At 36.8% G+C, this 72,089-nt stretch overlaps 4 protein-coding genes across 5 annotated transcripts; 1 reads left to right on the plus strand and 3 right to left on the minus strand.

Moving 5' to 3' along the window:
• Positions 1-16,553: 16,553 nt before the first annotated feature.
• On the plus strand, positions 16,554-22,087 carry LOC139107927 (odorant receptor 82a-like). Of its 2 annotated transcripts, XM_070665843.1 has the most exons (5): positions 16,554-16,972; positions 19,001-19,609; positions 19,949-20,062; positions 20,146-20,298; positions 20,475-22,087. In XM_070665843.1, exons 1-5 carry the CDS (start codon positions 16,727-16,729, stop codon positions 20,535-20,537), a joined length of 1,185 nt encoding a protein of 394 aa, XP_070521944.1. In that variant the 5' UTR covers positions 16,554-16,726; the 3' UTR covers positions 20,538-22,087. The 2 variants fall into 2 exon arrangements, with proteins under 2 accessions (XP_070521944.1, XP_070521943.1); XM_070665842.1 differs by having other exon boundaries at positions 20,146-20,532.
• A 1,696-nt stretch (positions 22,088-23,783) lies between these two features.
• Positions 23,784-27,608, minus strand: LOC139108187 (uncharacterized). The gene has a single exon (XM_070666279.1). The coding sequence runs from the start codon at positions 27,606-27,608 to the stop codon at positions 23,784-23,786; it is 3,825 nt and encodes a 1,274-aa protein (XP_070522380.1).
• A 177-nt stretch (positions 27,609-27,785) lies between these two features.
• On the minus strand, positions 27,786-29,078 carry LOC139108188 (uncharacterized). Its single transcript, XM_070666280.1, has one exon. It carries the CDS (start codon positions 29,076-29,078, stop codon positions 27,786-27,788), a length of 1,293 nt encoding a protein of 430 aa, XP_070522381.1.
• Positions 29,079-55,500: 26,422 nt separating this feature from the next.
• Positions 55,501-64,573, minus strand: LOC139108062 (uncharacterized). The gene has a single exon (XM_070666063.1). It carries the CDS (start codon positions 61,925-61,927, stop codon positions 60,362-60,364), a length of 1,566 nt encoding a protein of 521 aa, XP_070522164.1. The 5' UTR covers positions 61,928-64,573; the 3' UTR covers positions 55,501-60,361.
• Between the last annotated feature and the right edge of the window lie 7,516 nt (positions 64,574-72,089).

Raw genomic sequence — 72,089 nt, forward strand, 5'->3', positions numbered from 1 at the left:
CCCGAGTGTGGAGTTCCTCGGTGAGCAAGAGGAACCTAGAGTGATCGTAGATCTTCTCCTCGAGCTCCTCCGGAAGACTTGCTCTCCGTGGACGGATCCTGTCCCCGAAAGGGCCTTCACTATAGGCCCTGATTCCTTTGATCCTGAGAAGATCAGGAGAGAGGCCAGTAGGGCATCTCCTGACCAGAACATCCTCATTTTCTATCCCGGGATGGAACACCCTTTCCTGGCTCCGATCAGGCTAATTGATCGAGTATTCCCGAGATCGTCGGCCAAGATCTCGGAGATTATTGAAATTGATCTCGACTAATATTACGAAAGTTCATTGTAAATTATTTTTATTATTTCCCGTGTAGTCTTGATCAAGAAAAAAAATGTTCTTTTTAATTTTTTTTTAATTAGTTAGTAATTTCCTTTTTCTTATTATTATTATTTACTTATTTACATTTTATTATTTGCATCTGTTTATTAGAAATAAATGTTAAACTAAATGTTGCAAAATCAGAATTCTGCATTTTTTGTATGAACCTTTGAGATCCATTTGTTACGAAATCACCTCCGGTTCTTTCCCTGGGAACAAGAAGTAAAATTCTTTCCCTCAAAAGAACAAAAATCGCGCTAACTCGAACCTTTTTGTCACTCAAATCTATTCCTAGCGCTTTTTACGCGTGGCGTTGTGCCGCACGCGTCACGCAAGAATTGGTAGTTGCGTCTCTCTCTCTCTCTACCCTTTACCTGCTCTCAAACCATTTCCTTAATCACCGAGAAGCGGTAATCCTTCTATTAGAAATATTTCCAAACCTGACGTAACACTGCCGATGTATAATAATGCGACCGCTCAGAAAAAGTGCAAGGGATTAAGGAAATAATAAATAAACATAAAATTAAACAGAAAATTTTTTAATTATAATAATAATTATTAACATTAATAATTCCTTTTTCTCTCCCTCTTCCCCTTCTCCGGTAAGAATAACGGGTCAATCCGGCTCTTTGGTTATAAAATTTGGCGCGCGCTCGTCCGCCACCGCGTCTTACAGATTGAACTAAAAAATAAAAAATATAATATAATATATATATATATTGTTACGCCCGGTATACGGAGCAGCGTGAAGCTGCCGGCTCGCTCCGAAGTCTCGGTTCCCCGTTGCCAGGGGAACGAGGATTATTATTATTTGTTAATTGACAGTTCTGCCCGTGCCTTGAACTGGTGCAGTCGCTGTATCTCCTTGTTCTTATTAAACCGTTCGTTCTTTTTATAAGTCGTCTCTTTCTTTCGCGGAGCTCCGGCGCCGCGAGTTTGTGTGTGAGTGTGTGAGAGACGCGAACGCGGAAACGTCCGCCGACCCGTTCCCGGCGTAACATTTTGGGGGCTCGTCCGGGATGGCTACGCATGCGGCGAAGAGGAGGCGATCCCGTCAGGAGGATCCTGCTTCGTCTGAGGCGGCGGCGTTCGAGTCGCTTCGCCAGGAGATGCGTCAACTGCGGGTCGAGCAGGAACAGAGGGAGGAGAGTCTGCGAGCTGAGATTTGTCTGCGTGATGATGCGATCACGAGGATGCAGAGCCGAATATTGCAGCTAAGTCCCTCCAATAATTTTTCGCGCGTCTCCGGTGTTCTTCCGGCGGAGGGGGGCGCGAGTTTTGTTCCGGATGTCCCTCCGGTTGAGGGTGACGCGCGTTCCGTGTCCGGGCTGAATCTAAAGTTAGACACATATGACGGTTCCGTTCCGTTGCGGGAGTTCTTTTCCCAATTTGATTTAATCGCTCGGGCGAAGCAGTGGGGACAGGAGGCGAGAACTGTTGCCCTTGTTTCTTGTCTTCGGGGTAGAGCGCGTTCGGTTCTTTGTTCTTTTCAAGATTCCGAGGGCATGGGTTACGCGGAGCTAAGAGCAAAGCTCGAGTTGTGTTTCGGGGAGCCGCGGTCTTCTCAGAATTATTATTCGCTTTTCACAAATCGGAAACAGAAGGAGGGGGAAGATTTTGCTTCTTTTGGGACGGAATTAGAGCGGTTGTCTCAATTAGCTTATCCAGAATGTCCCTATGAGGTACGGGACAAGATCGCTTGTGCTCAGTTTATTTCTGCGTTATTAGACGGTAGGGTTAAGAGAACGTTACAGTTAGAAGGAATTTCTTCACTTAAGAAGGCGATTGAGAGATCGAAAGTGATCGGGACGATTTTCGAAGAATCTTTTGATAGGAGAGTGTCAGGTTATCAGGGGCGCGCGAGTTCTTTTAGAAATTTTAATTCTTTTCGTTCGGAAAAGTCCAGGGGGGACGTTAAGGAAAACGAAGGGAAAGGGGAAAGTTCGGTTAATTCTAGGAAGTATAAAGGGAGTAAGTTTTCTCGGGAGACGAAGGGGGGGGCTCGAGGAGAGTGTTGGCTTTGCGGGAAGCCAGGACACTTCCAAAATCAGTGCCCCACCCGTAAGGGAAACTCGGAATAGTCGACCTCTTCGGGGGTCGGCTAAAGTAAAGGGGCCCCGAGAGAGTTGTTTTCCAGAAGAATCGGTTATTCTTCACGTGATTTTTGTTTTGCAGGAAAAATTAATGGTAGGGAATGTAATTTCAGAGTTGACACGGGCTCTGATATTACTATTTTGAGTTCTAGTTTTTTTTGAAAGGGAAATAAAATAGATTTTGGGGGCCGTGTTTGTTTTTTTTTGGGGGGAGAAAATTGATTTTTCTTTGGAAACTGCTTTTCTTCTTTCTCTTTTGAGGAGGAGTTTAGCTGGACGGAGAGGAAGGAGATTTTTTCTTCAGGAGGAACGTGTTCCGCTCCGTTTCAAGATGAAGGAAAATTTTTCATTAAGAAGACTGTTCTTCCCATGGTTTTTGATCTGTGGTTTTCCATGGGACGAAGGGCAAATGTCGGAACAGGAACTTGGGGAGACCTTGAGTCAGAGGGTCCACAGAAAGTTATGCCCCCCCCCTTGTTTGAAGATTTTAAGAGGAGCAGCGGAATCGGGCTGGGAGCCAAGGACGGAAGCATCTTCGCGCTGAGGAAGATTCTTCGCGTCGCTTCGTGGAGTTCAGGAACTTGGACAGGAGTCCAAGGTGGAACAGGAAGCCACGGAGGCCCCCCCTGATTGTCGGGGCGACAATCTGGAGGAAGGGGGGGGGCAGTGTTACGCCCGGTATACGGAGCAGCGTGAAGCTGCCGGCTCGCTCCGAAGTCTCGGTTCCCCGTTGCCAGGGGAACGAGGATTATTATTATTTGTTAATTGACAGTTCTGCCCGTGCCTTGAACTGGTGCAGTCGCTGTATCTCCTTGTTCTTATTAAACCGTTCGTTCTTTTTATAAGTCGTCTCTTTCTTTCGCGGAGCTCCGGCGCTGCGAGTTTGTGTGTGAGTGTGTGAGAGACGCGAACGCGGAAACGTCCGCCGACCCGTTCCCGGCGTAACAATATATATATATATATATATATATATATATATATATATATATATATATATATATATATATATACAGGGTGTCTCAGTCCATGTGTAAAATCCTATACAGATAGGTAGGTCTTAGGGAGATAAATAAAAAAGGTCTTTAACGTTTTGATAAATTCTCAATACTTATTAAAAAAAAAATTAATTTGTCTAGCGCAAGAGGACAAGGAAGCTATAGGTGAGTGAGCGCGATAGGCGACGGCGCCATTCGCCTGTCGCGCTCACTCGCCCGCAGCTTCCTTGTCGCTCTTGCGCTAGACAAATTAATTTTTTTCTCAATAACGGTTGAGAATTTTACAAAATGTTAAAGAACTTTTTTATTTATCTCCCTAAGACCTATCTGTATAGGATTTTACACATGGGCTGAGACACCCTGTATATCCTATCTGAAAAAGTGTGTGCACGTCTGAATTAGCTGAATCTCGATTCTATTGTTGCCTCTTAAAACCCATGCTGATTGGTTCTCTCTTGCTTGGCTTGCTTCTCGCCAAGCTAGAGAAAATGTCAGCTGTCAAAAAAGATGTTTTGAGGTTTGGTTTTGGCTATTTTTTAATTGCTATTTTCTTGAATTAATGCGCGCGCGCAGCGCGCGCCTGTATTGTTTTAGTATATGTATATTATATAAACATGCGTAGATATGTGTAAATATTTATATTGTACATACCATTTTGCTGCCGTTGTTGTGGCGGGTCCTGCTGCCGCTGCTGCTCCGACTGCTCCGCCGGCTGCTCCGGAGCCTTCGGCTCCTGTAGCCGTTGCTACTGTTGCTGCTGCTGCTGCTGCTGCTGCTGCGGCTATTGCTGTTGCTGTTGCTGTTGCTGGTGCTTATCCTGCACCAGCACACTTAATTGTTTTTTCATTTCTTGCAGTTGCAGCGAATTATGCTGATGCAACTGCAAGAGGTGCTTAATGATGCTATTATGTTCTTCCATGGGTGCTAAAAGATGTAGGAAATATTTATTAAACAATTAATTTATAAACTTCTAATATACTTAACATAAAGTTATTGTGTACTTACTTGTTATATTGCACTCTGACATTTTATGTTGACAAGATTACGTCAATAATGTCATGCATTATACACCTGTCATAGACTCATAGATGCATAATAGATGTAGATCGATAATCAATTGTCGCCATCTGTAGATTTTTTTCTTAAAATGCATACTGAGGCGCGAATAAAAACCGCGAGTAACGTGACGCAACGCTATGATCCGTGGCAAAAAATCGATCAACTTTTGTTTACATCCGTAAATTATCTGCCTGTTTATATGAGGTTAGAGATTTTATTAATAAAACAAAGTACACTCACATATACACAAAAACCACATACACAGAGAAATTTTTTACGCTTTCGAGCGGTAGACAAAAACAAATATACATCTACCGACTCTTTCTATCTTGATCCAGCGACTTGCGACTGACTTGGCTTTTGGTTCACGCTGCCGATGTATAATGCCCGACTGGCGACTGATACGATCGCTCAGACTCGGAGATTAGCGCACGAGTGTTTAATATACGTAATAATTATAAATAAAAAATACTTTGTTAATAAAGTAATAAATATATTATATAAAAAACCACTCTTGGCCAATATGTATGCTTCAAGTAATAAAAATTCTTGTATAAAAAATTAACATTTATAAAATACAATATTTACAATTAAATGTAACAAATGTAATAGTTATAATTTTATTTTATTTAATCACAACATACATATTGTTGCTCAACGGAAACCGCGAGAAGGTGATGGTCTTTTTCATCAGTAAGAAAATGTATAAAATTGTTTTTTTTTAACAATTTTGTACATTTTCTTGTGTATTTGTATGTAAATATGTAAATGTGTGTGTGTGTGTGCGTGTTTGTAAATGAGAAATTTTTTTTAATCTTAATTGCATAAGCGTGATGTCATTTCTGACAAAATTTTTTACACGCTCAACTGCGTAAGCGTGATGTCATTTACTGACAAAATTTCTTACACGCTCAACTGCGTAAGCGTGATGTCATTTACTGACAAAATTTCTTACACGCTCAACTGCGTAAACGTGATGTCATTTACTGACAAAATTTCTTACACGCTTATTAATATACTATCTTTAACTTGAAAATTTAATACTTTTACATTGCAAACGAGGGACCAGCAGTATCATCCGCAACATGTAGTGTTAATGCACAACGATCTTTTTTATTACTCTTATATAATTTATCGTTAGACATTAAAAACAAATGTTTATTTTCAATTGTCATGTGTAAGAATGTTTTCCCTCTTGCTTTTAAAGCAGATTTACAAACGCAACTGGCATTGACTGTTGTTGCCAAAAGTTTATTGCGTTTTTTAGTTTTTAAATCGCTTAAAAGAGAAAACATTCTCTCAGGATCAGCATTGGAATTTGGCAGTGACCGAACGGTATTAATAACGTGTCGTAAATTAGGATATTTTTCAATATTATATGAGTTCTTGAGTTGTAAAATTTCTTTCCATATATTGTCAAAATTTAATTTTGATAGGCTTTGTTTCTTTTCCATCGTTAAATCTGATGGTAAAGCAAGCCATTCTTTTTTTAAACCATTTTCGTCACAACCGCCAAGAATTTTACTAATAAAAGATACATCGTTAAATGTACTTTGTCTATTAGTATTGAATAAACTTAAAAAAGGTCTAAATACTTGTAATTTATGTAAAAAACTGTTATTAATAGGTAACCTATTACGAATTTCTTCTGCAGCAGTTATATAGAATGCCAAACATCTCTCTCTAATTGATGTGGCAATATCAATATCACCTTGCATTTGTAATTCGTTTAAATATTTTTCACATGCTGTTCCTAACTTAATTTCCAAAATACTTTTTTGATTATCCTTTAAAGAAAAGTTAATATTTGGAGAAAATGGTTTTAAATAATCATCTTTTAAGAAATTTCGACATATTTGAAAAAGAATTTGTACCAATTGCGGTTGCAATAAATGGATTCTAGTTTCTATCGCTTGAAAAAAAGCGTTAAATAAATTGAAAAAATGTAAAACAAATTTTTAAAATAACAAATAAGCTTTTACTTCTACATTGTTCATTAAAGACAATAAATGTTGTGCTAAATTATTTTTTTCAGTAACATATAATTCATTTAAAAAATGTTGAATTGTGTCCCAAGATTCCAGGAGTCTTTCTACACATGAGTGGTAAGAAAGCTATCGCGTTTCGCATAATTTTAGAATTTTGTAAATATTTTCTTGAAAACATTCACAAAATTCTTCAAAAATAGCCGAACGTTTGGGGCTGTTGTTAATAAAAGTCGTAATTTTTTTAATAAATTCGTCGCAAATTTGAGGAATTTGACGACATGCTGCATTTGCCACTAATGCTATGGAATGACAAGGACATGGTAATGTTAATACATGTGGACAGAATTTTTCTAATTTAGTTTTAAATGAAGAATGTTTCCCTATCTTGACTGCAGCATTATCGCGTGATAAGGAAACAATATTTAAAAAAGGAATTTGTAATTTCCACATTTCACGCTTGAAAGCGTCAAATAATTTTTCCGCGCTGGAATCTTTAGCATCTATATTCATTAACGTTACTAACTGGGAACGAATATTTAATGTTTCTGAATCTACGTATCTAACAAAAAAAGTCATCCATTTTTTATTACAAATATCGGATGTTTCATCGATAAATATTAAAAATTTGGTATTTTGAAGTTTTTCGACGACACATTCCGTCTCTACCGGATATAAAACATTTGTAATAATACTTTTACATTTTGTTCGACTCATTTTCATACTTTCTAAAATTTTTGGTTCTTTTCCTATTTCTTGAAATAGGCAAAGAATATCTTTTGCCGTTTGATGAAGAATGTTTTTCTCAACAATTAAAGCGGCATATCTGATTTCCGCAGATTTTCTTCGCTCATCAAACGATAAATGTGAGTCATTGCCATATTCAATTTGAACCGTATTTGTCATTTTTTTACTTTTGTCGACATGTTTCTTACATTGTGCGTGACGATAGATTTCTGATAAACCACCAATTATTGATTTATCATAAATCAAACAAAAAAATAAACTTGAGTCATTAGGTACTTCGCGTAACCAACATTTAAAATCTTCTATATCTAACCATTTTTCTTGAAATAATTTTTTCTTTGGAATGTTCTTTAATTTATTATTACTACTAGCACCTAATGACCATTGTTCTTGTTTTTTGTAAAATGCAGAATGTGAATGTCTTGTAATAGAAGAACACGAAAAATTTTTATTACAAATACTACAATAAAATAATGATGTGTCGGATGATACTTTTGCTACCCAATATTTGTACCGCTCATCATTGAGCCAAGTGTCGATAAATTTTCGCTTTCGCGGTTTTAAATTTTCCATAATAAATTTTTGGTAAATAAAATAATAAATTAAATTTCAAAATTAAAACATTAATAAAAAAAGCGTAAAAAATTTCTCTGTGTATGTGGTTTTTGTGTATATGTGAGTGTACTTTGTTTTATTAATAAAATTTCTAACCTCATATAAACAGGCAGATAATTTACGGATGTAAACAAAAGTTGATCGATTTTTTGCCACGGATCATAGCGTTGCGTCACGTTACTCGCGGTTTTTATTCGCGCCTCAGTATGCATTTTAAGAAAAAAATCTACAGATGGCGACAATTGATTATCGATCTACATCTATTATGCATCTATGAGTCTATGACAGGTGTATAATGCATGACATTATTGACGTAATCTTGTCAACATAAAATGTCAGAGTGCAATATAACAAGTAAGTACACAATAACTTTATGTTAAGTATATTAGAAGTTTATAAATTAATTGTTTAATAAATATTTCCTACATCTTTTAGCACCCATGGAAGAACATAATAGCATCATTAAGCACCTCTTGCAGTTGCATCAGCATAATTCGCTGCAACTGCAAGAAATGAAAAAACAATTAAGTGTGCTGGTGCAGGATAAGCACCAGCAACAGCAACAGCAACAGCAATAGCCGCAGCAGCAGCAGCAGCAGCAGCAGCAACAGTAGCAACGGCTACAGGAGCCGAAGGCTCCGGAGCAGCCGGCGGAGCAGTCGGAGCAGCAGCGGCAGCAGGACCCGCCACAACAACGGCAGCAAAATGGTATGTACAATATAAATATTTACACATATCTACGCATGTTTATATAATATACATATACTAAAACAATACAGGCGCGCGCTGCGCGCGCGCATTAATTCAAGAAAATAGCAATTAAAAAATAGCCAAAACCAAACCTCAAAACATCTTTTTTGACAGCTGACATTTTCTCTAGCTTGGCGAGAAGCAAGCCAAGCAAGAGAGAACCAATCAGCATGGGTTTTAAGAGGCAACAATAGAATCGAGATTCAGCTAATTCAGACGTGCACACACTTTTTCAGATAGGATATACAGGGTGTCTCAGCCCATGTGTAAAATCCTATACAGATAGGTAGGTCTTAGGGAGATAAATAAAAAAGTTCTTTAACATTTTGTAAAATTCTCAACCGTTATTGAGAAAAAAATTAATTTGTCTAGCGCAAGAGCGACAAGGAAGCTGCGGGCGAGTGAGCGCGACAGGCGAATGGCGCCGTCGCCTATCGCGCTCACTCACCTATAGCTTCCTTGTCCTCTTGCGCTAGACAAATTAATTTTTTTTTTAATAAGTATTGAGAATTTATCAAAACGTTAAAGACCTTTTTTATTTATCTCCCTAAGACCTACCTATCTGTATAGGATTTTACACATGGACTGAGACATATATATATATATATATATATATATATATATATATATATTATATTATATTTTTATTTTTTAGTTCAATCTGTAAGACGCGGTGGCGGACGAGCGCGCGCCAAATTTTATAACCAAAGAGCCGGATTGACCCGTTATTCTTACCGGAGAAGGGGAAGAGGGAGAGAAAAAGGAATTATTAATGTTAATAATTATTATTATAATTAAAAAATTTTCTGTTTAATTTTATGTTTATTTAATATTTCCTTAATCCCCTGCACTCTTTTCTAAGCGGTCGCATTATTATACATCGGCAGCGTGAACCGATAGCCGAGTCTGTCGCAAGTCGCTAGATCAAGATAGAAAGAGTCGGTAGATGTATATTTGTTTTTGTCTACCGCTCGAAGCTTGCCGAGCTGTTTACCGTACACGAACGTGCCTCTGGCTTGATGCGCGGGAGTTCATCCCCACCACCGGCGTGCTGCAAAAACCCACAGCCTGGCATCACTGACATTGACTCTGCCCCAGCTTATCGATTGGCTGATTTCTTTTTCGGCGGGTCTAGTGAAGGTAAGAGACACGGATTGGGGGGAAGGAGAGATCGGACAATCGCTAAGCGACGAAAAAGCTGGGGCAGAGTCAATGCTGTTAGGCGTGGATCGTTTCTATGAGCGCGCTCTTATTCGCTCGGTTATAAAAATTCATATAAATGTTAAGATCGTGAATTCGACAAATTGATGCTAAACTTTTCTAAATATATTCTTAATGTCTACCTACACCCGAGAGATTTTCCGCATTTCTCGGGACACCCTGTATATATATATTTTTTTAAAATTAAAGTATGGGAATAATTGTGTTTGCCAAATTTTATTTCACCGCGTGTAACTACATAACATTACGCAAATATTTTATGAGAAAATTTTAAGTGTTAATTGTTTGTATAGGTGTCAGTTCAGCGGTCACATTATTGTTAGGATTGTGGCCTTTTGTGCAATAAAATTGATTCAAACGTTTATGTACTCTTGGTACGGAACTGTCCTCACAAATGCAGTAAGTTTTAATAATTTACTAAAATGATAATTGATAAAGATCCATTATTATTTTAGAGAATTATTTTGCGCATACATGTAATATGTTTAGAGCAATGACTTTCGCATGGAAATATATTTTGGTGATTGGACTAATTCTAAACTCGATCGGCACTTGAGAGCGAACATTATTCTTATAATGATGCAAAAACCTATAGCCATAAATGCATTTTATGTTCCCGTAAACGTAGTCATGTTCACTAACGTAAGTAATAAAATTGTAACTAAATAAATAATTTAATTTGAAATTCATGAATGATTAATAATTTCTATAAATTATTTATTTTATTTCTTCTAAATATAAAAGTATCCCTTAGTTAACTAATGATATTTAGAGTAATATACAGGGTATCCCAGACATAACGAAGAATACTGGGAGAATAAATAAAACTAATTGAGACGAGTAGAAAAGTCCAGTACCATTTTGCAAAATTCTCAACCGTTATTGAGAAAAAAATTAAAATGTATAAATTGTATAGGCGTAAGAGCGACAAGTAAGCTACGCGTGAGTGAGCGTGACAAGCGACGGCGGCATTCCTAGCCATTCTTCTGTCGCGCTCATTCACGTGTAGCTTCCTTGTCGCTCTTACGCCTATACAATTTATACATTTTAATTTTTTTTTCAATAACGTGTTACTTCCGAAATTGTTTTTCTTTCGTATTTTATTTTATTCAGGAATTAATAGATAATGAGAGGGAGGTTTTAAAGAAAAATATATGTATGTGTGTTAATTTTAACTATTTATTTAAATCTTCATGAGCCAATTCCATTTATCATTTATCTGTCGGCTACTTCTTTGTATAACAGTGCCTACTGGCGTTCCGGTTTTGGGAGCCTGGGGAATAGGCAGAACAGGCGTTGGTTTGATTACGCGAACGCGTTGTTTAAACTCTTCGATCCGAGTTATTTGCGGTAGTGATGGTGCGGAGGGTCGCGGAGGAGGTATCTCTAATAGTTGTGCGGGGGGTCGCGGAGGAGGGACCGCTGGCGGCGCGGTATTTGTAATTCGTGGCGGAGATTTATATCCTGCAGGAGCCGGCGTGGGCCCTATCGGGAAAACGGCCGGATTGAACACCCCTGGTGTTTTGAAATTTCGTAGGAGCTGTCGCGCTTTTTCCCGTCGCCCTGCGCGACAAGATCTCCGGCCCCTATGTCTCTTCTTGGTTGTCTATAATTAAATGCGGAAATGAATTGAATGCTTTCTTTTTAGAATTTTATAAATGTTTAATATTGAAAGAAGAAAAGTTGTGATTTTAATTAATTGTTTATCATGTCGTTGATTTGTCTCCTTATTTTCGCCTGTGTTTCGATAGGCAATTTATATACCCATGCCCAGAGATTTCCCTTTTTCCTAGTGCTTACTGTCGGTTTAAAGAGAGGCGGAGCAGGGGTCTCTAGTTGATATGGAGTCCATTGGGCGTTATATCTTGATACTGATTTGTTATTCATCTAAAATTTTAAAGAGTGTTAAGCTTTGTTGCTACGCTACTTTTAAGTGGCCCAGCGCGCAACCAAGGATCGATAGATTTATTTTTCGGAAGGAATAGAGGCGATAATCGCTACTTGGGGCAGCGCGTCGAAACTCGGGGTGAAGGAGGCGAGGCGGCGATCGCTACTCGGGGCAGCGCGCCGTGGCTCGGAGTGAAGGAAGGGATTTTGAGGCGCGATCGCTATGGAGAAGCGCGCTTGAGCCCTTAAGGTTTGAATTCAAATGATGCGAGAGAGTTATACTTTGCTGGCTTTATTTCTTCTTGTACACCCTAGTTTCGTGCTTCCTAGAGCTCCTCGTCGTCGGTGATCGCTGAGACGATAATACGATTCTGAAACCGAAAATTCGCGGCTTATATACAATTAGATGTTAGGCTCCGAGGGCGAGGGGAGTAAGGATTCTCCCTTTGCCCCGCGAAATTCCTTTGTCAAGGATTTTGATTTTTAATAGTTTAAATATTCAATTTTGCAACTTTGATATTTTTCTCGTCCCTTTTATATGATCGTGATTTCGTTGGTGTAGGTTGCTCGCGGCTAATTATTTTATTTAACCGTCAAATAAGAACCTTGTTTTTTCATATCTGGGTTTACTTCCGCATTTCGGGTATATTCAAACTTAATTTTCTTATTTGATTGTTAAATTTACGTTATGCTTGGGTTTTTAGTTCACGCAATTGTTTCTTTAGAATATCCGGACGCACGGCTTTCCATCTCATTGATATTTTGTTTATTTAAAAAGGCGTACGGCCTTATTTTCCCTTCTTTCATTTGTTTGTTATTAATTTTAAATATTTAATAGATGTCTTTAGGTTTTCTTTAAATCTCTTTATGTCTGGCTTTGTTGTATGGCGCCCAAATTGTCGCCGCTCTCGTTAATTGTAAAATTACAATTAGGCGATGCCTTGTGTACGTAATGTTCATGTGTACGCGAGCGTGATCGAGAGTATGAACGTGAGCGTGAACGCCGGGTGATGTGTCGGGTGGTCGATCGGTACATTAATTGATATATTACGATGTATCGACCGCGCGACAATCACCGGTGCTGGGTAACTAGACAGCGACAATCGTACACCGGTACAGTAAAGTGAATTTTAAGTCAAATGAAAGAAAAGAAGAGTAATCGAAAAGAAAAAAAAAAAAAAAATATATATATATATATCGTGGAGACCTCCGGACGTAACAAACGGTTGAGAATTTTGCAAAATGGTACAGGACTTTTCTACTTGTCTCAATTAGTTCTATTTATCCTTCCAGTATCATTTGTTATATCTGAGACACCCTGTATTTTACGTATTAATGTAATTTTAATCGCTTTTTATTTTCTTGGCAGTTCAAAATAGTACAATGTCCTATTTTTTTCTCCTGCGATCGGTCAGAAACGAATAGAGATGAAAACAACGTATGTTTAGCAAACTCATTGTTATAAATAAATTTATCGTAGTTGAAAAAGTATTCTGTTTCAATACTTATCGTTTCACTATTAATGTTTTTAATCTATTAAAATAATAACCTAACATATTATCGCTTGATACGTATTATTAACATTAGTGTTTAAGAATTTATTTTTAATTAAAATATTCAATATCTATTGTCACATTTTCGTAAAGTAAGATCTGTAATTCAGAAAATTAAATAGTATCAGATTAAAGTGTTTTGTTGGCGTTTTTCTCAACTATTTACGGTGGATATTACGTGAGAATCGATTTGACAGCACTAAATCTTTAGACAAACGCAATAACGTCTTCGACGTTTTGTTAAGAAAATCCTAACAACTGTTCTCATTCTCATCATCCCATAAAATCCAAAGACAGTCACTATTCTCATCGTTTTTCACGTCATTTCTACAATCACGAAAATACCACTTATAATATTTAGAACGACACAAGATATTATTTTCAAGTATTGTACCATCGTCGTTCTAAAGACTGTATTTTATTTCTGCAAAAATAAAGGAAAAAAAAAATAAAATAAAATAAAATAAAATAAAAATAAAAAAACACGAAATCAGAGAAACTAAGAATGTAAAAAATGTGAAACACGAGTATTCTTAAATCGTAAATACGTACTTCAAGTAAGTTGTCTTGCTACATACTGTTTTAAAATGTAAAAAAAAGTACGTTCATATATCGCGCAGATATATTAAGAAGAAAATTGTCGAGTGAGTGATTCAACGATACCCTCGTTTGTACGAACGTCTGTTTATATTCTCGAGCTACACGAAGCTTCAAGAATCGATAAAATGCCGCCCATATACTTATGGCTATCAACAGTACACGTACGTTTCAATAAAGAATAAAACAAGTTTATTATCTCGTAAGTAAAGAGAATCGTAAATTTGTCTCGATTATAGTTAGAGAACGACAATTTTAATGTCATATTTGGCGTGACTTACAATCCACAAATTCCTGGAAGTTTTGCGATTGTCTTTAAAGTGCAATTTTTTTTATACATATGTCTCTAATTTATCTATAACCAGAAAAAAAAAGAAAAAAAAAAAACAAAACTTGACTTATAGACTTTTTAGCTGCATCGTAGCTTTTTCTGGAAAAAGACTTTCGCATTATGTCTTAAATTACTTATCAATTTTTAAAAGTTTTTTTGAACTGTACGTATCATGTAAATTGATATATTATTAAATATATATTAAAAAAAATTAATTATAATCACTTTTGTCATTATTAAAGCTAAAGGAACTTAAATCTTTAAATTGTAAAATTATAATAGATATTAATAAAGAGAAATGTGCATATTCTATCCATTAAAAATACTCCGATTTTCTGCAAGTTTTGCAAGTTTTAATTATGATCGAAACTAATCTGATATCTTACGAGATTAAACGTATACACTTGAAAAATTGTTTGATATTTCTTTTATTAAATGACTGATAAAGGGATTGTTAAACGGTTGCAAGCATATCGTATATACAAACGTTTCATTCGAATCTTGCTCACAATATGTGGCTTTTCGTACAGCTCCACAAAATCTAAGTCCACGAATTATTCTGTTTATGTGCTTTTAATGATGATTCTGTACGCGATACTGAATGTGCATATGTGTTATTTTCATAGATATAATCTACCAATTATGATGAAATGCATTGGCATAACAATATCCACTTTTGGTGCCACTCTCAAGGTATAAAACCAGAAGAAACTATCATTACATTTTGCGCCCGCGTGTGTAAAAATTCAAATTAATATCGAATTAATTTTTTAATCAATTTTACTTTTTTTCGTTATTAAATATATACAGGGTGTCCCAAACATACGTAAACAAACTTTTAGGGTTGATAGAACGTCTAAAAAGAAAACGAAAAGTCTTATACCGTTTTCTGAAATTCTTACTCGTTTTCAATAAAAAAATTAATTTATATACGCGCGAGAGCGACAAGAAAGCGTGGACTAAGTGAGCACGCGATAGACAGCAGCGAGTATCGCTTAAAGAGAATAGGCGAAACTAGCGCGTAGCGAGCGAGACAAGGAGACAACGCGCGAGCAAGGCGATGCGACGACACACGAGCGAAATGAAGCGACAACGCGCGTTGTCGCCTCGTCTCGCTCGTAGCGCGCTGACTCCGCCCATCGCTTTTAAGATATACTCGCCGGTGTCTATCGCGCGCTCACTCAGCCCACGCTTTCTTGTCGCTCTCGCATGTATATAAATTAATTTTTTTATTGAAAACGAGTAAGAATTTCAAAAAACGGTATAGGACTTTTCGTTTTCTTTTTAGACTTTCTATCTACCCTAAAAGTTTGTTTACGTATGTTTGGGACACTTTGTATATAAAAGTTCTTTTTTATTTTAAATTGGATTATTTCAAATCTTATAACGTTATCACTTCACAACTTATAATCCTCCAAAAATAAATTAATTAAAAATATTTTTCAAATCTTTTCTTTTATAGTTTGTGAATACTACCGTCTCTTATTTCTTCCTACTGCAATCCGTCGGTGATAAAAGCGAATAAAAATGAATGATTCATGTTCTACAAATTTTGGTAAACTAGCAAAATTATTTCTTTTCAAAAAATTATGTAAGAGAATGTATTCCGTACATTATTAACACATTTATTAATTGATCCTTAAATCACGAAATAATAATATAGATATCACATCTGCACTTATCATTTCAGAATAGCGTTTCACCTCTTTCTTTTTCTTTTTTTCAAATTTACACTTATCACAGTTTTATTATTTTTCCAAATAGTAATTTTTAAATAAATTATGGATAATATCAATATTCTATTTAAACGTTTAAAAAGACTGTCAAAGTATATACCGACTTGAAAGGTGGAAGGAAACTGCTCCAATATTTCGTGGAGATATCAGGACATACACGAAAATTATTGATTGTGGGCGACTGAACGAAACCCTTTTTTCGTTAACATCTGCTTACACTCTCAGGCTCGCCACTTAAATTCCACGAATCTACAACATTATGTCCATACGTTTACAACTATCGACGTATAATATTTCGACCGGAAATATAGAAGGTTTTCATATAAAGAGAGAATTGTAAATCTATCTGCCTCAATAAAAAAATATATCGCTAATTGTAATGCTACATCTAATATGACTTATAGTCTCTAATTCTCAGTAAAAATTATCATTCTTTTTGCAGTGTAATTTTTCTTATGTGCCTTCAATTTATCGACAACAATTTAAATTATAGTCCTATTCCAAAGTATTGCAAATAACGTGCTAAATTAGTTATTAACTTCCCAAAGTTTCGGCAAGCGATACATTTTATTCAAATAATAGGTAATAAAAAAATATCACTATAAAGTGACATTTATATATGCTTTAGTCTATAACCGCGAAACTGATTTTCGAGACAGAAAATAAATATCTTCCTCCGCCGCGCAGTCGAATGTGACACCACCGTGTCAAACGCATCGAAAACATTCATAGACACTTCAGAGTGCCAATTCTTAAAAAAGAACACCTTTGAAATTACTACATACATCGTATCAAAATGAAAACGGATCAAACGTATCGTAAGTATCAACGTTTTATTCAAACTTTACTGGCATTGTCTGGCTGTTCGTACATGCCGACAAGATTCGGCAAAATCGCGTACTACTGGTCAGTATTCTCGCTCTTGGTGGCAATTATGTACACGATGCTAAGCTTACATGCGAGCTATATCCACAGACACAATTTGGCAATTATGATGAAATACATTGGCGTAGCAACGTCTGCGCTTGGCACCCTTCTTAAGGTATAAACAAGAGTACTTGTACTTTAACAAAATTAAATTTAAAAGTGTCTCAAAATTTTATTAAACCCGAGGGGTAAACCGCTGAGGCATTGTGGTGTACAAAATCGAGGCATTAGTAAGAATTTCTTGGGCATTGGCGAGCATTAGTAGGAATTGATGGGCATTACTAGGCATTGGTGAGAATTGTTTAAGCATTGCTTGGGCATTAGTGGGCATTGGTGGGCATTATTAAACTTTACTAGAGTAACAATACGCATTATAATTAGCATTATTAAAGTACGTTACGTTACAATTTTTTTTGTAAATAATATTTCATATTAAATATATTTAAAGCACGTAATAAAGTGTAAAAATTAAGTAAATTGTACAGATCGCGCTTTGACGTTATCGACGGAGACCAATCGGTAAAAGTTACTATTGTCTTTTGTTGCTGTGATTTGTTTTATAACTATCACCGAGACTGTCACAGTCTAATGTCTTTCGTTGCTATGATTTGTTTTATAACTGTTACCGAGACTGTCACAGTCTAACTTTGGGTGTCCTCTGAGGTGTTTTCTAAATATAATAGTATAAAAAAAAAAAAATAAAAAAAAAAAATAAATAAATAAAAAAAAAATAACTAAATAAAAATAAAAAAATAAAAAAAATTAAAATATTACGCTGTTTTTTATGACGATGAATATTATATTGGCAGGGTTGTTGATCAGTGTAATAACCAGGTAAAAATAAGTTTTTGAAATCGGAACTTAATTCGTTTGTTTGGCCACGCGATGAAGATATAACGTTTATTGACGCAAAATATATTTTCTATGGTCCAATTGAATTAGTTGGAACTGGACCTTTTGTATTAAAACATTATGATGCAGAAACCATACATAAAAAATATAAAATAACAAAACGTAGTAACCTTTAAAAATTTTTATTATTAAAGTTCTTAAGTTTTTTTTTTAATAATATAATATGATGTTATGCAATTTAATTTTATATACATATGTATAGTATATATTATACAGGGTGTCCTAGACCAACGTCCCTTTTTTTAAATGGTAGATAGAATTCGTTGAAATGAGACAAAAAGTCCTTTATTATTTTTCAAATTTTGCAACCGTTATCGAGATATCAATTAAAATGTAAACGCGTGCGAGCGACAAGGAAGCGCAGACTTAGCGAGCGCGCGATAAACGGCGGCGAGTATCGCTTAAAGAGAATGGGCGGAACTAACGCGTAGCGAGCGAGACAAGGAGACAACGCGCGAGCGAGGCGATGCGAAGACACGCTAGCGAAATGAAGCGACAACGCGCGTTGTCTCTTTGTTTCGCTCGCTATGCGCTAGTTCCGCCCATTCTCTTTAAGCGATACTCGCCGCCGTTTATCGCGCGCTTGCTTAGTATGCGCTTCCTTGTCGCTCGCACACGTATACATTTTAATTGATATCTCGTTAACGGTTGCGAATTTTGAAAAATAATATAAGACTTTTCGTCTTATTTCGACGAGTTCTATCTACCATTAAAAAAAGTGACGTTGGTCTGGGACACCCTGCATATAGATATATTTGTTATATTAAAAATGTTAATAAATGTTTTATAAATAAATCCAAATATACGTTTTTTTAATTATCGAATAAAATATACTTAAAATTATAATACAAAGCAACTAATATCTAAATTTTTTTCTAATATCATATTTGATAGATTTTTTGTTTTATTTTGAAGAAAAACAACGTAAACATTATTTATTAATTTAAATATTACTTAAGCATTATTAAGCTATTAGTGGGCATTGCTCGAGTATTGGTGGGTATTGGTGAGCATTGGTGAGTATTGCTTGGGAATTGCGGGGTATTGCTTGGGCATTAGGGGGCATTAGTATGCATTGGTGGGTATTACTGGGCATTACTGGCTATTTTTGAGTATTACTGGCTATTTTTGGGCATTAGTAGGCATTGCTGTACAGATTTTGATCAGCGGTTTACCCCTCGATTAAACCCATCCAACACGTTGATACTATTATACGTTTGCTTTCATTAAGGTGGCAAAGTTTATGACCAATCGTGACTCTATGACACTTTATCACCGAACAATAAACGATCTTTTCGAGAGCGAATATATGGGGAACGAAAAAATCCAGGCGATAATGTTTTCGTCTCTACCTCCAATAACCATTATAGCATACATATATTCAATGTTTATATTAGCGTTAATGGTGACGTACGTTATGCCAGCGTATTCAGCTATATTTCGCGGTCTTTATCACTGGCATTTAACAACGGATTACATCCTACCAGTCACCAAAGGATACGGATACTTTTGGACGGTTCCCGATAGCTTTTGGTATCATTTTCACCTACTTTATGAAACAGTGGAATTATTACTTTCATGCCTAGTTGCTTGCGGTGTAGACACCGCTTTTGGCTTCTACGCCTATCAGTTCGCAGCGATATTGGACGCTATGTATTTTAGATTAACCAATCCCCTACCAACTGAGAATTTTTCAGATACATTAAGAACCTCCGTGGCAAAGCATCAAAAGCTACTATTATGCCGTGATATCCTGGAGCACATGTATGCCCCTATTGTCTTGTGGCATATAGTCAGCAATGCTATACTTCTATGTGCACTGATTTACGAAGTGTCGTCAGTATGTGAAATTATTCACGCAAATGTCGTTATATATTTAATTTACTGCATTATGCATAGTCGCAATTGGTTGTAAAATAATAAATTCTATACTCTATGCACGTTCCAACTTTAATTTAAAGTTTAATTATTTTTTACGAATATCGTACGCAAATTATATTTAAGTGACTAAAAAATTTCACGCCGTCTAATTATAATAAAAAAATTACTGTATAATTTTTGCGCAATTTTCTAAAAGTAAAGCTTGCACTACCGATACTTTTTTATGTGTGTATTATATGAATAACGATATTACCGTTCGCAAATATAATAAAATATAATATTAACTGTTAAAATTTAGCAACCACTTTCGGAATTCAAGATTGTATACCTCTGTGTATCTGCATCCTACGCTATGATAAAGTTCCTTCAAACTTTTAGTTACGCGTGGCATGGAACTATTCTCACAGATGCGGTGCGTTTAAATAATTTACAAAAACGATTAATGTAAATAAAAATTATTGGCATTATTTTTTTACAAGGTGTATATTTGTTTAGGGCGAAAAGTTACGTAAAGGGTTATATTTTGGTGAATGGCATAAATCTCGTCTCGATCGACACGTAAGAACAAACGTTATTCTGATGATGATGCAAAAGCCAATGACTATACATGCATACTTTGCTTCCGTGGATATGATCTTGTTCACTAATGTAAGTACTTCTACGTATATAAGTTTTTTTTTTAAATATTTTAAACTAAATTATTTTAAATCTTATAATATCATTATCTCACAACTTGTACTTAATTCCTCTAAAAATAAATTTCAAAAGCGTGTGCAAATCAAATGTAAAATTAATTAATAATATTTCTGTCTTTTCTTTTATAGTTTGTGAATACTACTGTTTCTTATTTTTTCCTAATGCAATCTGTCGGTGATAAGAACGAATAAAAATAAATGATGATTTACGTTCTTCAAATTTTAATGAACGCGTAAAATTATTATTTTTTAAAAGATTGTTACGTAAAAAAATGTATTCTGTACAATATTAACATTTTTATTAATTTGTCTTAAAACTACAAAATAATAATATATATCTGCACTTATTATTTCAGAATAACGTTTTGTTCATTACATTAATTAAATATATTAAATTCTTTAGAATAAATACAGTTCCTTCCTTCCTTCCTTCTGTAGCAGTGTTCTGGATTATCCTGAAGCGTTGTAGAACTTCAAATCACTTGAAACTATTACACTACCTTTTTTTATAATTAGTATCTAATCACTAACACTCACTGGACAGACGAACGACCGAATGAATAACGGTAGATTATCGCAGCGATTATTAACGATTAAAATTAAGAAACGCGACGAACGATCATTGTATAAATTTGCACAATCTTTAATCTTTCTCAAGTTGCTCAAAAATCTCCTGCTCGAAACGAGATGAGAGTCTCGGCCGCGACGAAGAAGACGGGCGAGGTGCAGATCTAACGCTCTGGTGATGGCGGTCGCCGCGACTCACTGAACTTCGCTGAAGACGGAGGCGAGTGAAACGAGTTGGTAATGCCGAACGCGCAGCGCGATTCAGATCGGACGCTCCGCGCACTCCGCTCGTGACCTAACCTTTGCTTCTAGAGGCACTTTTTCGAAGCACAAACTGATGAATAGAATAACAAAAGAATAGAAAAAACGATCGTTTGTTCACGAGTCGACGACGTCGACATTTATTTGTAGGCAACGCTTCCTGTCTCTGGTCAAAAATACGCATAGTTGTGGACCGATCAGCAACACGTCCTCCAGCCCGGAACCCCAAAACTAGACTGAAGTGACTGCTATTAGAAATCTCGGTCCTTCGAGAGAGAAAGAAAACCGCGAAAAAAGTAAGACAGCCAATAGACTCGATCGCTGATTGGTCTGGTTCGATCGCTAAACGCTGCTTGCCTTACGAGGATAAAAAAATTGAATCCGCGTAGACTAAATTCTCAGAAAAAATCCGCGGTGTATGCCGAACGTGAACAACTCAAAAACAATTGTCGCCGAACACAATATTCGACTACCAAATAAACGTCAATCCCTTAAGTGGCCATCTCAAAAGCCACAAATTTAAATTATGATCTTTCGAAAGTAATAGATTACCGAAGACTGTCTAAATAAACTTTTCTAACAGAGACGTAAATTTCTCACTCCTCTTTCTTTTTGTTGCACGACATCACGCCACTTGGCGAGTATTAAATTTCATTTTTTTGAGCATATTGGAATATACACAAAAATTATTGATCGTGGGTGACTGAACGAGGAACCTGATTTTCGCTAACATCTGCTTACTCTCTCAGGCTTGTTACTAAAATACCACAAATTTACCACATTTTGTCCACACGATTTTAACTATCAACGCATGATATCCCGGCCGAAAATATAGAAGGCTTTCATATACAAAAAGAATTACAAATCTATCTGCCTCAATAAAAAAAACATATGCTACAATCCTAATGCTACATCTAATATGACTTATACACAGAGAAAACGATTTTTTTAAACATCTCTTAAAAATTTATTTGGATTTATTTGTTGTATTCAAACAACATAATATCGTACGAAACAATAGTTTTATTGGTTAAAAGAACTATTGTTTTGTTGAATTAAGTAGCATTATTTAAACGAAAAAATAATATTATTTAAAGTATTTTGTTTAAATAAAAAAATACTTTGGTTGTTAAAATAAAATTTTATTCAGTGAAACAAATATTTATTTAAATAAAAAACAAAAATAATTTTTTTTATTTAAATAATAAAGTTGTTTCTTCCAAATAAATTTTTATTTGATACAAATAATTTGTATCAGAAATGTGTGCTACGCGGTAGTGTTGCGTAGCGCGGAAGGATACATCTCCTTGGTTTTCTAAGAGTAGAGAGAACAAAAACAATTCGGCATTAAAACGTGATTGAACGTGCAGTAATAACGTGCGCGCAGCAGTGTGACTACACAGAAAGAATATACGCAAAGGAAAATAAAACGGTAAGCCTATAACGCGTTCTTTTTTCATATTACTGTAAAAAGTTGCACAATACAATAATACAATACATACTATGCAATACGGACCACCTCGACGACACGTGGCCGATACCGGACCGGCAAATTATTAACAAAACGTGTAGGTCGGTGCTTGTTAATATAAACAGTTATTTAAAATGCAAATTTTAATATTTCGTCGGTCCGGTGTTGGTTCGTGTTGTCGAGACGGAATAATCTGTATTGCATAGTGTGCATTAATCTGTAATTGCAAAATATTAGATTAGGGAAAAAGTAATCGATTATTTTTGAAAAAAATAATGGATTACTTTTTCTCCAACCTAATATTAATTTATTATGTAGTGTATTATTAATATATTAATTAGTGTGTGTGCTGTTTAGGTTAATAGTAAGAAAATGAATTCCGATTGTTCTAAGATTAAAGCTGGGTTTCGTAGATAACATAAGTTTTTAGTTTTATTTTTTCAGAAAGAAAACGTATTTATTACAAATTAAATTAAACAAAAGGAACTTTTCTTAAGGCTAGAGAATCTGAATTTTCTCCTCAATACTTAGGTTATAAGTATAACAAGATTTAAAAACATAAGAATTAAAGAAAGTGGATATCTCCGCTATAACAAGATATTAGATATAAGAATTAAAAGAAAATGTACATATGTCAGTCCCATCTAATTAAAATGGTAAACAAATGGCATATCATGGAACACAAACTCGTACAAACTTGGCAACTTACTTCAGAGACCAGAATGATTGGAAACAAAGCAGGCCTTAATAAGCAACAAAAGCCCAAATTCTGTCTCCCGGAGAGAATTCAAATAGAAATCTCAGATGGCAATATATCAAGCACTCAATAGCAAATATTAATAATATGGCAAAGACACGGTTTTACACCGAACAATAAAGTATCGACAAATCCTTTAGTTTTCGCAATTTGGCATGCGGAAAAAACCTTCTAGAAAACGTATATGGCACGCGCTCTTACACAAGTGGAACCCACTAAAAACATTTATTTTCCGGGCACGTGTCGTAACGTAACAGAAACAAAAGCAGCCGTTACTAGGGGGGCGGAATCCACCAATCCAATGCCTTCTCGATGGTTCGCCAATGCCGACGCAGCCCCGCAGCTTCTAGTGCCGCGCGCGTATTTTGAATTATCGAAAGTCTCAACATTTCCCGCCCGCCTTCGACAACGGGCTTGTCGAATGATTCTCGTTCGAGCAAACAGGTAGGATGCAGATCTTGTTGATTGGTCTCGTGAAGGACGACGATGCAGTTTTCAACGAAACCACTCTAGTCAAACCGTCAGCTCCTGGATGAATCTTTGTGACCCTGGCTAATGGCCATTTGCCAGGGGGGTAACGCTCGTCAATGATGAGTACCAAGGACCCTTCCTTTATTGTGTTCGTAGGATGGTGCCATTTTGAAATAGCTTGGTAGCGTTGTAAGCATTCTGATGACCATCGCTTCCAAAACTGGTCAACCTTACTTCTTAGTAGTTGCCAACGAGTTAAACGCGCTGCAGGAACTGTTGACAGATCAGGTTCTGGTACGACTGTGAGCGGCTGTCCTATTAGAAAATGTGCTGGAGTCAAGGCTGAAAGATCTGAAACATCTTCTGATAGTGGGCATAACGGTCTTGAGTTAAGCACCGCTTCGATTTGTATAATGATAGTGTTAAGCTCTTCGTATGTCAGGAGTGTATCCCCTAACACTCTACGTAGATGAAATTTAGTTGATTTCACGGCGGCTTCCCACTTGCCTCCCATATGAGGAGCCGCCGGTGGATTAAATATCCATTTGGTACCATCATTAGCCAGTAAATTAGCAATTTCTCTTAGCTCTTTAGAAGTTGAGTTAAATAGATGTCTTAACTCAGAGTCAGCACCAATGAAATTAGTGCCGCAATCACTTCTTATCGTTGCACTAATACCTCGCCTTCCCGAAAATCTTTTAAAGGCTGCTATAAATGCCTCCTTGGTATAATCTGTAACAATCTCTATATGTACAGCAGAAGTCGATAAACAAACAAAGATTGCCAAATAGCCCTTATAAGAACGTGCCGCCCGCCCTCTCCAAGTTTTCAGAGAAAACGGTCCAGCATAATCTAAGCCAGTATTTAGAAAAGGGCGAGATGGTGTAACTCGGTCCACTGGAAGACGTCCCATTAATTGCTGAGCTCTCTGACCTCGATATCTTGCGCATCTAATACATCGTAATATATGCGAACGAACCGGAACCCTTCCGCTTAAAATCCAATATTTTGAACGGATATAACTCAAGGTCAATTGAGTTCCCCCATGAAGAGTCTTTACATGAGCGTCGTCTATAATTAAGGTGGTGAGAGGAGAAATTTTCGGCAATATTAAGGGATGCTTAGTCTCCGTATCCACCGGAGCATTCTGTATTCTCCCACCAACTCTTAAAAAACCGTCTTTATCAAGGAAAGGTGTAAGGCGAACCAAAGGGTTAGACCTCGGTAATTGTTCATTTTGAGATATCATTCGAATTTCATTCGGAAAACATTTTCGTTGTACGTATCCAATCAAAAGTTTAATGCTTTCTTGGATCTCTGAAGGATCTATAGGATAATGCAATGGTGAGGTTTCCGTTTGCTTCTTTATTCTGCGAATAAATCGACGACATATGGCGACGATTCTAGCTAGTTTTCTTAGCGACGAATATTTATTGAGTAAGCTCCAAAGGGAAGGTGGTTGCGCAGCTGTCAACATGACGTTGCCTGGTCTAATTTCAAAATTGATGTTAGATGTTGAATGAATTTTTTCAGGTACAGTTGGCCAAAACTCAGGAGGTTTTATAAGCCAGTTCGTTCCCATCCACCATAAATTATTTTGAGAAAACTTGTCTGACGAGATGCCCCTTGTTGCACAGTCAGCCGGATTTTCTTTACCAGGCACGAATTTCCATGATGTTTCAGGTAAAATTTCGTGTATTGCTGCGACGCGGTTTTGGACATATTCCTTCCACCGAGAAGGCGGAGAATTAATCCATGTAAGTGCAACTGATGAATCAGTCCAACAATATGTAGAAATTTCAGGGATCTCTAACGCCTTCAGAGTTTCCTTTAACAGGCGTGCAAGCAACAAGGCAGCTGTGAGCTTTAATCTCGGTATGCTCAACCGTTTAATTGGTGCGACTTTGGTTTTGGAACATACCAATTGTGACGAAATTAACCCGTTGTTATTGCATACTCTCACATAAATTACAGCCGCCATTGCAAGCTGGGAAGCGTCCGAAAATCCGTGTAGTTGAATTGAAGAAGCAGAACGTATCCCTTTAAGCCATCTTGGAACTGTTAATGTATTTAAATTCAATAGTTGTTTGCGGAAAAAATTCCATCGATCTAATAATTCAGAGGGAATAGGTTCGTCCCAACCTGTCTTCAGACACCATAGTTCCTGTAAAATAAACTTTGCCTTTATTAAAACTGGTGAACAGATTCCTAATGGAACATACAACCGCGCTATATCTGACGCTATCATTCTTTTAGTATAGATTGTAGTAGTTGCATGTTTAACCGAAAAACGAAACGTGTCGTTTTCAGAATCCCAATTAAAACCTAGAATTTTATCAAAGGCAGGATCGGATTTTACTAATTTTGATGTTCCCCTTTCACTAAATGGTAAGATCTCCGAGTAATTGCTGCACCACTTCTGTAAAGGAAACTGCCCAGCATTGCATAGATGAATTAATTGATCGATAATGGTTCTTGCTTCAGTCAAATCTTCAGCACCGCCAAAAATGTCGTCAACGTACCTCCCTTTGGTCAATGGAACAACGGCCAAGGGGTATTGTTGACCTTCATCAATAACCAGCTGATTCAGTGATCTGAGAGCTAAATAGGGGGCACAACTCAGACCGTAGGTGACTGTTGTCAGCTTGTAGACGTTTAGCTGCCCACTGGATTCTCGCCAAAGAATCTGCTGCAAATTCCAATCATCTGGGTGAAGGTTGATTTGACGGAACATTTTCACTATGTCCGTGGAAAATAAAATTCGATGCGTTCTAATCCACAGAAGAATTTCTTTAATTTCATTTTGTAGTTTCGGTCCTGAATGAAGAATGTCATTCAAAGAGTAAGAAGAATCTGTGCGACTGGATCCATTGAAGACCACTCTTAATTTGGTAGTCTTACTGTCTTCACGGATTACACCGTGATGAGGCAAATAGTATGAAGGAGATGATGAACCAGTTTCCGTATTTAATATCATATGTCCCATTTCTTTGTACTCATTCAAAAAATCTGTATAAAGTTGATATAGCGTTGGATCCTTAGAAAAACGTTGTGTGAGTCTGTTTAGACAGCAAATCGCTCGTTTCTTTGAATCTCCTAAAACGTTTGGATCTTTCTTTAAGGGGAGTCTCACCACATATCTACCCTTTGAATCACGTTGGTGGGTAGATAAGAAATGACGTTCACAATCCTCTTCTTCCGGAGTGCGAACTGAAGTAGCCTTGTTTGTTACTTCTTCTTGTAACCAAAATCTACTTAATAATTCTTTTAATTCCAGATCTACGTTGCAGTGATATACTTGTCTCATCTGATGATTATCGAGGCTTGCTGAAATAGGCCCTGAAAGAACCCATCCAAAAATAGTATTTTGTGCAATGGGTTCTGAAATGTCACCGTGTATCAACCCTTCCTTAATTATAGATCCAAAATGATCTGCTCCTATAATTATATTAATCATCCCAGGACACGCGAAATCCGGATCTGCAAGAGGAAGATGAGCAATGTGTGACCAAGAATCTTTATTTGCATGACAGGGCGGTAGCTTTGTCGTTAAACGAGGTAAAATATATGTCTGAATATTGCAACATGATGACGAATCATAGATAGACTGCAAATATATAGAAACCACTCCTCTCGTTCGCCCTGAATATAAGCCTCCGATACCGAGTAAAGGTATTGAAGCGGCTTTCGTTTTCAACTGTGCCTTTCTTACTATATCTTCTTCTATGAATGACATTTCTGATCCTTGATCTATTAGTAAACGTACCACTATAGAATTTCCACCTGAAACATTTAACAAGGCACGACTAGTAGCCAGCAAAATGAGTGTTCTTGTACAGTTTTCCTCACCAGAATGGTTAACAAATGTATTAATGGACTGATTTTTAGGAATGTCACTCTTAGAAATTGATTGTCAATCTGTTGTTGAAGATGATTGCTCAGAATCTGCAGTTAGATTTTTCCCTTTTGAAGCAACAAATGTGTTAGTGTGTAAGGAAGTATGATGTCTTCTTCCACATACTAAACAGCGTTTTGTTACTCTGCATTGGTTTACGGTATGGGCTCCAAGACAGTTGAAACATTTTCTGTGTTTCATTATCAATTCCTTCCTTTGATTAGCATTGAGACTTCGATAGCGATCGCATTTTAGGAAGAAGTGAGCTTCTTTACATAATATACAACTTGACGTAGAAGGAACCGAATTGGAAGCAATAGCATGTGCTATATTTCTGGTATTAAGTCGATGAGAGAACTGAGTAGTCGATCGTTGTAACTCTTTAGATTTTCCTGATTCTGCAGATGATTGTAAATGTTCGAGAGCTCTAACTCGTCCACCTAAAAACTCTTCAAACTGAGCCATGGTAGGATACGTGTTCGACGGCCCGATTTCAACTTCCCATGCTTCCCTAGTGTCTGGATCTAAAAGACGAGTAAGTAGGTGTAATAACAACGGATCCCAAGATTGAACTGCACAATCAAGAGCCCCCAGAGCTCCTAGAGCCTCCAGAATCGTAGTTTGTAATGATCGCAGCCCTTTAGCATTCTTAGTTTTTAGTGGCTTCAAGTTAAAAATTCTGTCTAATTGCGTGGTAATCAGGAAACGCTTATTCTCATATCTTGAAGTTAACAATGTCCAAGCTACTGAGAAGTTTTCTCCAGACGCTGACAAGTTACTAACAAGTTTAGCTGCTTCTCCAGAGAGGCAGGTCTTTAAATAGTGCATTTTCTCGACATTAGACAATTCCGTATTGAAGAAAATCATAGACTTAAAAAGATCGTGAAATGATCTCCAGGATTTATATTCTCCAGAAAAGTTGGGTAGTTTAATCCTTGGTAATGCACTACGTGGTAACAAAGAAGATGGTGTCTCCTTTTCTGAATGCTCTGAACTGGATGGCATTGCCAACGTTTCTATTTCTTCAAGTAGAGTGAGAATTCTTGCTCTTGAATATACGTAAAAGGCTTGGCATCTTTCAAATAGTCGCTCCTTCAAATAAAGATGCTCGGTCAGTAAATCTCCATGAGAATGGCAAAGGATTTCATGCTCAGCTTGAAATTTTGACCAATTTTGGTCTAACATGTTTAAACGGGTTTGTAACAATGGTCGACTGGAAAGTAGGCTCTCAGTTTCGTTAAAGTCCGCTGCTTCTTCTATTAATTTAAATCGGCTTCGTTGCAGATTAATTCTTAATTCGATATTTGCCATATTAAAGGGAGCTGCTCGTAGAATTAACCAAAAAATCCAAAGGTAAATGGTTTCTGAGTAAGTTATTTATAACTAATGACACCTGTGAAATTAATTACAAAATTAGATAATGAAAGAATAATAACTTAAACTGGAAGAAAATGTATATAGTTAGGCAATAAATAACTGTAAATAAGTAAATTGTTCAACATGTACAAATGGATAATTAAATTGTTGTTGAAGCTTCAACTAAAGGGAAAAGGGTAGAGACATATAGAAATACACAGATATTGACATGTATGGAACAAAGATTAACATAAATTAATTAAAATACTAAATATTGATGGAGAGAACTCAGATCCGGCTCGAAGGACCAAAAATAATGTTCTAAGATTAAAGCTGGGTTTCGTAGATAACATAAGTTTTTAGTTTTATTTTTTCAGAAAGAAAACGTATTTATTACAAATTAAATTAAACAAAAGGAACTTTTCTTAAGGCTAGAGAATCTGAATTTTCTCCTCAATACTTAGGTTATAAGTATAACAAGATTTAAAAACATAAGAATTAAAGAAAGTGGATATCTCCGCTATAACAAGATATTAGATATAAGAATTAAAAGAAAATGTACATATGTCAGTCCCATCTAATTAAAATGGTAAACAAATGGCATATCATGGAACACAAACTCGTACAAACTTGGCAACTTACTTCAGAGACCAGAATGATTGGAAACAAAGCAGGCCTTAATAAGCAACAAAAGCCCAAATTCTGTCTCCCGGAGAGAATTCAAATAGAAATCTCAGATGGCAATATATCAAGCACTCAATTGCAAATATTAATAATATGGCAAAGACACGGTTTTACACCGAACAATAAAGTATCGACAAATCCTTTAGTTTTCGCAATTTGGCACGCGGAAAAAACCTTCTAGAAAACGTATATGGCACGCGCTCTTACACAAGTGGAACCCACTAAAAACATTTATTTTCCGGGCACGTGTCGTAACGTAACAGAAACAAAAGCAGCCGTTACTAGGGGGGCGGAATCCACCAATCCAATGCCTTCTCGATGGTTCGCCAATGCCGACGCAGCCCCGCAGCTTCTAGTGCCGCGCGCGTATTTTGAATTATCGAAAGTCTCAACACCGATTCTATTGCTACCTTTTTACAGGAATGTAAATTAGAACATTTAATATCAACATTTGCAGGTAATTTATATTTTGTTACAACATTGTTAACATATAATACTTTTCGTTTTGTTTTTATTTTTGTACATTTTTATATTCATTGTTTTAGAACACAAAATTGATGATATAAGTATTCTGCCGTTTTTAACAGACGAAGAGTTAAAAGAACTCATTCCACTTTTGGGGGATAGAAAAAAATTCCAAATTGCACTTGCATCACAAAAACGGAACTCATCAGACAAAACGCTAATTCAGACGATAGACAATTCATTAGACACAAATGCAGAGGTATAAATATTTATACAGTTTTATAAATTAACACTTTGGTTGTCAATGTATTATTGGTGAACACGTAGAAAGTGATCCCTCACATGCCAATGTATCACCGATGTTTTATACCCGAAGATAAGACAACAGTGATACACTAGCGTGTGAGAGATCACTTTCTCCGTGTTCACCGGTAATACATTAGCGGCCAAGGTGTTAAACAATTAAGTTTTTCTTTAAAAAAAGTTTTCTTTTAATTTTATATTAATTTTTTTTACATGATATAATTTTAGATATTATTTGAAAATGTAAATTTAGAAGAATTCAATGAGCCTACTGAGAAAAAACCCAAATACGTATTCGTGGACTATGATGTTGCTTCTACTTCATCAAGTAATTATTTTGACGAAACAGAAAATACAAATAGTGATAGTGATAATACTGTCATCAATAATGATATAATTACGGGCGTATTAAAAGTATCAGATATTAATAATTTTAATTTAAAAAATCTGTTAAATAATCACATAATCGGAAAAGCTATTTTATTAAAATATGCGAAAACAAAATCTCTTGATAATAAGGACAGGAATAATTTGTGTGACATAATTATATGTCACTTCTTAAATGAAGGAAAACGTCTTAATAATACAACAATAAGCGTATTAGCTGACAAAATTATAGAAATTTTTGAACAAGAAAGAAAATCCACATATTTTGTGAGTCCAATAGGGAAACGTAAATCACGTTACAATAAACCAGAAATAGCGAGGGGAAAATTGGTAGATAAACACAGAAATAAATTGACTATTATAAGAAAAAATCTAATAGCGACCAAAATTGATACAAATGAATCAAAACAAGGTAAATTTCTATTATATTAATTTTTCTTTCTACTATATTAATTATTCTTTTTTATATACACATGTAGGTAATTTATATATGAATATTATTAATAATTAACAGACGTACCAAAAGAGGCCCATGACAGTTTTCTATGGCTAAAGTACAATAGTAATCCTAAAGAAGAAGTAATAGCTCATTGGAAAATTTCGCATCCCATTAGAAAAATCGCTAACTTATCATTAAACGAATTTCTGAACGAATAGCCTATTTTAAAAACACAGGCTGCAATTGATTTAGTAATTTATTAATACTATTTATAATTTTTTTTACGTTGTATTTATAAATATATTAAGAGATGTAATACTTGTATATACATACATATAATATACACTTTTTTTTAGATAAGTTACGATTTTAAACAAAAATTTAATCAAATTGAAGAAAATTGCGATATAAGCCAAAAATTTGAAGATTTCTTTAATTATATTTATGACAAACGAAAGACACTTCTGAAGCAGTCCGACGAATCAATGTATAGTTTATTAGAAGACGAAATGACAACAGGTAACTATTTTCATAATAGTAACTTTATTATTATTGAAATTACTATAAAATTTAGGTTATATAAATATTTTGACTTCTACAGATTCTAAAACTGCAATACGCCTATTTTTACTGTCTTCTTTGGTGCCTCCCCGTCACAGAGCGAGAACTGGCAAGACATTTTGGAAACCATCAATAGCTGAAACCAGAGACGGTCTTTTTTTACAAGTGAAAGTACCAGGCGATATTGAGACTTCAAAGTTGGAAAAAAGAAAATTTCTGTACAAGAAAGGTTTGACTGTACAACCGTACATAGTAGTAGTAGGCCCTACTTTGACTAATATTTATGCCTTTTATGTTATAATCAAAGATAAAAATTATCAAACTAATACGCTTTTTGATGCTATCAAATTTTGTTTTCAAACTTATTTTGTTTTTGACTTAAAGTATCCAACAGAATGTCAACATTTGTGGTATCTCATGCAATGGGAGTTGTTTAACGTTACGTATGACAAAGATATAAAAATACCATTTTTAAATGACATATTACAATGTAAATATTAAAATTTTATGCAAAAAATTTTAAAAGTAAAACTTATTATTGTTTCTTACGAATCTTTATTACGTATATTAAAACTTTTTTTGAATTAGACTTTGCTAACGTCACTTCTATTAATTAACGAGTTAAAACAAAATTTTTTAGAATGGAAAGAAAAAATAATATAATATGTTTTAAATGTTTTCGAACATTTAAAGATATTAATAATTTTATAAGACATATGAAATGTTTACATCCCTTTTTACTTTAATATAATTGTAAGCAAAATACTTACAAAAAAATACTTGCATTGTTCCTTTACAATAAAAGTATAATTTTTTTTAAAGAAAAGTTAATATATTCGAATTATTAAGTATATTTCAGTTCGATTTATAATATTATATTAAGCTTAATATAAGATTAAATTTATGAATTATAGTTTATATAATGAGTTACTTATTGAATAAAATTTATTGTAAATAAAACTTATTTTTGTTTTTTTTTTTAATGTATTTTAATGTATAATTACCTGTTTCTTAATATAACAAAATAAACTGATATAATATGTTGAAAGTTTTTTAAATAGATTGTGCTATGGTTACAAAGATAAATAAGATTAACATTTAGTTGATAATTGTACAAATATAGGTATATTTGTATAATTATCAGCTAAATGTTAAAGTTATTTATTTTTGTAACTATAGCACAATCTATTAAAAAAACTTTCAACATATTATATCAGTTTATTTTATTCAAATAATGAAATAACTTCAAAGAAAACAACAGGATTATTTAAGTAAAATAAAAATACTTTTAAATGAAATAAAGGTTTAATAAATTTAGAATAATATTTAATTAATTCAAATAAATAAAATAGTTTTTCAAACAAAAAATTTATTTTAATATTCCAAAATTCTTCTATTTAAATAATAAAATTATTTTAAAAAACTTATAAAATTATTTAATTTAAACAAATAATAATATGTCAAACAAAAAGTTATTTGTAATAATAATATATATTATTTGAAAAATCAAATAATTGTATATGTTGTTTCAAATAAACAGGTTTGTTCGACTATGTCAAACAACATATTTCTTTATTTTAAATAAATTTTATTAAATCTAAAGAAAGTTTTTTCTCTGTGTAGTCTCTAGTTTTCACACTGAAAAAAAATGTAGTTCTACGAACTAAATACATTTAGTAAAGTATAGATTTAGTTAATATAGCAAAACTTGATTAAATTGAACTATATTATTGCCTATATAACAAATTGAACGGTATTAATTGAACAAAATGGCTGAACAAAACCAGTTGAAGGAACTGATTTTTTTTGTTGCCTTTAACAAATCATAGGTTGAAATGCCTTTACACTTGTTTCAACGAACTAATAGTGGTAACTGAATTAATTTTGTTAAAATTAATAAATTTAGTGTTTATTTAAATTCAAGAATTTTGTTACATTACATAACAACGTTGTTAGACATTATATACAATATATGTGTATTCAAAATAACAAAATAATTTGTTAAATAAAAGTGCATTAAGGTTGGATAGTAAATGTAAATTAGATTGGTTTGACGTGTGATATTCAGTAAATTGAATACATATGTATGTGATCATAGTAATTACGTCATCAAGGTATAATTTTTTCTGCAACTAAATATTTTTCCAATATAACCAAATTATTTAGTTGAATCTAGTAATGTTCATATACGTGTCCTAGCTTTATGTGAAGTTCGACACACACCAACGTTAGCTCATGTACGTCAGCCACCGTCGCCGCGATGCATTATGTACGTGTGAGCTAGCTTCATGTGTTGCTCGACGCACACCAACGTCAGCTCGTATACGCTATCCACCGTTGCCGTTATCTGTTCGGCAACGACGATTGTTTTTTGTCATCGCTATGTTGCGTATGTTTCACGAAACGACGAGACGTTGCGCGCTTCAGTACACGTTCGCACATGTCCCACGTAAGAGACGAAAATTTAAGTAGATTTTGTGGTATTCGTGGTTGTAAATATAAGAATTGCATTAACATTTTAGCATACGTGACAGTGACCAGTGATCAGTATATGATATTTTATACAGTTGCACAAGAAAACATTTCTCCAGTGTATAACAGATAGTGTAATAATGGCCAACATTGTTCTATCTTGGGGTCTAGATGAAGCAGTCACAACAAAAATTATTAAAATTTTAGAAGGTACGTACTATAAATCAATTACACTTATCATTAATATAATAACCGATAACTGTAAGAAGAAGTTAATGGTGATAAATAATATTTTTTTAAAACGACAAAATTATTTTGTTAAGAAGATAAAGAAATGTACTGTATTCGGTTAAAGCGACAAAATTATTTTGTTTAGAGAAAGCTGTAGTACATTATATTCGGTAAAACAACAAAATAAATTTGTTAGAAACGATAAAAAAGTGTACTGTATTCGGTTAAAGCGACAAAATTATTTTGTTTAGAGAAAGCTGTAGTACATTATATTCGGTTAAAACAACAAAATAAATTTGTTAGAAAGATGAAGCAGTACATTATATTTGGTTAAAACTGTTAAAAATTTGATCACATCGAATAACATTTCATTACTATTACACAACACTAACAATATTATTCGGTCAGAGATACGTAAGTTTTTGTCTTAATGAATGTTACAGTTAACACGGATATTTTGCGTGGTTTCGCTCGCGAATTTCGCTGATGTTTATTACAAAAACTGTAAATGTTACGACTCAGTTCAACGATGGAAAATTACGTATGAGTGCCTTCTCTCTACAATTTTAATAAAAATTAATACTTGACGTTTTTATATTATAGATAACGCTATCGATGAAAAAAATATTTCTATACTTAATTCTCAATTAATAAACGAACTATTTCAACAAATAGAAATTCGTATATATTTTTTGGAAAAATGGATGGCTACATATGGCCAATTTGATAAGCCTGTTAGTATATTTTTAATTATAAAAGAAATTCTAAATTATACACATACACAAAACACATAATATGTATCTTTATGTACACCATATATAATAATCATTAATAATTCTATTATAGCAGCTAAATGAAGAAAGCGAGGTCGACAGTGTCGATGATAAACTTGTTTCTGATGGAACAAATGATGATGAGTTTGTGTTAAAGAAAGAAAATTCATTAAACAACACTGTACAAATATCCCAAAATATTAATATTAGAAATATTTTAAATAAAAGAGTTCAAGGCCAAGCGATTCTACAATCTTATAAAAGAAAAAAAAACATTATCCCGAAAATCAAGAAATCTTATTGTAGATTTAGTTTTATTTGACGTTCTCTTAAAATCAAATCGGTAAATTATTTTCTTATTATCATATCGAGATCTGCAATAATTATATAATGTAATTGATAAGTTATATTGATTGTTATATATGTAACACAAATTTTGAGTGATAAATTAACTTACAGATTAGTGAATAAAGATTTTGACATTCTGGCGCAAAACATTGTAAAAACTTTTCCAACGGACTCTACTTATACGTATTATATCCCTCCCATTCCAAAGAGATACTCACGAATTAATAAATCAATTGTATCAAGAGGAAAATTAGTTGACAAATATAGAAACAGAATTAGAGATTAAAAAAAACTGTCTGGTTCGGACACATCCTTGGACAAGCCTGGTACTTTTTCTACTAACCCGTCTTCTGACGACAAAGGTACGTTAAATTATATTGTTTAACTCTACATTTTATATGTTGCGTCAACAGTCGAACAATTTTGAGTTACGCGCTGCCTCGGAAGTCACTAGCGGAGTCTTATTGGCCGAGCCCCTTCTCGGCGGCGCTCACGTCTTAGCCTGCAACGACGAAAAGCGATCGTGTTATATTTTCGAGTGAGAGTCTTGCTTTTTCGAAACGTGTTCACAGTAGAGAGTCTTGTGCGATAGTAGAAAAAGAAGCAGAGATACGTTTGTTAGATTATTCTCTGGTTGATCAGAGAACGATCTCTTCAAGTATTCCATGCGTAAAAGGGGAATCCCGTACATGCATGTGCGCATCTGAATGTATTTAACCGAAATAATTATACTCTGATAAAAGGTATGATTCCCTTTCTATATTTCTTGCCACGAAGATTAACTCTTCTACATTAAATCAGTACAAAGTTCTAATAGAGAGGAAAAGGCTGAGCGCGCTCTCTCTCTCTCTCTCTCTCTCTCTCTCTCTCTCTCTCTCTCTCTCTCTCTCTCTCTCTCTCTCTCTCTCTCTCTCTCTCTCTCTCTCTCTCTCTCTCTCTCTCTCTCTCTCTCTCTGATCGGCCGCATAACTGTAAGCAAGAAGAGGTTATTTCTCTCTCTCTTTCTTTTTGTGTGCATAGCATTCGGAGAGTCCATAAGGAGATGGCCTTTCGTCCACTCTCTCTTTCTTTCTCACTTGCTTTGCAAAGAAATTAACTTCTAGAGAACCGCATAGAGAACCGCTAAGAGAACTGCATTACAATAGAGAACCGCATTTCTTTTGGAAACCCGCATATTTATTGTTAAACTGATCGAAGTACTGATCATAATACTTACTGTTCAACCGCATATAAGAAAAGGAATACACGCTATTTCAGTTTGACCACAGTCAAACAGGTCGAAGTATTGATCATAATAAATAATCATTTTTTTTCCAAAGATTAGATACCAATTCTAAATATTTATATTAACTTGTTTGTATAAAATACATTTAGTTTCCTTTTCATTTATATACAAGTCTTTTCAATTTATTTTGCAAACTTCTTGACATAACATATACTTATTGACAATTACAGAGCACACTATTACTTTTAACTAAAAGTTTTGTATTGTAGCCAGCAAACTATCACAAAAGCGATATCGTGGCTTGAAAAATATGTCGAACCATGGGAAGTAGTATTAAAAAACTGGGAATTAACGGCTTATTATCGTCATAAAAACGATAACATTAAAAAAGAAATTGTCAAAATACATGATATTTTTGACCAATGGCCTATTTTAAAACACCCGAAAGGATATAATCCCATTGAAATCGATTACAACATTTTAAACTTTTCATCTGACGTACAGCCCAGTGAAGATGACTAGTTTTCATTTTACTCGTTACTATTAAATGTTTGCCCTTTGAAAAGCGACGATAGTAACGTAGAACCGTATAAGGAACTATTAAAGTTAAATAATTTGACTAATGGTTATTACATTTTATTATTAGTAGTTGCAAATTAGTATGTATTAACTTAATGTAAAACTGTTTATTTTATTGCAGATAGTAAAACTTTTTTTCAATTATGTACCCTACCGTACATAATTCCTCCCAAAGAACGAATAAGAATGAAAAAAAGTCAGTGGAAATCAAGTATCAATGAATGCAAAGATAGTCTTATTATGCATGCAGTGGTAAGCTTTTTTCTAAATTGTTACGTCTCCGACTCCGCGTCTCTTTTTTTCGACGTATATTAAAATTTTAGTTAAGGGGAAGGTAGACCGTAGTCCATTGAAATATAAAAAAAAAGGAACTTAAGGGCCTTTCAGAAAATAATTCAACAGACGTCCACATATTCCGGGACAATTTGTTGCGTGAAAGCATAAAAAAACATGCAACAAATTGCGAACGGGCGCTAACGGATGTCAGACAAAGAATTTGTCTAGACATAACACAAAAAAATCAAAATTTAAGAGCTCATAAATATTTCAACTTTGATAACCTGTCTGTCATAGGAAAAGAAAAATAACTTTTTCTTAAAATTGTAATTGCGTACCGATCCTGAGCTTTAGAAAAACCAAGGGCGCGAGAGACCCGAAATTACCGGAGTATGTGGCGCAGGCAAAGGCAATAAAAGCCAGGTAACCATATGTCGTATGGAAAGTAAAAGTTACCCTACCATCTCTCGATGGAAATGATAGAAAAATTCTGGAAGGCTCGGAAGGGGTAACTCGTTGAAGCGGGGGTGCTTCGTAGGCATATCACTTCCTTAAAACCAATGGATTTCGGAAACTCCTCACCAAAATTTAGAAACTAAGGGCGAAAACTTAAAATAGAGAAGGGATGAAGTGCGAGTGCCCAATAATTTTGAGATAGGAAAAGTGGAGGAATAAGCTCTGCAAATGAGAGATTAGAATCTCAGAAAAATGAAAATTCGGGAAGAGTTCTCCCTTTTTCCGAGCTTATAAAATCTTGTGCTCAGGCTGAGCACGCTCTCTTGCATCTCAGCCACAAGCCGAAACAGTTTACTTAAACCTTACGTGAGTGCTTTGAGTGTGCAAGTCGATCCGAATCTATCGAGGAAGCAGTTTGAAGATCTCCTACAAAGTAAGTTCCAACGATTTAATATGTATCTTGGCGAAAAACACGATTCCACTAAATATATTTCTTAATTAATTATTTCCAAGTGTTGTCTAAGAGAGAAAGAAATGTCAGAGTCGAGGCTCCGCGGTTTTGAATCTGTTCTGATTGTTCCCGTGATCCGTTAAATGTGTGAGAATATCTGCTTCCGAACACCGGTTGAGACATGCTGTCGAATAACTAGCGATTTTCTGTGGTTAACGCCGCGAAATATTGCTGGAACTTTGGCGACTGTTCTCGGCTAAAGAATCGGCAAGCGATTCTCGCCGAAGATAGATTACGCGGAATCTCTCATGGGCGGGTTGAGACCTTCGGAATTCGTCGGTGACGAATCTCCTTCACTCCATTGTTATTAAACTTTCCAAGAAATTCAGTTCAAATTTAATTAAAATCAATTAATAATTTTAGTGGAATCTCACAATAAGAAAACTTTAAAGAAGAGTCGGGCGCGGCGGAATAAGCAAATCAAAAATTTGAGGGAGCTGGTCCGCCGCTTCTTCATACAATATCTGCTCGCGGCGGCACCAACTGAAGAGGTTTTCGTGTCTCCCGCGCGCCACGAGGAGAGACCTTGGTCTCCTCGTCCGGGCCCTCCGCCACCATCTCCTATCCACGGCGATCCGAAGCCGTTACACGGCTATTTCCCGGAAGAAGAGGAGTACCGAGACAACTCTATTACAAATCCTTCCGACGAGCACAATTTTTCATCTCAGTCCACGGAGCCGGGATCGGAACAATTCCGCCCCACGACTCCTTCTTATACCCCGAATTCTTCCCTCGTCTCTGAGCCACAGTTTCCCAGAGATGAGCCAAGAGCCTGCACCTCTCCTCTTTCACCACCTCCTTTTCCCATCGAACCTGAGGAAGCCGACTCTCTGGGCGAAGATGACTCTATCTCTCTCCCAGGAGTAGACTTCCCTGATCAACCTCCATCTCCGGTCCCGAGTATAGAGATCCTCGAGGAGCGTCCAGAACCAAGAGAGGTTGTAGACCCTCTCCTGGAGCTCCTCCGCAGGGCCTGTACTCCGTGGACAGATCCTGTCTCGGAAAGGGCCTTCTCCATCGGCCCTGACCACTTCGAGCCAGAGGAGATCAGGATTCAGGCAGCTCGATCTGATCCTGATTTTCACTTTTTCATCTACTATCCCGGGGTGGAATTTCCTTTCCTGGCCCCGATGCGATTAATAGACCTGGTTTTCCCGAGATCCACGGCGAGGGTGGTGGAAATCGAGGAGGTCACTCTAGACTAATAATTATTCACACACACACACACACGCTTACACTCATGTATATACTGTAAATACTCAACTCCGTTATGTTAAAATTATATCTGTTCATTCGCCTACAACTTTTTTCTTATTATTTGATTTGTTCCGTAAAAACTTTCACACTATTTTTATATTTCAAACGAGCTGTATGAATTTTCTAAATTGTTTATTTGTCTTTGTATGGATTATTTTTGATTTTGTAATTAGAGTCATTTGTTTTAAATTAATTTGTTAATTTAGTGTTATTAAAATCGTGACTTAATTATTTTATGATTACCCTAACTTATCCTGTCTAAGCGATCAATCACGCCTGGTTCTATCCCAGAGAATAAGGATTCATTTCCTTTCTCTAAAAAGAACCACTTACGCGCTCAATTGAAGTCCTAAAATAATCTGCGCGTAAAATTGTGTAGATTCAAATTTCGAATCACACATAAATTCGGTGGTACGTCACTTTCCTACCCTACCGGCAAAGTCCATTCCGAGGAATTCCTTCCAATTAATTAATTAAACAAAATTAACCTTCCTGACGTAACATACCACTGATTTTTGGGGGCTCGTCCGGGATTGTTTGAGCGTGATTTTTCGCAAATGGATACTAGGGCAACATCCGACAAGGCGGAAGTAGATAAAGCTTATAAAGCAGCGATTGAACAAACGGGTAAATCAAAACCGATACAATCACAGATACACACTTCGACACCCACTGCGGCTAAAATTCCACAACCAAAGCAATCTACTTCCTCACAAACCATCACAGAACGCGCATCTACTCCCTTACCCGATATATCCGAAGTAACGGAAGGATCTACTATTAAGTTAGACGAGACACGATTACCTCTGGCGCCAAAGCGATTGCAGACATACTATAGTAAAATCGAACCCGCGAAAGAAGTTAAGAAAATGGCGAATCCGAATCCGTTCGCCACGTTAAAATACGCCGTTGAGGCGGTCCCTTTCTTTGATGGCAAAAACATCTCGATAAATTATTTTATTGAGGGATGTGAAGAGGCAAAAAATATGCTGCCTGCAGAGGCCGAGGAGCAGTTCACTAAAGTAATTAGAACGCGTATAACCGGTGAAGCTCGACGGACGATTCAAGGAATGGAATTTGAAACCGTAGCTCAATTAACGAAATATTTAGAAAATATTTTCGGGCAAGATAAAAATGTTTATCAATTACAAGGAGAATTAGGAAGAATTTATCAGAAAAATGAAAAAGATGTCATTACATACGCTAATAGAGTACGTCTTCTAGGAAATAGAATTATGGACGTGCATAAAAGAATGATAGACGATTATGCACAATTAACGGAAATCAGGAATTCTTTAGAAAAAGACGTCTGTAAATGTTTTATTCGTGGATTAAAATCAGAGATCGAACAAAGAGTAAAGAGAGATCTAAATGTCCATGAAACTGTTACAGACGCCCTAGACATTGAAAGAGAATTGCGTGAAATCAATGATTTACGTCACGGTAAAAATTCCTCTACTTCTAAACCCTTGAATATTGATCGTCCTAAAGAAATTTGCCAGTTGTGCCTCAAAGAAGGGCATGCTGCCTCAACATGTAAGAAACTAGCTTCCTATACGAGTAATTATTTTAGTTTACCTAATGAAATTTTAGTCTGCCAAATCTGTAAAAAACGCGGGCACAGTGCGGATAAATGTCGTCAACGCGAGACAAATAATCGTCGATTTATAAATATTATTCAAGAAAATAAATCGAATTGCCAACTATGCAACAAACCGGGGCATAACGCGAAGAATTGCCGATTTAATAATAGCAACCAGAATAGGACAGTGTTAATTTGTCAATGGTGCGAAAAATCGGGACATACCGCGAATAATTGCTGGAAAAAACAGCAAGAATCCAGAATTACTGGGCAAAAACCGCGAACAGTGTGTCAAATTTGCGATGGATTCGGCCATTCAGCAAAAGAATGCCGAAATAATGCGAGGCAGAATAGCTCTAAAGAAACAGAGTATTGTCGCTATTGTAAGAAGGATGGCCACGTGTTAGAAAACTGCGAACTTAGAATTACTAACAATAAAAGGCGTGAAGCAATGAATGCGGGAAACGCCGGTGGCCCCTCCAAGACGGGTGTGCAGCAGGGGTCTGGACGGATCTCACACCCTGTAGTATCGGTCCGGAAATGAGTCAAAGAATAGAGCCAGAAATTCGGCCGGTTACCGTAAATTTAGATAGGCATAGTCATGTACCCACGATTCAAGTAAAATTAAACAATCAGAATCGAAACGCGACTTTTATGTTAGATACTGGATCGGGTCCGAATATAATAAAAGAAAATTTGATCTCTGATAAATTAAAAATCGATTACGGGAACATTTTAAGATTAAACGGTATAAATGATTATCCAGTATATACTCTCGGTAGAGTAATAATGTCGCTATTTAAAAAACGAGTAATTTTTCATATAGTCTCCAAAAATTTTCCCATTTCTCAAGCCGGAATATTAGGAAACGATTTCTTTAAACAAACAAATTCGCGAATTGACTATGCCGAAGGACATTTAGAAATATCGGGAGAAAGAATTTCATTTTCGACCCCTGAAACAATAACCGTCCCACCGCAAACCGAATCTTTGTTCTTTGTACGCATTTCTAATCCGGAAATTGAAATCGGATATGTACCGCGAATGAAAGTCATCCACGGTATTTATCTGGGAGACACCGTCGCCAGGAATAAAGACGGAAAGGCCTATCTGCATATAATAAGTACACTGAACGAACACATTGAAGTTCAGGTACCTACAATACAGTTACAACCATTAAGTAAAATGCAGGCGGAAAACATCGAGGGAAACAATGAAGAATGGCAGACCGTTGAAATGTCACGAGACCCCGAGGTTAAACAAACCCATGACGGAGTAAATCACGATAGCAACGATCTCTGTCATCAGGAATTCCTCGATGAAAAGATTCTTGAAGACAATATCCAAAGAAAAAATAAAATGAAAACTACGCAGGAGAAGGATGCGAAGACATCGCCTGGTAGAAAATTAACCACGCAGGAGAAGGATGCTGGATAATTTTAATATTAATAGAGTTTGTTTGCGTAGTTTATATGATAAGCATTCATTGGTTAGGCCATGCGTATCAAGCCTTTCGGGCCCTCGCTCATTGTAAACGGGCCACGCGGCGTTGCGCGCTGTTTTCTGTTCAGTTTGGGCATGCGTAGAATATTTCGGCGCGTCACGGTGACGATCGCCATGATCCGATCTCAGTTAGCAACCATACCTCGAGCCAACTACACGTAGCCCGCGCCATCGATCTTCCGCCCATTTTTGTGAAAGCGGTTTATTGTAAGCCAAATAAAGTAGTTTAGTAAAGCTCATAGTTAGCCCGGTGTTCAGTTGCCACCGAGTGTGCAGATCCCTCGAACAGGCCCACGGCCTTACAACCCGTGCTAGGCGGCGATTGAATCCACCATATTGGTATTTTTCACCAGATGCAAAGACATCGCCTGGTGGGGACCACGATAAATCTAAAAAAGGGGGAAATTTCCAAACCCCGTCCAAAAATGAAAAATATAAAAATTCACTTACCCAGGAGAAGGATGCCAAGACATCGCCGGGAAGTAAAATAAATAAAGAGGTAAATCTCCAAGCCTCATTAAAAGAATCTAAAATTTCCAGAGATTCTAATCCTGTCAATCGCGAGGAGGGAAATTTCCAAACCTCACTGTGCGATATGACTTCCTCCAAATCCAAAAAAGATCCTTTAAAAATGATAAAAGAATTAAAATTTCCGCGAGTCAAAGAACCCGGAAATAATAGAGATACTTCCTCTCATATTACCTTCGAAGAATTAGCGAAGAAGTTACATTTATACGATAAATGTAAAATTAATAATAATAAAAATCAATTAATGATTAATAAACCGTCTTCAAGAATATCAGCCTGCATGGAAAAACAATCTCAACAAATAATAAAAGAATCCACGATTATCCGTCCAAATAAAAGGGAAAGAAAAGATAAAATAAGTGCGCAATGCTTAGCCATAATTAACGAGCAGGGAAATAAGCGCCTTTCTGAAATAATGGAATTACTTCGTTTGGATCACGTGAGCGCTTCTGAAAAAGAGAATGTAACGAATCTCGTCAAAAGCAGCCAGGATAGATTCCACATACCCGGAGAAATGCTGACCTTCACTCAGGTACTGCAGCATCAGATACCCACAACAGATGATTAACCGATTAACACCAGGCAGTATCGATTTCCGCAGAAGCATAAGGAAAAAATAAATAAGCAGGTAGACGAGCTGTTGAAAGGAAAAATTATAAAACCTATACAGTCGCCATACAATACGCCAATATGGATCGTGCCAAAGAAGGACGACTCACAAAGAAATAAGCGATGGAGAATGGTACTGGACTTTAGGAGCCTCAACGAAAAAACAATCGGATACGCCTACCCACTGCCGAATATCGTCGATATACTGGATCAATTAGGCGGAGCACGATACTTCTCCGTCTGCGATCTAGCGTCCGGATTTCATCAAATAAAAATGGATCCGAAGGATAGCCATAAAACGGCTTTCACAACTCCGTTTGGGCATTATGAATTCGAAAGAATGCCCTTCGGATTAAAAAACGCGCCTGCAACTTTCCAGAGATTAATGGATCTCGTATTAACAGGATTGCAGGGCCGTGAATTATTTGTATATATGGACGACATAGTCATATATGCAAAAACATTAGAGGAACATGAGAGGAAATACAATCTATTAATACAGCGATTGCGAGAAGCGAACCTAAAATTACAACCAGATAAGTGTGAATTTTTAAAATCAAAAGTAACTTATCTTGGTCATGTAATTAGCAAAGACGGCGTAACTCCAGATCCGAAAAAGCTGGAAGCTGTTAAGTTATTTCCACGACCTAAAACGCCTAAAAATATTAAACAATTTTTAGGCTTGGCGGGATACTACCGGCGGTTCATACCAAGCTTCTCGAAATTAGCTAAACCCCTGACTGTATTATTAAAAAATGACACAGCATTCGAATGGACTTCAAATCAGGAGGAAGCATTCGAATTGTTAAAACAAAAATTATGCGAGGAACCAGTATTACAATATCCGGATTTCTCACAACCATTTATATTAACTACGGACGCCTCAGGACTTGCAGTAGGAGGAATTTTATCCCAAGGAAAAATTAACAAAGATCAACCGGTGGCATATGCATCTCGCACACTAACAGACAACGAAGTAAAGTATGATACATATGAAAAAGAAGCACTAGCTATTGTATACTGCGTTAAGCATTTTCGGCCATATTTATACGGCCGGAAATTTACCTTAGTTACGGATCACAAACCGTTGCTCTGGTTTAAGCATGCTCAAGATGCTAATATGCGCATACTTCGGTGGCGATTAAAATTAGCAGAGTATGATTACGACGTAGTATATAAAGCTGGGAAAACCAATGTAAATGCGGATGCATTGTCCAGGAATCCAGTAGAAGAAATACCGTGTAATATAATTAATCCTGCAAAGAAATTAAATCCGAATAATCCTAAGGACGCCGAATTAATTGCACAGATGCTGGAGGAATCAGATAATAATAGTGAAGAAGACGACGACTATAAATTATATCTGTCTGATGAAGAGGAAATAGACAATGTACCAATCAAAAATGACTCAGTACCTTTTACAGATCAAGAATTAAGAGAGCCATCACAGGAAATCGTGGAACAGGCATTAATTCATGATCCACCGACGGAACGTAGGATCCAGACACGAAGCCAAACAGCAAAGAAAGAAAGAATGGAATCATTAAAAGAAAATATAATTGAAAAGGAAAACGAACAAATAGAAGAACTTGAAATTCAAAAGGAGGACCCCGACGAAGAAAAAGAAAGTGACGACGGAAGCGAAAGCGAAAGTGAAACGGACGAAAGTAAAAATTTATCTGTTATCACCGATATACAAGATATACCTAACAATATAATTGAAACACGCGATTTATTATTTTTACGAAAGGATAATATCACATATTTTACAGACACCGAGGAAAACCCTTTAGATTCAGGTTCTCAGAAACTATTTGAAAGAAACGAATTACCGAAAATAAGAACGCTAACCTTAGGCGAAGCACAACCTATTAAGTATAAAAAATATTATCACATTATTTTACCAATCAGCGAGGGAGTCCGGGAAGGACCAACTTTAACTCTGCAACATATATCCACAGCTATTAAAAATCTGCGAGCTATCTCCGAAAAATTAAATTTGCAAACAATTAGTATTGCAAAAACCGATTTAGTAAACAACGTACCTTGGAGCGAAATCAAAAATCTGCTGCATATAATCTTCTTAAATTCACCTACAAAATTAATAATTTGCAACGGATCAATAAAATATCCTCCCAGAGATCTCCGGTCGTCGATAATCGGAGAAATGCATTGTTCACCAACAGGGGGACACCGCGGAGTAAATAAAACATACAATAGAATTAAACATAAATATTACTGGGAGAATTTAAAACAGGAAGTTCAACTGTATATTCAACAATGTTTACAGTGTCAGTTAAAAAAATTAGTTAGGGTAAAAACTAAGCAACCCATGCTAATAACCGACACACCGGGAACTTCTTTTGATAAAATTGCTATGGATATTGTGGGGCCTCTACCAAAAACTGACAGAGGGAATGAATATATCCTGACCATGCAAGATCAAATAACAAAATTCTGCATGGGCATACCTCTACAAAACCAGACATCTGAAACAATAGCTGAAGTATTTGTAGACAGATTTGTTTGTGTATTGGGAGCTCCGAAAGCAATATTAACCGACCAAGGTAGAAATTTTATAAGTGATTTAATTAAAAAGGTAGCGAAAATATTTAGGATACAAAAATTTCGAACAACAGCATTTCACCCACAATCCAACGGATCTTTGGAATGATCTCATCATGCTCTTGGCGAATATTTAAAACAATACGCAAACGAGCAAAAGGAATGGGATAAGTGGGTCGGACTTGCTATGTTTAATTACAACACCTGTGTACATGAAGCCACGAAACATACACCGTATGAATTAGTATTCGGAAAAATAGCTAGAGTACCGACGGACGAACCTCTCGGCCCGGAGGAAAAGTTAGCTAGCTACGACGATTACTTAATAGGCTTCGTCACACAGCTCCATAATTTGCAAACAAACGCCTTCAAGAATGTAACAGAAGCAAAAGAAAAATCTAAGAAATTTTATGACAGGAAAATAAATCCGAAAACTTTTAAGCCCGGAGACTACGTATTTTTATTGAAGGAACCGAAGCCCGGTAAATTCGGTAATCAATACACTGGGCCTCATGAAGTTTTAGAAATTCTAAATAAAAATAACGTGAGGATAAGAATTACGAAAAATACAAAAGTTGTGCACCCGAATAGGCTACGAGTATCATACATTAAACCGAATGAATAAAAATAAAATTGTATTTTCAGATGGATTCGAGATTTAAATGGATTATCGGTGTGATTGTCTTCATGCACGTTACTGAAATAAACGGAATAATTGGCTACGATTGCGGATCTGCGAATTTAAATGTCACAACCTTATCGTTATTAGACGTCGAAAACTGCAATATACCGTTAACTCAACCTCAAGTAGACCGAACTTATATACAGCTGCTTCAAATATCTAAATTCGAAGGATTACAAGTGATACAATGCAAAGTATCAATTAACCGACATGTATATTACTGTGGAATGCATTCACATACTTCAATCGTGACTAACGGACAAGCTGAATACGTTTTTGAAACCACAGCAGATCAATGTAAAAAGATGCATGCAACCGGATCATTTTCTTTTTCAACTTATACACATGTTTATGGATTAAAAGTGAATCAAACAATAATGCGACCAGTTACACTCGCAGGAACAACAAGTATGGACGGACAATGCTCAGGCAGTTATTACTCTGATCCGTATGGCAGCTGGCACAATGTCGTAGTGCAAGCCATAATTACCATTACTTTAACCACTCACCAAGCAACTGTTAATTTAGAAACAAATCAAATTCGATTACGATCAGGAACCGCCTGTACTTATGCAGATAATAACTGCATAGATATCGACGGAGGTTATACATTTTGGCAAACATTACCGACTGATTATTGTAAATTCAATAATTACGACATCCTATATGAAGGATATGCTAACCGAATGCTCGATACACTCTATGAAAAACCACAAATTGTATATTCATTATCAACTAACGATGTAACTTTTGCTCTGACTAAAACAGGAGAAGAACCTTTATGCGGATATACATTAATAAAAACAGAACATCCTAAACTGCTTATTTTAGAAACCACAAAAGGAGAATTATTCGCGCGCAAACGACCATTACCCGTTGAGAATTTAGATATATTTACTTATGTGAATTTAAAATTTGTATACGTGGAAAAACATATCCGATCCCAGATGAATTCTCTGTATCGAGATGTGTTAAAACAACGCTGTAATTTAGAACAGCAAGTATTAAAAAATGCATTGAGTATTGCCGTTAATTCACCCGATGAATTTGCATATCAAATTATGAAGGGACCTAGCTATATGGCCGTAATATCAGGCGAAGTTGTACATATAATTAAATGCACGCCAGTAGATGTTAAAATTCAGCATGTAAGAGAGTGTTATTCTGAGCTACCGGTATTAAGAAGTAACGACACATATTTCTTATCACCACAAACGCACATATTGACGAAAACTGGAACTCAAATTTCATGTAACCGAGTAATTCCTCCGATGTATTTCTTGAATGACGGATGGTATCGAATGATACCTACGCCAGAACGAACATTACCTCCAATAACAATCAAGCCAATGACTAAACCTACATGGCATTATACAAATCCAGGATCTTTAGCAGCCAGCGGAATTTACAGTGAAAAAGATCTCGAACATCTGAGAGATCATATAATGTTCCCTGCCGAACGACCCGCGTTACTTAACACAGTAGCAAGGGGAGTAATGGGAGAAGCTACGTCGATCCATGGAGGATTAATTTCTAACCTTATGGACGAGGCATCCATAGAAAAAGTAGCCACCTCCGCATGGAATAAAATGTGGAGTAAATTTTTGATTTTTGGAAATGTCAGTGCCGGAATGCTGGGAATATTCCTATGTATTCGCGGAATTAAACTAATACTCGATACTCTTGTTCATGGCTACGCATTACATACAGTATACGGATGGTCACTATATTTAATTGGAGCCATCTGGGATTCATTAACTCAACTCTTACTACATCTGGGAGAAAAGAGACCAAGATATGAGAAACCTAGTGCACCAGTAATGCCGGAACAAGAGAGTTTGAAACAAATACATAACGATTTATATCCTGTTGAAGAATCTGAAACAAATCATGAAGCAGACACGGAACGACGCTATCCACTTTTACCTGCCCGAGAAAATGCAACTTATTCTCTGGAGTTAAAACATTAAAATTTCAGCTGTTATATTTTTTCTCCTCATGTATTTCCGTACATGCAACGTTTTTTTTTATTTACTTGCAACAAATTTGGCATCAATTATTTCTCTTATTATTTTACCCTTTACTAAAACCTACTTGTTTTTAGAATAAGAAGAAAGAAGATTTAATTGCTAAAATGGAGGCTACGATCCCTACGATCAACACCTATCATCTAACTCGGTCGTCCCTGGAGGCCAGAGTATTGGAGGTGGAGTCGCCCACATTATTTTGGGTGAAGCTGAAAAATGGGCAAGAGGAACTGAACGAGCTCCTAGAATACCTCACCATGCGGATGAAAAGGATCGGGACAAAGCTCACGCTGGCGCCCGATCATATCCATGTCGGGACCCTGGTCGCTGTGAAGGAGGGGAAACGGTGGCAGCGAGGGATCATAACGGAGGTGACGTCTCACACTGACGTCACCATCCATCTAAAGGACTGGGGGCGGAAAATACATCGCCCCAAGTTCGATTGCTGCCGCTTAGAGAATCGGTTCAAGGAGCAACCGTGGCAAGCCATCCCGTGCGGGGCGCATGGGATCCGGCCAATATCCCCCACCGGCTGGACGGAGCGGGACGTTATCCTCACTCGGGCCCTAATTGAAAAAGAGTGGGGGCATTTGAAGATCCGGCGGGCCTCGGGGGGAGAGTTCGCCGAAGTGGACTTTGCAATCCACCGGCCGGACGACTACCGGAGCCATGACCTGGCCCATGCACTGGAGCAGGCAGGAGCGGCAGTAAGAAGCTCCAACGTTATAATTAATCATGTAATAGGGCCGAACAATGTAATAGAGCGGCAGGAATTTAGAAAATTAAGGCCCCCGGGACAATTATAATTAACATTCAATAAACATTTTATAACCTTAAATTTGCGTACCAATAACATTAATACTCATAGGGATGTATTAGTTGATAAGTAAAATAATAGGCTATTATTTTTTTTTTTTCCTGAAACAAACAACTTAAATCAAAAATTGCACATATATATATAAAAAAAAAGAGAGAAAAAATTTATAAAAAAATACTTATAAAAAAATAAAAAAAAAACTTTAGTAACGTAAGACTAAAATAAGAGATTGCAGAAAAGGAAAAGGAGGAAATAGTAGTTCCACTCAAGGAGGAGTGGAAGGGAGAAGGCCACGCGTCAGTCAGAAAAGCGTGTAGCCAAACCAAAAATGAGCGGTCAGGAGACCATTCATCAAAATGTTCAATAGACCCCAAATTTGAGTGTAGTGTTGAAAGGAGCATACACATAATAGTGAGCGAAAAAAAAAACGCCACATTGTTCTATTTCAAATTTGACAAGGTCAAGAACAATCCTAGGCTATTAAAATCAAACCTGACTAATGGAGATTTAATCTCTAAAAAGAAGTCTCCCGTGTCGCGTCAAAATCTATTCGTTCTAGAAACGAAGGAAAAATAAAAATAAACCTTGACCTGCAATCACTTATTGTCGACATAGAAAATATTATTAGAATTTCGTTTTAAAAAAAAGATATATAAGCGAATATATATATATATATATGTACAGAGAAATAAACAAACTAAAATTAAAAAAAAAAATTTTTTATATATATTGTCGAAAAAGGTCCGTAAATAAAAGGCCGCGCAACTTGAAAAGTACAAGAGTTTTTATTTAAGAGAATACATCCGTCTTGGTAGAGCGATCGGAACAGAATAAGACAATGAGATAGATAATGAATAATGAGGATAGGATCATAAAAGAATAGCCGAGAAGTCACGCAGCGCGAATATTGATATGTGTGACTCACGGGTAACAAAATCTAAGATAGCTAACAAAGACCTTGAGTTTGTTGATTCAAGACCTTATTCCTGACATCCCTCCTATCGACGTACTCACTAAATTTAATTATTTTATACAGCGGTAGTGTTTAATTGTCGATAAAGGTTTGGTAAGTATATCCGCCGTCATTGAGTCTGTGCTCGTATACGTAATTTTGATTTCGCCCTGTTCCTGGACTTCTTTAACAAAATGATATCTCAAATCGATATGTTTACTCTTACAATGATGTACGGAATCTTTACTTAATACTATCGCACTTTGATTATCGCAATAAATTGTAGTACAATTATCGTAACAATTTGATAGTTTCATGTGTCGCAATAGTCTTTTCAAGTAAATAGTTTCTCTCGTGACTTCAGACAATCCCATGTATTCGGCCTCCATGGTCGATAATGCCACAGAACGTTGTTTCTTTGCTTGCCAACTGATCGGTCCGTTTGCTAAAATCACGACACTTCCTGTAAAAGATCTTCGGTCATCGATGTCACTGCCCCAGTCAGCGTCGACGTATGCATGTAATTTATTGCTATCCGTTTCGTAAATAATACCTAAATTCGCAGTTTCCTTAAGATAGCGTAGGGCTCGTTTCGCTAGTTTCCAATGTGGTAGTCCAGGTTGAGAGCAGAATCGGCTCAACATGCTTGCGGTGAATGCCAGGTCGGGACGAGTAGCGTTGGCTAAATAGATTAGACCACCGACCAGTTCCCTGTATGGTGTATTTTGCATCTTTAAGAATTCCTTTTCTGTTTTTGGTCGATCTTCTTTGGTGATCTTGACGCCTTGTTCGATGGGGGTCGATGCTGGCTTGCAATCTTGCATTTCAAACTTCGCGAGCAAGTCGTTGATGTACCTGGTTTGAGTAAGTTTAATTTTTCCTGTGGGCCCGTCACGTTCTACGTTTACACCTAAAATATTACTTAATGGGCCTAAGTCGTTCATCTTGAACATCTGCTGCATTTGTCGTTTTCTTTCATTTAATTTATGAATATCGCGCGAACCTATTAATAAGTCGTCAACATAGACAATAATTATTACGTCGCTTTCTGCATCGCTGTCTACATATACACATGGATCCGTTTGAGTTTTCTTCATGCCGATGTTTGACAGGTAAGTATCCAGCTTCTTATACCATTCACGGCCAGATTGCTTTAGGCCATAAAGTGGCCGTTGTAGAGAGCATACTTTGTCCTCTTGACCCTTGATTTCGAGACCTTCCGGCTGGTTCATGTAGATAGTTGTGGACAGGTCCCCTTGGACGTATGCGGAGATGACATCCATATGGTGTACGTGCATTTTATTTTGGACACTTGCAGCTAAAAAGGTGCGAATAGTTTCAAATCTTGCTACGGGTGAGAAAACTTCTCCGAAGTCTATTCCTTTTCGCTGTTCATTTCCGCGTACTACCAGTCTTGCTTTATAGCGGTCAATTTCTCCGTTTTGCTTGCGTTTTAACTTAAATACCCATCTATTGGATAAAATTCTAGCGTCCTGCGGACGTTCCACAAGCGTCCATGTATTATTTTGTATGAGTGAATTATATTCATCTTCCATCGTTGCTAGTCATAAATCTTTGTCTTCCCTGTTGTAAATGTCTTCTACGCTGTCGGGTTCATCGAGATCCTTTTTGTAGGTAAAATTAGCTGCCTCTTGGAATAATTTTCTTGGTCTTCCTGGTAGGCCGGTTCGTTGGACTCGGGGCCGTCCGGGACCTCGTTGGTAAGTATCTCGTATTCCTTCGTTTTCGAAGGATTCCGCCTTCGGTGAGGTCGCATAATCTTCCGTGTTGTCTTCTTTGATGTCCTGCCTTTCAGTCTTGGAGACTGTTGAATGTGGTGTTTCCTTCTTCGCGTGTTGCTCGACGGTTCCCAGGATATCTGTAGGTGCTTCAAAGTAATCGTTGGTTCGCCTGTTTTCTTTACTTAATTTTTCATGAAAACGCACATCTCTTCGTTTAATGACTTTTCTAGTCTTCGGTTTCCAAAGGCGATAAGCCTTTGATTCTTCAGAATATCCGACTAAAATGTATTCTTCTCCTTTGGGTTCAAATTTATTGCGTTTACCTTCTTTGTTCAAGGCGATTACTTTGCTTCCAAAAATGCGCATGAAACCTACGTATGGTTTCGTGCCGGTCCATGCTTCCGTTGGTGTAATGTTCCCAAGTTTTCTTGATGGGCATCTATTTCTTATAAATGTAGCTGTGTTTATCGCTTCGCCCCATAAGCTTTTTGGTAGATTTGATTGTATCAGCATGCAGCGAGCCATTTCCACAAGAGTGCGGTTCGCTCTTTCGGCGATTCCGTTTTGTTGTGGAGTGTATTCCACACTTAATTGTCGTCCAATACCTTCGGTTTCAAGATATTCGGTGAATTCCCTTGATACATATTCTTTGGCGTTGTCGGTGCGGATCTTTTTGATTGGGCAACCGGTTTCTTTTTCAACTCTTTTCTTATAAATCCTGAAGGCGTTCAGAATGTCTGAGCGCTTCTTTAGCATGACCACTTGCGTATATCTTGTGTGATCGTCTATAAATGTTGCGAAATATTTCGCTCCTCCTATGGATTCAACGTTAAAGGGACCACAAATATCTGAATATATTAATCCGAGTTTTTCTTTGGAGTGGCTCGTCGACTCGGTATACGGTATTTGATGGATCTTCGCTTTGTCGCATACTTCACAGTTTAATTTTTCTCGTATGGGCTCCATGCTCATATTTTGGACCATTTCTTCTCGTTTCAGTTTATTGAGATCCTGATAGTTTAGATGTCCATATCTCTCATGCCATCTAAGTTGTTTTGTGTCTTCCGGGATAGAGTCCAGTGCGGTGGCATTGTTCGCATCCATATGTGCGGGGCTCGTAACGTATAAATGGCCTTGCCTCTTTGCTCTAATTGCCACAGTTCCATCTTTGCGCTTGACTTCTGCAAAGTCTTTAGTAAATACAACGGTATAATCGTTGTCCGTCATGCAAGATATTGAAAGCAAATTGTTCCGAAATTCAGGAACTAAGAGGGTATCTTGTAATTTTAGATGGCTTATTGTGTTTCCTCTAGATTTTACACTTAGCTTTACTGTGCCTGTTCCGGCTGGCCTCATGCTTTGGTTGGTTGCAGTAAATACTTGGCAGCCCGCGTCTTCAGTTAGTTGAAGAAATTTCTTCGGATCGTTGCACATATGACGCGTGGCTCCGCTGTCCAGGCACCATTCATTCGAGTGATGCGCTTCCAAGGAGAGTACGGCCGCAGACATCGCATCCTCCGCGTTTGCTTTGTGCGTCTGTCTCTTTTCGCTTCTGCAATCCGCTGCACGGTGTCCTACTTTGTCGCATTTAAAGCATTTTCCTGAAAACTTTAATTTATTTTTAGAATGCCGCGGGTTTTGCTTAACATATTTATTAAATGATTTAAATTTGTCTTTAGCAATTAATGCGTCGTTTTCCTCTTGAGTGCTGTGATTGGCATCTCGTTCTTTTTGTCTCGCTTCCTCTTCTATCAGTTTGGATTTCAGAGCTTCTACGTTTGGTATAGCATCACGTGATTCGATGGCAATACAAAAGTTTTCATATTCAGAAGGCAGAGAATTCAGAATCATTATAGATTGCAGCTCGTCGGGTATGTCTATTCCTGCTTCTTTTAATTTTTCCGAAATGTCACAGAAAGAGCTAATGTATGACGTCATGCTCTGTGCCGAATCTTTTCGCATGCGGTAAAGCTTTTTGTATAAGCTGGCTTTCCTTACCGGACCCCTTGACTCATATAGTTGTACTAATAGGTTCCATGCCTCCTTTGCTGACTCGGCTCGTTTGATATGGCTCAGTTGACTGCTCTTGACACTCAGGGTTATCAGCGCCAAGGCCTTCTGGTCCTTTGTTGTCCACTCAGTTTGATTCTGTTCCGTTTTTACTACACAATTCGTTGCAGATCAGCACACTCTTCATCATGAGTTTCCATGATTCAAAGTTTGCACCGTCTAGTTTTTCAATGTTTTGTGCACTTGACATCGTTGCCATAATTCTTACTACTGAGCGCACTCACAAACAGTTTAATTGGCTTGTTATGAATTTCGCGGCACTCGCGTATAGCACCCTGGGCCCATAACCTGTCGAAAAAGGTCCGTAAATAAAAGGCCGCGCAACTTGAAAAGTACAAGAGTTTTTATTTAAGAGAATACATCCGTCTTGGTAGAGCGATCGGAACAGAATAAGACAATGAGATAGATAATGAATAAAGAGGATAGGATCATAAAAGAATAGCCGAGAAGTCACGCAGCGCGAATATTGATATGTGTGACTCACGGGTAACAAAATCTAAGATAGCTAACAAAGACCTTGAGTTCGTTGATTCAAGACCTTATTCCTGACATATATAAAATGATAGCCTAAAAAAAAATAAAAAATGTAAGTTCTTAGAACTAAGTATGGAACTACGAAAAAAAGAGAAATCTTTATTCCATGCAAATGTTGCGAATTAAAGCCCCAACATTTGTCTAAGTCGGGGGGTGTTACGTCTCCGACTCCGCATCTCTTTTTTTCGACGTATATTAAAATTTTAGTTAAGGGGAAGGTAGACCGTAGTCCATTGAAATATAAAAAAAAAAGGAACTTCAGGGCCTTTCAAAAAATAATTCAACAGACGTTCACATATTCCGGGACAATTTGTTGCGTGAAAGCATAAAAAAACATGCAACAAATTGCGAACGTGCGCCAACGGATGTCAGACAAAGAATTTGTCTAGACATAACACAAAAAAATCAAAATTTAAGAGCTCATAAATATTTCAACTTTGATAACCTGTCTGTCATAGAAAAAGAAAAATAACTTTTTTCTTAAAATTGTAATTGCGTACCGATCCTGAGCTTTAGAAAAACCAAGGGCGCGAGAGACCCGAAATTACCGGAGTATGTGGCGCAGGCAAAGGCAATAAAAGCCAGGTAACCATATGTCGTATGGAAAGTAAAAGTTACCCTACCATCTCTCGATGGAAATGATAGAAAAATTCTGGAAGGCTCGGAAGGGGTAACTCGTTGAAGCGGGGGTGCTTCGTAGGCATATCACTTCCTTAAAACCAATGGATTTCGGAAACTCCTCACCAAAATTTAGAAACTAAGGGCGAAAACTTAAAATAGAGAAGGGATGAAGTGCGAGTGCCCAATAATTTTGAGATAGGAAAAGTGGAGGAATAAGCTCTGCAAATGAGAGATTAGAATCTCAGAAAAATGAAAATTCGGGAAGAGTTCTCCCTTTTTCCGAGCTTATAAAATCTTGTGCTCAGGCTGAGCACGCTCTCTTGCATCTCAGCCACAAGCCGAAACAGTTTACTTAAACCTTACGTGAGTGCTTTGAGTGTGCAAGTCGATCCGAATCTATCGAGGAAGCAGTTTGAAGATCTCCTACAAAGTAAGTTCCAACGATTTAATATGTATCTTGGCGAAAAACACGATTCCACTAAATATATTTCTTAATTAATTATTTCCAAGTGTTGTCTAAGAGAGAAAGAAATGTCAGAGTCGAGGCTCCGCGGTTTTGAATCTGTTCTGATTGTTCCCGTGATCCGTTAAATGTGTGAGAATATCTGCTTCCGAACACCGGTTGAGACATGCTGTCGAATAACTAGCGATTTTCTGTGGTTAACGCCGCGAAATATTGCTGGAACTTTGGCGACTGTTCTCGGCTAAAGAATCGGCAAGCGATTCTCGCCGAAGATAGATTACGCGGAATCTCTCATGGGCGGGTTGAGACCTTCGGAATTCGTCGGTGACGAATCTCCTTCACTCCATTGTTATTAAACTTTCCAAGAAATTCAGTTCAAATTTAATTAAAATCAATTAATAATTTTAGTGGAATCTCACAATAAGAAAACTTTAAAGAAGAGTCGGGCGCGGCGGAATAAGCAAATCAAAAATTTGAGGGAGCTGGTCCGCCGCTTCTTCATACAATATCTGCTCGCGGCGGCACCAACTGAAGAGGTTTTCGTGTCTCCCGCGCGCCACGAGGAGAGACCTTGGTCTCCTCGTCCGGGCCCTCCGCCACCATCTCCTATCCACGGCGATCCGAAGCCGTTACACGGCTATTTCCCGGAAGAAGAGGAGTACCGAGACAACTCTATTACAAATCCTTCCGACGAGCACAATTTTTCATCTCAGTCCACGGAGCCGGGATCGGAACAATTCCGCCCCACGACTCCTTCTTATACCCCGAATTCTTCCCTCGTCTCTGAGCCACAGTTTCCCAGAGATGAGCCAAGAGCCTGCACCTCTCCTCTTTCACCACCTCCTTTTCCCATCGAACCTGAGGAAGCCGACTCTCTGGGCGAAGATGACTCTATCTCTCTCCCAGGAGTAGACTTCCCCGATCAACCTCCATCTCCGGTCCCGAGTATAGAGATCCTCGAGGAGCGTCCAGAACCAAGAGAGGTTGTAGACCCTCTCCTGGAGCTCCTCCGCAGGGCCTGTACTCCGTGGACAGATCCTGTCTCGGAAAGGGCCTTCTCCATCGGCCCTGACCACTTCGAGCCAGAGGAGATCAGGATTCAGGCAGCTCGATCTGATCCTGATTTTCACTTTTTCATCTACTATCCCGGGGTGGAATTTCCTTTCCTGGCCCCGATGCGATTAATAGACCTGGTTTTCCCGAGATCCACGGCGAGGGTGGTGGAAATCGAGGAGGTCACTCTAGACTAATAATTATTCACACACACACACACACGCTTACACTCATGTATATACTGTAAATACTCAACTCCGTTATGTTAAAATTATATCTGTTCATTCGCCTACAACTTTTTTCTTATTATTTGATTTGTTCCGTAAAAACTTTCACACTATTTTTATATTTCAAACGAGCTGTATGAATTTTCTAAATTGTTTATTTGTCTTTGTATGGATTATTTTTGATTTTGTAATTAGAGTCATTTGTTTTAAATTAATTTGTTAATTTAGTGTTATTAAAATCGTGACTTAATTATTTTATGATTACCCTAACTTATCCTGTCTAAGCGATCAATCACGCCTGGTTCTATCCCAGAGAATAAGGATTCATTTCCTTTCTCTAAAAAGAACCACTTACGCGCTCAATTGAAGTCCTAAAATAATCTGCGCGTAAAATTGTGTAGATTCAAATTTCGAATCACACATAAATTCGGTGGTACGTCACTTTCCTACCCTACCGGCAAAGTCCATTCCGAGGAATTTCTTCCAATTAATTAATTAAACAAAATTAACCTTCCTGACGTAACAAAATATTTTTTAAATTAAATGTAATAAAAATTAATAAAAATGTATTAATATATGAAATTTACTTGTTTATTTCAGTTACCGGCCGACATTGTCCTAATTCAAGAAAAAAGAAGGAAATACATGGAAAAACTGGGTTTGACTGTGCAACTCTTCATTATTGTCGTGGGAGCAACTTATTGTGAAATTGACAGCGCGTACATCTGCATTGACAAAATTTTGTACAAAATATCGTCTGTTTTTAAAGCTTTTGAAATTTGTTTTAAATCTTTTCATGTGTTATATGCATTATATCCACCTGAGTGTGAGCACTTATGGCTTCTTTTGCAAAGAAGCTTTTTTAAAATGTCAACAAAATGGGACAAAATGTCTTCATGTATAATGGAATTAATTAAAGAGATGTTCAATATTAATAAAGAAAATATTAATTAAAAAAAAGTAGGCATTAAGTATATTATATAACGTTACACAACTTTGTCATTTTTTAGATAGTTTGATTTTGTTTTTTATTAGATAATAAGTATTAAAAAAGTCATATAGTAAAATAAATAGCGTCACATAATTTTGTCATTTTTTAGTTTAATTTTGTTTCTTATTGGATAATGAGTATAAAAAAAAGTCATAAAGTAAAATAAATAGCGTCCCGAGTCGAAATTTGGACCCTCCGTGTAACCCGAGTCAAAATTTAGACCCTCCGAATACTCTGCGTTCACTCAAAATCCTTTGAAGAAGCATGTGCCGTCGTACTATGCACCCTGCTTATAATCTATTTTGACTCTACTTTCAGGTTCTATCATTTAAAGATCACTGTCGGGACCCTCCTTAAACTTCCTCTGAGTATGATCGAACCTCCGTTTGCTCTCGTTACAATTCATCATTTGAATCGTGACTCCACATACCCTCCGTAGACGTCCTAATATTCCACGCCACGACACGTACGGAGGGTCTACGGAGTGAGTTCACTCCGCAAACCCTCCACACACGTTTCATGTATCGTCGTCATACTTACTCCTCAAACCCTTTCTACACGTTTTCGATTTCCTACGCGTTTTTATATGTACAGGCTTTTTATATATGCGTGTGTGTTTTCTATTATGCAATATACAGGTAAATAAAAAGAACATAAATATAATTTAAAATAATCTCTTAGACATATATTCATTAAATATCTGCTTTATTCCAGTTCTACAGAATTAATTACTTGTCCTATAACGGATCGATTATCAATTTTTATATGAACGCATACTGATTTAAGAGATGCAACTGGTATAGCAACAATTACGTTTCCTCGATGGCATTTATGCAAATGAGATAACGTAACTCGAAGTTCAGCATCTCCGCGAACATGGAATATACCGTCTTTTACCATTTCTGTAATAATCGCAAAATGCTCTCCCTCACACATGCAATGATCGCCACAAGTACACTTGGAAATTTTTACAAAACAGTAAATTATTCCTAGTTTTTCCTCTAAATTTTTTTTATAGTTAACACATGAAGAGAGCGTATTTTTTGCTCTATCGTACATTTCGCTAATAAATAGTTTACTATCCTTCAATAATCTTAAATAAGTATGAACATTCTCAAGTGGAAGATTTGAATTCATCAAAGCATGCTGAATATATAGAGGGAGTGTAAAAACTCGTTTATAACTGCCTACACTATAACAACCGATATCAATTCGTTCATGTATTTTTACCTGGTGTTTAAAATCGACAATAAAATCACGTACTGGGCCTTCTAGTAACTCGTCTAATTGCTTTATCATTTTTATTTAAAAAATATGTGCAGATGCTATTTGCGACTCTATGTGTGTTGTACCGTGAACTAGTTTCAGAATTTTACCATTAATGTCTTCGTATGGAAAGCATGAATAAATCCAGAGTGGTCCTAGTCGTTTTACACAGTCAGGTAAATGTAGAATTTGATGAACATTAATACTACAAAATTGAATACCATACAGTGTTGGACATTCTCTTACAAATTCGTGTAATAAACGTTCGGCATCTTCGATATTTTTAACAGTAATGCATGACGAATTTAAAAGTGAAATGCCATTTACAAGAAGTAAATAATGCCGAAAGTAAATTGGGTTCATGATTTTTTCGAGTATTGGAACAGAATAATAAAAGAACCACATTTTTAATTCTGAAGCTTTCCAATGGCAAAGATCCAACACAGTACGTGGCATTCTATGTACAAATTTAGGTGGCTTTATACAAGTTAATCGCGAATCTACGACGCTGGATATTGCACGTAGTGAAAACGGTTCGTTAGAAAAATTAGAATCTAACCAAAAGTATAACAATTTTTTTACTACACCAGAAAAAATGCAGTGCATGTAATCAATAGCTGTACCGTTAATAAAATCGGACATTAATTTGGATAAAGCACAAGGACCTTTTACACCATTTACTGATTTTTTATCTTGCAATGCCTGATTACCATTTTCAATCGTTTCAACTGATGTTCTCATTATCGGATATTTATTATATGAATATACGCGAGAAGTACCCCATGTTATAGGATGCGTAAAAGATTCACCTTTATCCTTACAATGATTACACCCGAATTCACCATTATATTGCATCATATTAAGAAATTGAGCTTTCGCGGGTAGGTCACAAGTTCCGGCAAGAACAATACCTCTTACAGTTATAATATTTTGCCTTGACAGAGTAATAACTAGTCCTTGAAGAAGCGTTCTAAACTGCGATCGAAATTTATACATAAAATGATTTGCAGATGGCTTATTACTGCCAAACCATAAGCCTACAAGAACAATGTTTTCTTTTTTTATTCGATGTTTATAAGGAAGTTCATTAATAGTTAAATATACCGGCCAAATGCTTATATGAGAGGACTTAAAAATTGGAATTCCATCTGTGTACCATGTAAATGATATATTATTCGGATTGGATAAAAATCCATTGTGAACGTACTGCTGATATAAACTTCCATCGTAAATATCCCGAAATGAGCTAAATCGCAGCCCACCTTCACGTTGAAAACGGTACAGTAAAAGTTCTCGAAAATTTTTTCGTTGAAACATCAACTCGAGCTCTTTTAGAAACGGCATTTCTATGAAGTAAGAAATTCTTGTATTCGTTTGACACGTTTTGCAAATCGATTTTTTCGTAATGAGAGACGTCGTGCATACCGAGCAATAATAATGTTTCGTGAACTTCTCAGTCGACCATGAAAAATACTTTTTGAATTTGTACAAACTATTTTTTTTTAAATCTTGATTCGGGCAATGTAAATTAATCACAGTGATTATATCAGCAATACTTGTTCCAGTTAAATTATGTTTTAAAACTAATGATAAAATTAACAGCATACTTTGGGCTACTGTAAGAGTTGCCCCAGCGTATAAAGGTCGATTATCGTCGAACTGTTCTTCTTCAGCCGCATCGTTTTCGTTGTCACTCGCGTTTTCGTTATTTTCTTCATTTTCTTCTTCAGTAACCGCATCATCGTTATCGTTGTCACTCTCGTTTGCGTTATTTTCTTCAACTTCTTGGTTTTCAGATTCTTCAAATATGTGATTATTTCCGGCAGTATCATTTTGCCTTTCACGTTCCTCTCCAGTATTTACATGTAGTAATTCACTTTCGTTGTCCAAAACACTCTCTACATCCGACGAGTTGTTATTTTGGCTAATAACGGGGACAAAGTTGCTACAAAAAATCGACAATTAATAATATTAATGTAGAAGTTTATTACTTTTAATTTTTATATGGGATGGCTGGCGGGCGTATGAACTTTGAAGATCGACCGTTCTGATGTATTATAATTTATTCGTATTGAATTACACTCGATTTGTCGCTTACTACCGTTCGCAATGCCGTCTTTCTACCGACTACTTCGCTCGTCGCCTCGCGCCCAATATCCCGGCTCGTCGAATACGGTATCACGCGAAAAACGCGTGACAATAATATTCACCGGTGATCGCGCGGAAACCTGGCATTCTACATTAAGATTAAATATGATAGATTAGTTTGTAACTTATATCTAGGTAATATGTAAATTAGTATAGTATTCAAAGAAATTGTAATCATCTTACCGTATTAAGCTGTCTTTCTTAGTGTCAGATGTATTTAATTTCACTTTTCTCGTCAAAAGATATTTACCTTTACGAGAACGATCACGAAAGGGTTTTCTAATCATGTTAAGTTTTTAAAAAACCTGACGATGGTACTCAAGAATATTAAAATGTTTTTTATATTGATGTATCTTTAATCGATGTATCTTTAATCGACATTAATCTCAGATAAAAAAAGTGCGTGAAAATAGGAACACAGCGCGCCGAGTCAATTGTTAATATCGCGCGTTGATCCGCGCTTTTGTGTTGCTAGTAGCTACCTGTGTTTGTTGAAATCTCCCGTGCTACAGGTGTATCCTCGCGACGAAATAAAAATTGTAAGAATTTCCATCATATCTCTAAGGTAAGTGAGTTACATAAAAGATATTTATTATTACGACGAGAAGTGCGTTTCAAGTAAGTGTAACTATACGTTTTTTGATCTCCTTTTCAATGGTCAATGCCGATGTATTTGGTTCGTGTATTTTTATTAATGTAACGTGTAAAACTTATCTTCATTCCCAAATTATAATTTTTAGTTATATTATTTGGATATTCTACCGATGCTACGTACATATACAATGCCAAAACCCAAGGTAAAACAGCAATGGGCTGCTGTTCTTTGGGAAAAAGAGAACAGTGAGAGAGTGAAAAAGAATAAAAAGGGCGAGCCTATGCTCTGTGACATAATCGATCTCATTTGCATACCGAAGAAATATCGCACAGAAGGTTCCGTTGCATCTTTGAAATGGGTGGACACATCGACTGGTAAAACATCGTACCATAAAGCCAAAGTGCTTAAAATAAGTAGTAAGTGTTTTAATTATTAACAATTTTCAATTATTTACAATTTACAATTATTTACAATTATTTACAATGATACAAATTATTTAATATATTTTTTATCATTAATATTTTAAATACTATTAAATATTTTTTTATTTTGCTTGTAGAGATACTTTTACCTTCTATCTAATATTCTTGTATATACAAAATTCTTAACTTTTAGGTGAGAAAGAAGCTTTAGAACTATTATGCATTAATAGTAACACAGGCAAAATAACTGATCCTGCAGAGAAAATATTCTCAACCGAAATTCTGGATAAAAAGAAAGAGCAACAACAAGAGAAAAAAGTAACAAAGATTGCTCATGAACAAACAAACATTGAAGTTGCCACTAAAATTTTAAAAGAAAAATCAATTTTTGATGACGTAAATATAAACGACACGAGTCACACGAGTTTACAATCGATTGACATAACACCTTCCTTAACGTTAGCTCCATCATCCACGATCAACTCGTTATGTACCTCTGCTATGAATATAAATTGTGCAAATGAGAATTATTTCAATAATTCTTATGCACAATCTGCACTTTCGCATACAGAGTCGCAAAATACTCATCTGGATCCATCAACTACAGATGATTTATACAACTTCGGAACTGCAATTTCATCAGCCCAGGCTTCGATTTCATTTACACAATCGAATTACACGACACATCAAGATGCAAGATATTTTCAGCCATCAACAAGTACTGAAAATTCAAAATGGTTTCAACCAATATCACCTCTGGAACATTCAACACAGCAGAATACTGAAGAAACAACGGTAGAAGACATACGACATGAATCAGCTTCACGAACTTCTAGTGAACCATTTCAACCTGATGAAAATAATCCGACACGTAATGAGACTCAAATAAATGATAAAGTAAACAGATTTATGGATGCGTTTAAGATTCTTGCTCCAGAAGGTAAATACATTATTTTTCTTTTTGTTAAAGTTTCTAATTTATGTTATTTTAAAAAGTCTTAACATTGACCACGTTTTCTTTTTTCAGTAACTGAAGCAAATATTAAATTTTTTGAGGCTGTGGTTTCTGCGATGAAATCCACGTATATGCATAAAAACACTGAAACTTCAAAAGAATCTTCTTTTCAGGTAATATTTTTTCTTTTCTTTAAAATTAAGACAGTAATATAAACCCTTTACAATTTTTTGAAAATACAATATTTTCCCTACATTTTTTGTTGCAGATTTCTGATTTTTATCGAACTTCCGGCAAAGGCAAGGTAAATTATGTAATAAATATTAATTCTTTATTTGTTAATTGTTTTTTATGTTATTATGGTAAAGTAATATAATTGTAATTCATTTTTAGGTTGAAATATATCCCGGAACCAATTTTTATTTATATGAAGGTATAAAAACTAATATTATGGACAATTCAAAAATTTTGGATCCGTTAACTTCAGAGCGTGTAAATCATTGGCCTCTTCTCGTACGGCATACAACTAAGTTCATTATAAAATAATTGGAAATAAAAAAATGTTTAGTAATATAATAAAGCAAATTAAAGAACTAGAAAAAGATGGAATAATTTTAAATATAAATAACGAAGAACGGACGATATATTTCGCATTATTATCTATAATTGGTGACAATTTAGGCATCAATAGTATTATTGACTTTTCAACTTCTTTTAATTCCAAATATTGGTGTCGAATTTGTTTAGCTGATAAATATCAAACGCAAAATCAAACCGAAGAACATCCTGAAATGTTACGCACAGTAGAAAATTACCGCGAGGATTGCACAAGATGTATGAGAGGGGTTAATGCTGAATCTTCTTTTAATGAAATCTCGACCTATCATGTAATAGAAAATACAAGCTTAGACATAATGCACGACATATTTGAAGGCATATGTCGATACGAATTAGGGAAAATGTTAAAGGTTTTTATAATTGAAGAAAAATTATTTTCCCTTGAAATTCTAAATTCGCGAATTGAACATTTCAATTACAGTACAAGTGTTGAAACAAATGTGTCTCTTTATGTAACATCTAACATATTTACAACACAAACGCTAATACTTTCCTCATCAGAGATGTCATTCATAGTTAAAAATCTTGGATTACTTATCGGGGACCTTATTCCTGTAGATCATAAAGTATGGAAACTTTACTTAAGTTTGCGCGAAATGATTGACATTATTTTATCACCATCATTTCATATACGAGTATTGAATTACTTAAAGTTTTGATTTCAGAACATCATTCACTGTACTTAGAATTATTTTCTAAGCCACTAAAGCCTAAACATTATTTATTAGTTCATTATCCTCAAGTTATAAAAAAATTTAGTCCTTTGAAATATCTTTCTTGCATTCGCTACGAAGCTAAACATAAACAATTAAAAGACAATTCCAAAGTTATAACATCGCGTAAAAAACCAGCTTTTACACTTGCTTTAAAACATCAGCTTAATATATCTTATCGATTTCTTCTTCAGAAAACATTTTCGAATTGTTTGTGCTGGGGGCCTATACTCGATGAAAAATTGACTTCTCTTTGTGATTACAGTCTTTTTCAGAAATATTATTCCTATGCATATTGCAAATGAATGCATGTCCACTTCTTGGGTAAAAATTAATGGTATTATTTACCATGTAAATGCAGTTATAACAGTTGATTCCTCTAATACATCTAATAATACATTAGAAGCTTTATTTGGTTAAATTAAATACATTGCAATTAATAAGTTGCAAAACATTATATATTTTTTATATTTAAAATTGTAGACAGTAGGTATACATGTACATTATCACGCATTAGAAGTGACGAAAACAATTATATGGGGATTTATTAATTTTCAAAATATTGCACAATATTTTCCTGTTCATTTATATCTCATGGCGGATGGTAAATATTATATTTCACACGTGTAAACGTATGTACAAAGGTTGCTATTAAAATTGTTAAAATATATTTAAGTTTTATCATAATAAATGATAAGTATTACTGTAGAATATGAAACGTTTATATGCATATATTTATACTTATGCAAAGAATACAGTATGTATATACTTTTAACGACTGAAAATTAGGAGACTGATTTAAATATATTTTACTTTTCAAATATTGTATACTAAATTGATTTTGTTCAAAAACATTAAGCTGTTTAATAATAAATAAACTAAAATGTATTTACTAAACTTGTGTATTTTATTTGTACGTTGCTTTTATTAAGACAAAATTTCGTTGTACTAACTGCAAATTGTTGTTACAATTAACTACATATTTTAATGATATTATATACATTGACAATAATTTTTATTCGACCGCAGCATGTTGTTCAATTAAAAACAGTTTCTAGCAACGCAGATAAGTTGTTTCAAAGTTTATCTGCGTTGCTATTAAAAATTGTTCTTAATTGAACAACATGCTGCGGTTAAAAAATAATTATTATCAATGTATGTTATATCATCAAAATATGTAGTTAAGTACAACAATAATTTGCAGTTAGTACAATGATATTGTGTTTCAGTGGACAAAACAATTTTTCCTCCACAAAAAGCCATTGATTGATATAACAAAACATATTGCTATCACAACTGTAAGTTTTGGTATATCAACTAGCGGCTTTTTGTGCAGGACAAAATTTTTTTTTTTTGATACACTACAATTTTGTTGGCGTAACTGAAAACTTCTGTCAGTTGTACAAAATGTTGGTTGTCACAAATAAAAATTTTTTCCTCCACATAAAGCTATTGATTGGTATAGCAAAACATATTGCTATCACAACTGTCCGTTTTGTTATATTAACTAGTGGCTTTTTGTGGAGGACAAAATTTTTTTTTCGAGAAACCAAAAATTTTGTTGACATAACTGATAACTTCTGTCAGTTTTACGAAATGTTGGTTGTCCCGAATAAAAACTTTTTTCTCCACACAAAATGTGTACTTAATGTAACAAAATTTACATTTCTAAAAACAATGTTGTTTGTTACATCAATTATTATTTTTGTGTAGAGAAAAGAAATTTTTGTCTGCGAAACTAAAATTTTGTGAAACTGACAAAAGTTTTCAGTTCAGTCAACAAAATTTTGGTTTCTTGAAAAAAATTTTTATCCTCCAGAAAAAACCATTGTTAATGTAACATGAGCTGACATTTCCATCAACTCTTTTAATGTTACATTTACCCATGGTTTTTTCTGGAGGACAAACATTTTGTTCTAATAAAATTTATTTGGTTGCCACTATGCAACCTTAGAATTTTGTTCTATAAAATAAATTTTGTTTCGTGGAACTAATTTTTTTTTTCAGTGCAGTAAAAATTATTATTTGCTTTAAAGTGTAATTTTTCTTATGTGTCTTTAATTTGTCGACAATTTAAATTATAGCCTATTCCAAAAAAAGTATTTCAAATAACATGCTAAATTAGTTTACTTCCCAAAGTTTTGGCAGACAGCACACTTTATTTAAATTATAGGCAATTAAAAAAAAAAAAAAAAACTTACTTCAAAGAGACATTTATGTGTACTTCAGTCTATAATTACGGCATTAATTTTTGAAATGGAAAATAAATATTTTTCTCTACCTCAACGCAGTCGAATGTGAAACCACCGTGTTGAACTCATCGAAAACATTCATAAACACTTCAGAGTAACAATCCTTTAAAGACAACACTTTTGCAATTACTAAATGCACCGTATTAAAATGAAAACAGAACAAAAGCAAACGTATCGCAAGTGTTACGCCCGGATTTGCATTTCGACCGTAAATATTCGTTTATAGTAAGGCTCGAGAAATAATGAGAGATTTTGTGAATTATGGAAAAGGTAAGCGAGAAAAATAGAGAAAGAAAAGAAGAGTATGTCGAATTTAATTATTTATTACGTCATTAATTGTTCGCGACTGCGTGCGAACACTTGGGGAAAATGCTGGAAAATTATTTCTTTAAAACAGTGGACTGTATTATGCTTTTATTTACAAGAGGGATAAACTACTGCGAGTTAATGGTTAGAACCTCTGCGGGCTTAACCGGGATAGGTAAAATAAGCGATGCTGCGATGCGCTTTTGATGAGTGCTAGCGGTAGACTGTTGTATCTGGCTGCGCTATTAAGCTAGAATGATTAACGCCTTTGTCTTTTGACAAAGAAGAACCTTTGCACTTAGGTCCCTTCGACGGGATATTCCCGTTGCTAAGCGTGATAATATATATATCGGAATAAGGAATTGATCCCTGCATGAGCTGTCCCGGATGCGCAATGATATTAATCCGGCAGAACAAAGCGATACTGAGCTGGCTCAGTATTCTAATCTTTTTCCCTTTAGAACAAAGGTACTCAATTGTCCGGAGCATTTTATTTAACAAGAAAAAGCATTGTTTTTGATAATCTAATCTTGAACATTCCGCCCGCCTCGTTAATGCTAACGAAATTATAACTCAATATACTCAGCCAAAATTTTTACACTTAGCCGCCCGCCATAGGATAATACAATTATTTATGCAACAATTAACAAAGTTATGCTTATTTCTTAATTAAGAAATTACGTATCTCTAAGAATCTAAAAAGGATTAGCACTTGTTTATTATGGCAGCCGCCCGCCGTGGCAGCCGCCCGCCGTGATAGTATAGCATATTTAATGTTTTTTTTTTAATTCTTACAATGTTTCAATAATCTAACGCTAAAGCAAGGTAATGTCGAAAATGTCCATTGGCTCGTGTCGATGGTGATGCAGTTATCGTCTCCTGTGGATGACAAAGGGTGGTCATAGCAGGTCACAAGTTGGCAGATGCTGAAGGCGACGTCGATCATCGGTTCCTATCGATGACGCAAAATTGGCCGAACAGGCCGCAGGTTGGCCGACGCTGGAAGGCGACGGTGACGACGTTCACCGGCTCCTGTCGATGACGCAAAATTGGCCGAACAGGCCGCAGGCTGGCCGACGCTGGAAGGCGACGGCGACGACGTTCACCGGCTCCTGCCGATGACGCAAAATTGGCCGAACAGGCCGCAGGCTGGCCGACGCTGGAAGGCGACGGCGACGACGTTCACCGGCTCCTGCCGATGACGCAAAATTGGCCGAACAGGCCGCAGGCTGGCCGACGCTGGAAGGCGACGGCGACGACGTTCACCGGCTCCTGTCGATGACGCAAAATTGGCCGAACAGGCCGCAGGCTGGCCGACGCTGGAAGGCGACGGCGACGACGTTCACCGGCTCCTGCCGATGACGCAAAATTGGCCGAACAGGCCGCAGGCTGGCCGACGCTGGAAGGCGACGGCGACGACGTTTACCGGCTCCTGCCGATGACGCAAAATTGGCCGAACAGGCCGCAGGCTGGCCGACGCTGGAAGGCGACGGCGACGACGTTCACCGGCTCCTGCCGATGACGCAAAATTGGCCGAACAGGCCGCAGGCTGGCCGACGCTGGAAGGCGACGGCGACGACGTTCACCGGCTCCTGCCGATGACGCAAACGGGTTTCAGCGAACCTTGAGCAAGCCGATGTCGGAGTTCATTGGCGAAGGCATTCATCGGCTCCTGCCGATGACACGGATGGCCAGAGCCGGCTGTATGCAGGCCAACGTCGGAGTACGTTGGCGAAGGCGATCATCGGCTCCTGCCGATGACGTACAGCAAGAGTTGCAGCTGACCGGCAAAATCTCGTTGCTTGCCGGTGGCGGTGATGATGTTCGATGGACTCCAACCACAGAACGATGCATAGCAGGGCCGCAGAAGACCAGTAGAAGTTTCGTTGTTGAAGAGTGATGGAAACGATGTTCCTCGAGTTCCGATCGAGGGACGTTGCACAGTAGAGTCACAACAGACAGCAGAAGTCCCGTCGCTAGCAGGCGACGGCGACGACGTTCCTCGAGCTCCGATCGGGAACGTTCTACAGCAGGGCCGCAGCAGGCCGCAAAGGTCCCGTCGCTGGCAGGCGACGGCGACGACGTTCCTCGAGCTCCTATCGAGAACGTTTTACAGCAGGGCCGCCGCAGGCCGCAGAAATTCCGTCGCTGGCAGGCGACGGTGACGACGTTCCTCGAGCTCAGATCGGGAACGTTTTACCGCAAGGCCGCAGCAGGCCGCAGAAGTCCCGTCGCTGGCAGGCGACGGCGACGACGTTCCTCGAGCTCAGATCGGGAACGTATCACAGCAGGGCCGCAGCAGGGCCGCTGAAGTCCCGTCGCTGGCAGGCGACGGCGACGACGTTCCGCGAGCTCCGATCGGGGAACGTATCACAGCAGGGCCGCAGCAGGGCCGGAGAAATCCCGTCGCTGGCTGGCGACGGCGACGACGTTCCTCGAGCTACGATCGGGGAACGTATCATAGCAGGACCGCAGCAGGGCCGGAGAAATCCCGTCGCTGGCTGGCGACGGCGACGACGTTCCTCGAGCTACGATCGGGGAACGTATCATAGCAGGACCGCAGCAGGGCCGGAGAAATCCCGTCGCTGGCTGGCGACGGCGACGACGTTCCTCGAGCTACGATCGGGGAACGTATTATAGCAGGACCGCAGCAGGGCCGGAGAAATCCCGTCGCTGGCTGGCGACGGCGACGACGTTCCTCGAGCTACGATCGGGGAACGTATCATAGCAGGAAATACATTTAGAGAGCGGCTTTTTCAAAATTTGTCCTCAAGTCCTCCGGAGTCGTTCTTCCACTAGTTTTTCGGGAAGCTCTGGACAAGGTTCGTTCACTACCGGCTGGTAGAATCGTTTCAACTTCAATGTCGGGATGATTGCTGCATTCCTCGGCCCATGAAGAAATTACAATAGGTGATGCTGGAGAAGATCGTGGCGTAGTTGTCTTGGATCGATTCTCAAGAAATGCGTCATGCACGGAAGTGTGGTGGCGGTTTCCGCACTCAGAGCAGAATCTGGTAGACGGGCATGCGGCAACGTCATGTTCGCCAAAACAGTTGATGCAAAGTTCGGATTTTTGGACCAGCTGCATTCTAGCCTGAGGTCCCATTTTAGCCAGAGCCCCGCAGGCCAGGATATAGTGAGCTCCTAAGCAAAGCGAGCACTTGCTTGGTTTCTTCCCGGAAATCTGCGAGAGATTTCCAGATCGCAGTGTTTGCGAGCCGTGCAGCTCTTGAACGCCCGCTGGACTTTTTGTAGCAGTTAAACTTCCCGAGGATCGCTGCATTTCCTCGAATTTTTCTTGCAGGAAACTTAGTACTTCTTCTAGATTCGGTGGCTTCTGGCAGTTAGCGCGCGCAGTTCTCCAGCTTTGGAATAGGCTGGGATTCATTTTTGAAATGACAGCATGAATGAAAAAATCATTCTTTTCAACGTCTCGCTCGAGACGCTTCAGGAAATTCCGCGTTTCCTTTACCTCACGGAGCAGTCCGCGCAGCTGAGTCTCGGATCCGGATCGCACAACCGGAAGGTTTAAAAAGATTGTTACAGAATTCCTGACTTGTGTTTGCAGATTTCCAAAATAATCATTTAACTTGGTCCAGACACTCTGGAGATTGCCGCCGATGGCTAGAGTGTTGTCGAAAATTTTGAGCGCTTCTCCTGAAAGGCTATCATCCAGGAGCTCTATCTTCTGCGGTTCGGACAAGCTCTCGTCCTCTAGGATGGTGGTTCGGAACGTGGTCCTGAAGGCCTCCCAATCT

The sequence above is a fragment of the Cardiocondyla obscurior genome, linkage group LG14, assembly GCF_019399895.1.
Source record: "Cardiocondyla obscurior isolate alpha-2009 linkage group LG14, Cobs3.1, whole genome shotgun sequence".
NCBI classification, from domain to species: domain Eukaryota; kingdom Metazoa; phylum Arthropoda; class Insecta; order Hymenoptera; family Formicidae; genus Cardiocondyla; species Cardiocondyla obscurior.

Coding starts and splice junctions, on each gene's coding strand:
- LOC139107927 (XM_070665842.1), top strand. CDS start 16,727: ATGAAAACGGATCAAACGTATCGTAAGTATCAACGTTTTATTCAAACT. Junction 19,610..19,948: donor TGATTTACGAAGTGTCGTCA/GTATGTGAAATT, acceptor GTTAAAATTTAG/CAACCACTTTCGGAATTCAA. Junction 20,063..20,145: donor GAACTATTCTCACAGATGCG/GTGCGTTTAAAT, acceptor ATATTTGTTTAG/GGCGAAAAGTTACGTAAAGG.
- LOC139108187 (XM_070666279.1), bottom strand. CDS start 27,608: ATGTCATTCATAGAAGAAGATATAGTAAGAAAGGCACAGTTGAAAACG.
- LOC139108188 (XM_070666280.1), bottom strand. CDS start 29,078: ATGGCAAATATCGAATTAAGAATTAATCTGCAACGAAGCCGATTTAAA.
- LOC139108062 (XM_070666063.1), bottom strand. CDS start 61,927: ATGCTGTTAATTTTATCATTAGTTTTAAAACATAATTTAACTGGAACA.